General features: G+C 37.9%; 1 protein-coding gene and 1 long non-coding RNA gene across 6 annotated transcripts; one reads left to right on the top strand and one right to left on the bottom strand.

Moving 5' to 3' along the window:
* Positions 1-16,263: 16,263 nt before the first annotated feature.
* PEX2 (peroxisomal biogenesis factor 2) lies at positions 16,264-42,749 on the bottom strand. 3 transcript variants are annotated; one of them, XM_062633151.1, is made up of 3 exons: positions 42,402-42,455; positions 27,345-27,418; positions 16,264-20,993 (listed from the first exon to the last, which is right to left on the bottom strand). In XM_062633151.1, the coding sequence occupies exon 3, from the start codon at positions 20,976-20,978 to the stop codon at positions 20,064-20,066; it is 915 nt and encodes a 304-aa protein (XP_062489135.1). In that variant the 5' UTR covers positions 20,979-20,993; positions 27,345-27,418; positions 42,402-42,455; the 3' UTR covers positions 16,264-20,063. The 3 variants fall into 3 exon arrangements, with proteins under 3 accessions (XP_062489135.1, XP_062489134.1, XP_062489136.1); XM_062633150.1 differs by lacking the exon at positions 27,345-27,418 and having other exon boundaries at positions 16,264-20,997; positions 42,402-42,749; XM_062633152.1 differs by lacking the exons at positions 27,345-27,418; positions 42,402-42,455 and adding an exon at positions 42,062-42,388.
* A 304-nt stretch (positions 42,750-43,053) lies between these two features.
* On the top strand, positions 43,054-50,967 carry LOC134171179 (uncharacterized). Of its 3 annotated transcripts, none has more exons than XR_009967533.1 (4): positions 43,054-43,223; positions 43,695-43,757; positions 45,897-46,538; positions 48,443-50,967. It is a non-coding gene; the product is annotated as an uncharacterized LOC134171179 (long non-coding RNA). The 3 variants fall into 3 exon arrangements; XR_009967535.1 differs by lacking the exon at positions 43,054-43,223 and adding an exon at positions 43,230-43,434; XR_009967534.1 differs by lacking the exon at positions 43,695-43,757.
* The last annotated feature ends 21,122 nt before the right edge of the window (positions 50,968-72,089 follow it).

The raw sequence follows: 72,089 nt of genomic DNA, 5'->3' as shown, positions 1-72,089 counted from the left end.
TCAGTCGGGTGGGGTGGGGCGAGTTATCGGTTGGCTGGTGCTGAGGTGTTGTATTCTCTTCCCTTGTTATTTCCTTTATCGTTATTATTGGTGGTAGCAGTAGTGATTTGTGTTATACCTTAGTTACTAAACTGTTCTTACCTCAGCCCATGGAAGTTGCATTCTTTTCGATTTGCCTCTCCGTCCCTCCGGGAGTAGGGGGAGGGCAAGAAGGGGGGAGAGTGAGTGAACGAGCTGCCTGACTGGTTTTAAACCACGACAGAAGGGAACTGTGATGTATAGATATCCATGTCTCCGATGAATATATGCGGCATTTATTAGAGGACAGTGGGCTTGCATACTGACACCTGATAGTTTAACAAAGAAGTCAAGGAGTAATTTATTGAAACAAACCCAAAACCAGTACTTGGCTTTTACCATTGTTCAAAATTCAGCCTTCTTGCACAAATAAGTAAGCCACGTTAAAATAATTTAAGAACACTAACAACTGGCAGGAAACAGCAGTTCAGCTGTATCAATATTCCCACAACTGGAAATTAATTAAACAATGTATTAATGTAGTTGAATTATTCCAGATATTTTTAGGCATAAAATTCTCATAAAATTTACATTTTCAAATAATGGACCAAAACAGTTTATACCTGAATGATCTGTCCTTTCCTGATTTCCAGTTAAAACTTGATTCCAGACAAACGGTACAAATTCATCCTTGTTGTAAATGTACAGTAATTGCAACAGATTTGAGCAGTCGTGAATTCATCCCAATTATTTTTTGAGAGTACACAATTTCATAATTTTTTTCATATTAAACCTATGTTCCACTACCAGTAGTTCAGAGAGGAAGTTATTTGTAACACAACATTCATTTCAGTGATGTAAGTATCTAATTAATGCAAGAAAGTGCCACTCTAATGCCAGCTTTCAGCTCTTAAGGTCCCAGTATCTAATGCTGAAATGTCTCAACCATTCTCTATATCTTACTTGGAGACATCAATTAGGATAGTGCAGTTTGGAGTATTATACGTGAATACATGAGATGACAGTAGTTGATGAACTGGCTGTTAACTTAGTCTTTGCATTATATTTTTTCTTCCATTGAGCTAGATTGATTTTCATATTCACTTGAGATTTTCTGTTGCCTCTTACTCAGTCTAGACTTCACTTTGATTTCTAAGTATTCATACCAGCCAGCATGCCTAAATAATTTTCTGTTGTGGGAAGCACAAAAGAGCCAGTAAAATACGGAGAGAATAAGGGATAGATACTTGGAAACAATGAAAGAGGAGAACTCAAAACATTAATGTCTTCATTAATGATCTGATAATGGGCAGAGTGCAACCTCAGCAAGTTTGCTGGTGACACAAACCAGCAAGAAGTGGCTGATACTTCCAGAGGGCCATCCAGAGGGACCTCCACAGGCTAGATGAATGGGCTGGTGAGAACCTCATGAAGTTCAAGAAGGGGAACTTTGGGGAACTTTGAAGTCCTGGGGAGGAGCAACCCCAGGCACTAGTAGATGCTGGGGGACATCCAGCTGGAAAGAGCTTTTCAGAAAAGGACCTGGGATTCCTGCATGAGACAATAATGTGCCTGGCAGCCAAGAATTCTAATAGTATCCTGGGCTGCATCAGGAGGAATGTTGTCAGAAGGTGGAGGGAGGAGATCCTTCCCCTCTTCTCAGCACTGTTGAGGCTGTGTCTGTAGTATTGTGCCCAGTCTGGGCTCCCCAGTACAGGAGGCAAGGACATACTGGTAAGAGTCCTATTGGGCCACAAAAATCATTGAGTAACTGTAGCATCTCTCCGGTGAAGAAAGGCTGACAGACCTGGGACTGTTCAACCTGGAGAAGAGAAGGCTCAGGGAGTTCTCATCCATGTGCAGAAATACCTGAAGGGAGGGTGAAAAAAGGACACTGCTGGGATCTTCTCAGTGACATGCCCAGAGGCAATGGATACACACTGAAACACAGGAGGTTTCCTCTGAACATCAGGAAACACTTTTTCACAGTGTAGGTGACCAAGCACTGGCACAAGCTGCCCAGAGAGACTGTGGAGTGAATATCTCCAAAGAGAAATTCAGAAGTCATCTGGACATGGTGCTGGGCAACTGGCTTTTGGGGCCCCAAGAGGGCTGGACAGATGAACTCTGGAGTCCTTTCCATCCTCGGCTACTCTGTGATTCTGTGACTTTGAGTGAAAGAAATTCGCTTGCATGAAAGTACATTTCTTAGCTTACAAACCATACCAGTTTATGCGGGATCAAAGAGAATTAGACTAGATCAAAATTTACCCATTTGTTCAAGGTTCTTCAAAATCTTTCTAAATAAAATTTCTCACTTCATACTAAAACCAAGGTACTTCATCATTATGCATTTTTTTCTTTCCTTATCATCCCAAAACATAACCATAAAAAAACCTAGTATCAACCTCCTACTCCTTTTGCTAACTTTCAAAACTTCATTTTGTTAACTTTTCATTAGTATTTTTTTCAAACCTAGCAAAAATTCTATAGAAAACCCAGCAACATTTACCATCTCAAAAGATTTAAAAAATTCTGAAACTTAAACAGAGTTCTAATTTAGATGCTTTTATCAGCCTTGGTATTTAAAAGTTGGGCTGCATTATTGACAAGATAATTTGCAGAGCATTACTCATGGCATTTAGCTTAAGAGTCCTTACTGTTTCTTATTTCCTTCTGGAAGTTTTTAAAACAGAGATGATTACACAAAGAACAAGTTAGTTCCTTTATCACAGTGAAAATTGCCTATAATAGATTATATGTATAGATATTAGGAAAACGTTATTTTAAAGGTATACATACCTGAGTGTTTGCTGCTTTACATGGTGGTTTTCTATGGTTTTATTTAAGTTCTGTTAAGAATGTATGTTGTTACATATTGTGCCATTTGACGGAGGAATGGAAAGAAAGGTTGAAATCTGAGACAATATTAAAATACTTTAGAAACTTTAAAGCATTATAATAGTTATTTCAATAAAACTACTTCAAATATTTCTTCAAGAAGGAAACAATTTGGAGTTCAAGTTCAGTGGCATAATAGCTGAAAACGTATAACAGTACTCTAATTTCCATCACTAAACTATAGATTAGGGTCTTTTTCAGTTGTTGCTATTATAAATCCCTGTTCCCAGGGGTGCTGAGCTATCATAAAAATTTGCTTGGGGCAATGCTTTGAGATAAGTTTTTCAAATAAAGCATAGGGGATTGGCTTGCAACTCCCACTTGTATTAATAGGAGCTATCAAGGCAAATCTCTCATGGCTTCATGGGAGAAAAAACTCCAGAGTATTAAAAGTTTCGGCCTGAGGATTATTTGGTTTTGATATATATCCTGATAAAAACATGCTCTAAACCAAAATAATTCAAGCTAGTGATCTCAGTTATTTGCTGGGACTCTTAATGCCCCGTAGATTGTGTTATACTGAAATTCCACTGACGAAGCCTGCAATGCAAGTTATTTCCTAAACATTTGCGGAAGAAAGAATGATAGTATGGCTGAAGAAATATGCATTTTCAAGACAATATTATATGATTTTATCTAATTAATTACATAAAAAATTTTTATAATGAACTTTTATGTTTTTCACTATCTAATCCAAAACGCTGGTTGAGCTTCACTTGGATATACCCCTGTTTTTTAGAAGGTGGGGATACATGTTAGCATAGTTTGAATGCAAATGGCTCTTAACTTCTCATTCAGCTTCACATTTTCCACTTTGATGTAGGTTACAGTGGTAGACCAGTCCATCTTCCCTCTTTTTCTGGGACATTCCATTCCCCTCATTCCAACAGCTCACATTTCATACAGACCATCTAGGAGCCAGGTTAAGGGTTTGCTGTAAATGGCTGATACAACAACTTGACACACTTCATCTTCTGAAAAATCTGGCTATGCCTATGTCTCTGGTCCCAGCATTCCCCAAGTAGCTAGGCAGTAAAATATACTGGAAACTTCCACTGAGAACCATAATTTTCAGTTCTCCTGGTAATTTATATTAAACATACAATTGTCTGAATACGACAAAAGAAAAGAACACTACACAGACATATCAACTTAATCAATTTCAGTCAGAGTGCTAGTTTAATTTTATGTATTCTGAATCAGTCCTTGGAAGAACATTTTTTCACAGGCTGCTGCAAGACTGCAGGAAAAAGAAAGATTAGCTTTCCAGAATACAGACCACCTTTGTGAGCACAACTTTTTCTGCCTACATGTTCTACATTCTTTTTCTCAGGTAAGGTTTTTTAAAAGAACAAACTTACATCAGAGATAGACTGTATCAGCTCAAAGTACTTCTCTAATACAAGGCTATAAGCTCAACACATGGGCTGGGGAAAGTGAGGTATTCTGCATGTAATAGAGCTAAACACACACCTTCTATAGGCACGTACTTCAGGTCTACTTCTTTATGATTTTGCTGGATTTTGATTTATTTTTTTTCTCTCTCTACATCTTTCTGGTAAACAGATAGCAAAAACTTTAAATAGTACTCCAGGTGAGATCTCACCAATGTCTTCTACAACAGTAATACTGCTTTCCTTTCTCTAGTGCAAATAACTTACTTGCCACAACCTCAGATAATATTTGTCCTTTTGATAGCCCCTTTACATTGGTGGTTCACATATTTTATGTGATTGATTAATAGCACCAAGTTTTATCTTCTTCCTCTATTATTTCCACTCTGTAAGCACCGAAGTCTTAGCTATTCCTCCTAAACCTTACTGCAATATGTCATCCCATCTTTTATTACTTCAATATTCAGTTTTCCATTTTGCTCTGACAGCCTGGAACTCTTCTGTGCTAATCCCAATATAGTATCAAGCTACCAAGAAGGAGAAAAATTGACTGCTACTGCTAAACCCAGGACAAGTACGAAAAGTAAAATATTTTACAGTTTAACAGTATCACCTGCATTCTATTCTTACTCATATTACAATTCTTGTGCTAGTCTATTTCATTAACTTAATAAATAATTTCTCATGGGAATTACTTTGTAGTAAATTTGATGTCCAGATATATTTTAGCTACTACATTTTCTTTGCCTAGAAAAACTGTTAGTTGAGCCAAGAAAGGTACAGCATTACTCTGGCATGACATGTCTTTGTTGACCCTACCTAGAATTTAATTTCACTTCTGATTTATACAATTAATTACACTTTGATCCGCATTTGTTCTAAAATCTTCATGAGGTAAGATTACTATGCTTGCAATTATCCAAATTCCCTTATCTTCCTTCCTCAAATATATGCAATATGCTTGCTTTCGTGCACCAAATGCAATATGACTTGCTGTCTGATGGACTCCTTAAAAATGCTTGCTACCAGATTGCTTTTCTGCAAGGAAATATTGAGTTCAAATATTAAAACAAAACTTAACAGTTTTTGTGGTTATGTGGAAAATATGTTTCAATAATCGGTGGAAACTTACAAAATTGTGTTTTGCTGACCTCTTTGGTTTGCGCTGGGTACCATTAACAAAATAAATAAATAAATAAATCATGAATATTTACAACCCATCTGCTTTGAATATAGTCCATCAAATTTAAAGGAGACAAAGGATTAAAGCTACAATTTAAAAGCTTAAAACTAGAAGGGCTTATTTTAACCTTAGGACAGCCCAGAATTTAAATAAAACCAATTGGAACTGGGAATGAATATGAACTCTTACTAAACTCCTTATACTGTTGCGCATTATTCTGAGTCACCAAAATATGCATAGCTTCTGAACATCCTGACACTTTGCTTTGCATTCCATGTTATATTTTAAGACATACATATCATGTATCACTTGCTAATTGTTTCTGTGGGAGGAGATGAGTAATTAAGGACTTGTGAAACTGCGGCAGTGTAGGTTTTTATAACTGATAACATAAACTCCTAGGATGGCTGCAGTTCAACAAAGGGTTTAGCTTGCACTGTTCTATAAATAAGCACAGGAAATTAGATTAAAATTTTAAAACTAGATTGCCAAGATATTCAAAAGCGACCATAGGATCATGTGTCTTGTTTTGGGTCCCCCACGAGGAAGGACTTTTCAGAATCCTGATATATGACAACTTCTGAAAATACTTCACTTTTAGAAATTCTATTTGTCCAACCTAAAAATATGTAATACATTTTTGAGAAGGGTGTAGCTAAACTAGACTTGAAAAAAGAAAAGAAAACAGAACAAACAGGACTACACTTCCAATTACATTGCTTGTTGGACATGTTATATATTATGGGATACAAATTTTCTTTAAAAAGGTGCATTATAGTCACTAAAGTGCTTCTGTATTTATTAATTAGTATAAAGCATTTTTTTGGTAATACTGATAGGCACAATATGAGCCTCACAGTTCCTCTCTCTTCATTATTGCTTTGCAGTTTCATTTAGAAATGTAATGAATGCTTAAGTTTTACAGAATCATAGAATAGTTAGGGTTGGAAAGGACCTTGAGATCATCTAGTTCCAAACCCCCTGCCATGGGCAGGGACACCTCACACTAAACCATCTCACCCAAGGCTTCATCCAACCTGGCCTTGAACACTGCCAGGGATGGAGCATTCACAACTTCCCTGGGCAACCCATTGCAGTGCCTCACCACCTTCACAGTAAAGAACTTCCTCCTTATATCCAACCTAAACCTCCCCTGTTTAAGTTTGAACCCATTCAGTTAACAGTTCCTAATGAATAGTCCCTTCCCAGCATCCTTATAGGCCCCCTTCAGATACTGGAAGGCTGCTATAAGGTCTCCACGCAGCCTTCTCTTCTCCAGGCTGAATAGCCCCAACTTCCTCAGCCTGTCTTCATACAGGAGGTGCTCCAGTCCCCTGATCATCTTCATGGCCCTCCTCTGGACTTGTTCCAACAGTTCCATGTCCTTTTTATGTTGAGGACACCAGAACTGCACACAATACTCCAGGTGAGGTCTCACAAGAGCAGAGTAGAGGGGCAGGATCACCTCCTTCGACCTGCTGGTCACGCTCCTTTTGATGCAGCCCAGGATACAGTTGGCTTTCTGGGCTGTGAGCACACACTGCCGGCTCATGTTCATTTTCTCATTGACCAACACCCCCAAGGCATTCTCTGCGGGGCTGCTCTGAATCTCTTCTCTGTCTAACCTGCAGCTGTGCCTGGCATTGCCCCAACTCAGGTGTAGGACCTTGCACTTGGCTTGGTACACATCACCAAAAATGTATTTTTCCTGCAATTGCTTTAGGCATGACTGTTTTCTCATTGTATGCAACTACCTTTTCTTATGAGAAATAATATGTGCTGTACATAGAAATAAACCTATGCATATAATACTTTATTAGAAATATTTAAGTTAGAATTAAGCAAGTGATGGCTTGGTAAAAAAAATACAAAACAGCCTGGATTTATTAAGTAAAACCACCACAGAAATGTATTATGCATTTATGATGTTTCCATATTGAAAATGGAAATATCCGTTTATTACAAACTACCATTAATTCAAGAGCATTTTGTGATTCCTGTCCTGTAAGATTTTTTTTCCCTAGATGACTTTGCAAGATGTGTATCTATGATCACCTTTTGCTGTTACTAGTAGAAGGAGAGATCAACAGCCATACACAGGACCAGTATCGCATTTCCTGTCTTTTGCATGTGTCTATTGGCATATAAGAAGCAATTTGTTCATAGCATTACAATTATTCTACCTGGTTTGGATGGACAGTCTTGTTGACTTTTTTCTTTGTCAAGACCCTGACATGAATCATAAGAACTTGATCCACGCTATGTACATGAAGCTGAGGTGGTCATCACAGTGACCTGTGTATTATACATCACCAATTATATCTAAATTTAAGTGAGTGAACATCTTGTAGTTTCAGATTCCTAGCTACGTAACATTCTTGGACTTCTGATTCCCAGAACATAAGGATCATAAATCTTGCATGCAGAATATCATGCTAATGTTTTCAGGGCATAATGGCTGTTTAAATTGTCATGACACGAATTAAATCAACATGGCTATCACAGTAGACACTGCTGGAGGATTTGGTTTAATAAATCTTAGGACCCTTCTGTTCAAGGTTTACTAAGTTAACTTTTAATTTAGGCTGAAGTTTCTTTGGCATCAATTAAATTTATTGCTTAGTTTTCTCCAATTTTAATATGCTATATACATAGCATCTTCTCCAGTACTTTATTTTTAATTCAATACACTGCTTCCAAAGCAATTGGTTCATCTTACCTTAGTTTCAACAATATGCTTACATGAGACTTGAGTAATTAAATAATTTCCTTTTTTGTTCTTTGTTTTTAGTATTTTTGGACCTGTATGCTGGAAAAAAAAAATTCTCTTGCTTCTTCGTATCTAAGGCCTTCTAATCAAGTACTTATGAAACCGTTGTGTCCTTCAGTTTTAACTCCGTCTGTTGGTTGGCTTTACCTTGAAGACTTTTAATTCTCATTGACTTTTCAACATATAAATTAGATGTTTCACCTGAAATTTGATGGAACATAGATGCTTTCAATACCCTTACTCATTATCTGTTAAGTATGTTCATTAATCAACATTTCCTATTTTAAATAAAAATGTATTATTCTGACACTTGTGATTATGGTCTCCTAGCAACTTTCTCAAACTGTCCCTTTTTATTTCAATGGGTCTAAGACCAGAAAAGAATGAAGATAGCCCTAATTCTGTATGTGGTTTAATCCTTTTCTCCATGTGGTATAACTTTAATTTATTAAAGGAATTGATATCTGTAATTTCTTTGGACTAATGATAAAGTACAGTATTAAGCTTCCATTCTACATGTCAGTGTAACCTATATCACAAAAAGAAAAATCTTTTCCCACATATTCACTTGGAGCCTGCAGTTAGCAGGCTGATTGCTTTTCACACAGAAAGCTCCAGCAAGGCATCTCAAAGAAAAAACTTAATTCAATAGGATTTTTCAATACCTCAGTAAGAATCAACTTTTCTTCATTTTATGTGCCATTCTCCTCAATCCATGAGGCTGCATGAGGTAAATTTTCTTGTCCCCAGTTGTCAAGTGCCTTCTCCAAGTCCTCCTTAAGCTTTTCTCTGAAATTACTTCCTCTTCTTTTTATTTCTGTCCATGTCTATAGCTTTTTTTCTCCCAGACCATATTTTTATGTCTTGTTGGAGCTCATTTTTACAAAACCGTGTAAACTCTTCTCCTTAGGTGTTTGATCTTAGAATCTCTGGCACCCTGGGGGACAGCTACACTGCTTTCAGAAGAACAGGAAAGTTTATAATACTACAACAGATCATAAAAATAACAGTTAATACAGCATCACATGTATTTGTATATACATTTATGTATGTGTATACTTCTAGATGAAGAAATTCATTTTTTCTTGCTATCAAGGTGCAATTTCTCATTCTTCACCACATTTAAACTTAGGACTGAGCAAATCTCTTCACATTGCTTGGCACTTATTCCTTAGCTGCATCTTCAAGGATACACAAGGAAAGCTGGACTAATGACAACATCAGTGTTCATCCTTTCTAGGTATACCAATTTAAGTATCTGAGTCTATGCTTTAATTTAGATTTGTTAGTCGCCTCTATTGTTTACAACTTAGTTAAATACAGACACACAGGATAAATTCCACAGATCTCTGAAGGGGTAGGAGGCTTCAGTTTGGACTTGAGTTTTTGTTTTTATAATCTGCAAAGAACAAGTACAGGTACCTCAAGTGCACTGTCCTCTAGGAGGTATGCCAAATTCAGCTTTCTTTTCTTGACACACAGTCAATATCCTGGTCCTGTGTGTTTTGTAGCCAGAAATAAGGTTGGAAATAAAGAGTTTAGGAGATAGTTATGCTTAAAGTCTAGGCTTGCCCCGGTATCCTTGAACTCAAAAGGCCATGTGGAGATGTTTTGTATAGCATTGCTCTTAGCAAATATAGATAAATACAAATTTTATCTTGGAAACATGGATAGTGGAAGTTGAGCATTTTTGCTTATTCTAGTAGTCACAGGAGGGAAACCACACAGGGATTTTGTCCTGGAAAGAAGCAAGCTGGAGAAGCAATAAAGAAGCAAAGAGTACTCTGGCGGCACCCACGGATCCTTCTGCAGAACTAGTGATGTCAAAGTCGGAGTTGATGGCTCTCCCACTGATGTCAATTTTCTGTGGAGGCTAGTAAAAGAAGGCAGCATGCATCCTCTGTCTATTTTTATCTATTATGGATCCATTACACTTGTACAATCTGTGAGCATGGTTGCAAAACATGGGAGGTGCCTACCATAAGAAATATAGTTGACATTACTTAGAAAATAAGTCTCTCTGGTTGTTTCCAGCTATACATACCTACATATATAGCTGAGCCCAAGCCTTCAAAGTCTTCTTGTTCTGATGGAGAATGAGTTTACTAATACTGATGGACACTGTGTCATGTAGACTGGCCATAACAGAAAAAAACCCAAACCCAACCCTCAGGTCCTGACAGGTTTGTTTTTCAAGTTAGACATTGTCTGTTAAATCTGATAAAATCCCAAATCTGATCAAGTCAACCAAAGTCAGCTGGATCTGCATTTTTCTGTTTTCTCAGTCTTTGAACAAAGGTTTCTCTGTTAGGGCTTTCACCAATTCTTTCAGCATCAAATTATACTATTTTTGTAGATATAGATACAAGATTGGATCTTGCCCTGTTTTTAGTTCAGTGATTCACACACATTTGGAGAAATGTTCTCTCATCATGCTATGTTAAGAATAGTAGCAGTGGAGAAAACAAAATTGAGAATAGAAGACTTACAGCAAGACTTAAAGCAGTACAAGCCAACATTTACTTGCTGACTTAATCTGTGCATTTTGGTACTATCAGCTTCTTCTCTAGGGGCTAAATTCAACATCATGTTGAAGTTATCGAAGAAATTCATTCTCCCCAATGGAAAATAATAATTCTTTTTGGCTCCTGCCACTTGCCGGCTACAGTTCAGCTTTCTCTCCTTCTTTCTCCATCCCTTTTCGTTTTCACCTGAATACATTCTTTCCTTTGTCTGCTTTCCCTCCTTCAGCTATCAGAACTGAATTTGGTATCTATGTAACTTAATGCAACGGAAGTATAGTAGGGTGGATTTTATATGCTATACAGAAGGGAATGAAACAAAATTGCATACACTTGCCAAGAGCGGATTTTAGGCCCATCTCTTATTTCTGGCCTACTGGGATAAAACTTTTGATTGAATTAGTAGTTAATTATTGGTTCTTATAAAAGTAAAAACACTAATTTTAAAATTAAAAACCCAAACAAAACAAAAAAAAACAACCATCAGACAAGCCTGTTAGACAATGAAAATTAGTAACTGCTTACATTTTGTTTAACCTCAAAGGAAGATTTTTCCCTACTGCAAGTTATTCATTTATGCACTTGCTATGGAATCAGCACTGTGGGTAAGTTGATAGCCTGTACAGGAAAGGAAAGAATGGCAAGCTGATTACTTCATGGTTATTTAACAAAACTGATGAGACAAGCAAATTATATTCAATTCTATTAAAAAGACTAAGCACAGCCTTTTTCCTCCCCTTTTAAAACAAAATTCCTACATTCCTTGTGCTGGGATTGGATGATATGATTCTACAATTCAGGAGTCTGCAGAACATCTGCAATGAAATCGGTTTTCTGCAGAAAACTGATGAATCACTTAGTGCCAATGACTGGAAGGAAAAGTACTTGTTTATGCCCTTACGTAATACATTTTTATGAGGTGAAGTTTGCTGTTTATAAAAAATATCCTTTCAGTTGCTGTAGATGTAAAATAATAGAATTCAGAACTTAGACCAAAGCATTATTGAAAAGTCAGTCACTAGCAGAATATCATCTGTTTATAAAATGCCAAAAAGGGGCTTTTACTTCTATAATAGAATTAAAATTTCCATCCATCTAAGGTTTTTCAAGAAAAAAAAAAAATCAGGGACACTATTAACACAGTTACCTTTGTAATATATCTTAAGCTATAATTAATACTTTTATCAAAAAATGTATCCTGCCTCAGAAAAGTAGATCTCAAACATAGTGCAGAAGATAACCAGGCTTGTGAGCTATTCCTCAAAAAAGCAAGCAATGTCTCTCTGTAATCATGGACAACTAACTACCTGCTTTTCCTTGCATACCCCTTCACTAATCATCTCTTTTAAGACTCAAACTGCTATCACAGGGGTAAGAACTGACTATCTGAATGTGAAAAACAATTTTGCATTATCAAATATGTCTTAAGACAGTTGTATGTCTGCAAATTAATTAGCGGAGCTAGTTTTAAGAATTTAACTGAAATAATTGTTTCATACTTACTTTGGGCGATGGGAACAAGAGTTGAGTTTGATTGCCACACTCTTTTCATTTCTTTCGGCATCTTGAGATATTTCAGTAAAAGATGTCATTGCTTGAACATGACTTCTTTTTGGATCCTGCCAAACACTTCCAGAAATAGCTGTAGGTGATTGGAAACGTGCAGATATGTATTTTTAATGACTAATGCATTTTGCATTTCTTTAGCAAAAGCTGTTTTGCTGTGGATATGAAAAAAATAATGTGCTATTTTCTTCATACTTCTTATCTCCTTGTCTTGACATCTATATTGGTTCTGCAAGTACTGTTAATGTACCAGACTTCTTGGATCAATTTATAAGTGTATTTTTATGAAGATAAGGTTTTGTGGCACTAAGCAATGGTGCAACGAGCAACCTGCATCCTTTGTGTCTTTGCACACATCTACCACCATTACAGTTGCCTGCTGTTGCTGTCATAAATCACAGGGATTATGAAAAGGATGTAACTGAGAAGGCATGCTGCCAGTCCATCTGCAATGGCCAGGTTTGCTTAAACCTAGAGACAGCTGGCCAAACTTAACTGTCACCTTGTTTTCCACAATGCATGTTATAGGAGCTATGCCACTCAGCTAATTGCCCATCTCATGCTTGCATTTGCAGCATGCTCTGGCCATTTGAGTATTGCTTTTGGAGAAGAAACACTACTTAACCACATGGGACCATTATGTCCTTTGTAAATTGAATGAACAGCAGTGAGTGCAAAGCTTTTGCATGGAAAAGGCCCTCTTCAAAGGTCCTCTTCAAAACCATCATGCTGTTTAGCCTGAAGCCACAGTTCTGTAAGAGCTCCGATTCCTGAGTCAAACACCACTCCCTGCCCCTAATCTGGCTCTATTCTGATCTGTTGGGTTAATATGGAACAAATTAGGGATGGGTTGCTATTACTGATAGTGTAGCAGTTATAGAGATATCACAGATTGCTGTGAAAACTATCCTGAAGTGATGTTAATTATTCGCTCTCTGAGTCTACCTTTGAACCATGCTTTAAACGGTGTGACTTTATTATGTAGGGCAATCCATGGGATCCACAACCTTTTGTAGAAGCCTGCATCAAAGGAGACTGGAGTTAAGAGTTATCAACAAATACTGGGCTCACATCATATAGGCTTTTGCTAATTACACAGACTATTTTGCGGCTATTATAGCAGGGTATGGTAGTCACTCATATAAGAAACTTACCTACTTAAGTGCAGACTGAAACATTTTCATCAATGCAAAAGTATTTTCAGAAAAACTTAATTAGCTGTGTCTGTATTGTGAACATTGCTTTTTATGCCCTGTCATGAGCTATGCATCTCTACCCAAGTAATCTCACACAGCATGTTCAAGCAGATCTTAAGTTGTGGTTTGATGCACCTGACAGTATGTGACCATACAGTGACAAACTGGCTATCAACATCCTGAATACCAAGCCCATTATTGTACCTTACTGCACCATGCGCAACCATGACCTTACATCAAGACTGAGTATAACGGGAGAATTTCTTCAGAGCAATCACTTAACAGACAGCAAACCTGATTTAAGGCAGAGCAACTTTCAAAACTCACTGCAAGTCTTTAGTGCTAATACAGATTCCAATAAAGAATCAATACTGCCACAAACACTACTTACTGTCTTTGCTTGGGGCTAAGCGTCTTTCTAGTCACCTAGCCCCAATGACTGCCCTGCCTCTTTGACAGAAACCTGATCCTTTCTCCACCCTGTCTTTAGGACCCAAACAACATGAGAACCAACTACAGAGGGCAGGCTAGGTATCTTGTTAGGGAATCAGGCATATTTCCATGAAAGCATCTACTAAACCTGTAAGCCATGAGGTTTTTTCCATTAAGAAAATGTATCTCTGAAGAAGATCCTTAAGAGTTATTGCACCAGAGCTATGTTTCCCAAATGTACAGATAATTTGGAGATGGCAGGTTGGGCTACTTCCTCAGCAGACTGCGTCCTGAAAGACTAGTTAGGTAAGATCTCTAAACCAGACAGCACATCATCTATTGGAGGGTGTCTAAAAGCTAGGGAACATGACGGGATGCGGTGGTCAGGATAATCAAACTTGGCACCTGTCCAGTCAGAAGTTAGACAGAAGGTTGCAACGAATCCAGAAAATGGCAGAAGGAGTCCATTTCCCAGTCTCCTAGGCTACTTCAACAGGCTAAGATTAGTTCTCCATTACAGCTCTTCCAACACAGCAGAATGCAAATCAGTTACTAGACTGGCAGCCTTTCGCTCCCTGAAATATTTTTGAGATATCTGCCTGAAACTAGACTGATTCCTTTGAGATGAATGGTAGCATACTGGCCAACCTTACCGTACTTTGCACCAGCCTGTTCTCTTAACTAGACTCAGGATCAGAGACATGCAGCTAAGGATTCTGTACGTATTAAAAACTACCTTAAAGATCTAGAACTACCTGTGCTTGCTGATGCACAAGTATGCCCACACCTCCCTTTAGAAATAGGTCTGCATTCTGTGTGCAGCAAACAGGGACATTGAGCAGAGGTACCAAATCTTAGGTGTGCTCCAGAGAATGCAAAAGATCATTGCTTGGCCTTAACAGATGCCTCACAAGTACCCCTCTGCATGCTTGCAGTCATCTAGACCCAGTGTCCCAGCCTGAGAGGGATCTCCCCATAAATGTTTTTTGCTCTAATGCCATCTATTTGGTCACCTTGCCAGGCTGCACGGGGTCTCATTGAGATGGAGTTAATATTCCCCATAGTAGTCCTCAGTGCTGTGCTTTGTATTGGTAGCTAGAAAGCTAATGATGACCCAGCAGTGTTTTGGCTATTGCTGAGCTACGCTCCCACTGCATCAAGGCGGCCTCTTCAACATCCCCCCTCACCAGGATGAAGATAGGCAAGATCATGGGCAGAGAAACAGTCATGACAGCTGATCCAAACTAGCCAAAGGGATATTTCATAGCTTTTATTGCTGAGCAGATGTCACATGATAAAAGAAAGAAAGAGGAAGCTGGATCATTTATTATCAGAGTGTTTGTCTTCCAGAGCAATGGCTACACATACTGAAGCCCTGCTTCCTGAGAAATGGCTGGATATACACTGCTGATGCAAAGCAAGATAATAAAATTTTCTTTTTTTCCCTCTTCCTTTGCTTCCATGCACAACCTTTGCTTTTGCTTTATTAAATTGCCTCTGTCTTGACCCATAATTTTTTTTCCCATTTCATTCTCTCCCCACCACCCCAGCCTGCTGAGGAGGGGAGTTACAGAGCAGCTTGGTGGGCAGCTAGCATATAGCTGAGGTCAACCTACCATGCAGATCCTGTCACAGAACTCAGTTCCCCTGGAATGGTGGAAATATTAAGGCTGCAGTAACAATTTCAGTGGATGTTTTGATGGCGATAACATGGAAAAACGTCATGGCAGGAAGTTATAATCTACCTGACCAGCTCTACTAAGAGATTTTTCCAGAGAATACGTAAGTGGTTGATATTCAAAAGGTATAAAACACAGTGTTGAAACTGCTCACTGTTGTTCTGGTTGTATGCACGGTGACTTACAGTAGACTATGGTACCATATTTTTGTTGTTGGAAGGAAGTGTCCATCAGCTTTAATACCTATCATGGCAGTAAGCACATGACCCTATCCTGCGTGTCAAGTCATGCCCCAACATTATCTTCCTTGTACAAGCCAACACAGCTTCCTAGCAAACACACATGAAATGTACCAGTCATCAATTTATTGCTATGACTACTCTGCTCAAAAGGAGAATTATTCAAAAGATACTTTGCTTTGGAACCTAAAACTGAAGAAACTTTTAAAGTGAACTGTAACTATGAACTAGCTTGCCACTTTGCATTTGTATCACAGATACTAAAGAGCACCTAATGACCTTACCACTGAATAACCATAATTAGCCAGTGAAAAAGAAAAAAAAAAAAAAGAAGTCTCTTAAGAAAAGTTCAGCACCTCAACCTCCTGTTTAAATGTATACTTTATTTGTCAACTTGGTTTTCATAGGAATGATACATCTCAGATAACAACTGTTGATACATTCTCAAATAAGGAAATTCATTGGATTGTATTTAGGAAAAATATTTCTTTCACCTTTAACATCTTTTTACCACTTTGCCCAAATCATCCTCGCCTGTCACATCCCACATTCATGTAAAAAAAAAAAACCAAACCAAAACCAGAAGTATTTCCAGGTAATACAGAGATCAGGTACTTCCCCTGTCATTTATTTTACAGACTATTGAAACTCCTGCTTTTAAGTCTTTCACAAAATTACTTAAACAAGACCTCTCTTAAAACATACAGAATAAATGAAGTGGTGATGTTTTGTGGAAGCAAGCAAACAGCATTATCCGATTCCTTTCATCTAAATGCCTCCAAAATCATACCTTGTGACAACTTGTAATTCTCATTCAAATGAAAGTATGAAAACTTTTCTAATATGCCTATTAATACAATTAGTCTTTTTCAGTTATGACTTAATTTCTTGATTTCTGATACAATGACCATGTTCATATAGCACACAAGACACAACAGAGCACAACTAAAACCCTTAATACAGGGCTGTAACTCCTATTCAAGACAGAATAGAAGTTCTGGTCCTCTACATTTCTTAAATTCTACGTATTTATCCTTTTCACTGATGCATATGGCTGCTCAGAGGTACATTCTCATGGCAGCTGAACACTAATCCCCTTTTGTTTAGAGAAAAGGACTGAAGAGATTAACGTTCCAAAATAAATTTTATTCCCTCTACTGCAAGAAGCATCACCATTTAGTCCTTTGTTACAGTGGAGTTTTAACCTGAAAATATAGTGCTTATGAGTTAGCACACAGTTAGCATGTAAATTGTCATTTGATTAGTCTATGAAACATCTAATTTTTAGATATAATCAAAGATTACTTTTCTGCAGTTTATACCACAAGACACAACAGACCAGAGGTATGTAATTTTACAGTGCTATAAGGAAGCTGCTGAGCACTGACTCTCAACTGTTACAAAGCTAACCTGGTAGAAAGCACTATTTTTAATATACTTGGTCTCATCAATGTGAATTGTGACTACAACTGAGCAAAAGTTTCACCACATTGCAGATAAATAAATAAAGAATATTTCTGACAAAAGGAACCCCTATTTTCCCAAACTTTTCCTCTCACTTGCATGGAAAATGAAATAATTATAGCCACACCTTAGAATCTAGGATATTAGGGTAATGAAAACTGTTTATTTATGTCATAAGATATAGACCACAACGTTGGTCAGTTCTATGGGCTACAAACCTAACACACTGATGATGAGGCAATACAAGTAGCAGGCCAAAGCTTTGGTATAATAAGACATCACAAGTTAAGCATCAAAAGCTGAATTCCAGAAGAAAAACAGGGAAGTCAAGTGCAATTTAGCATAGCCAGCAGAAAATAGCTGTACAATAGAGGTACAAAACTTCTGGAAACAGGTTTTGTACTGCTACTATAACAGGGATGAAAAACAGTATACATTTTACTAGGTTTTCACCTGCAGGAAACTGCAAGAGACAAAACAAACCTTAGCAAATTCATACAGCTTACGTAAACCAAACAGCAGGAGAGAGAGAGAGGTGGAATGAAAAGGGAAAATAGCATTCTTTAAATATTCCAGAAAAAGAAACAGTTCTCAATACGAAAGAAGTTAACGCCTACATTAGAAGAACATGACACCTAACAGAGTCCAATATAGAAAAATCCATGCTTTTTTAACACAATACTTTACCTGTAACTTCAGCAGGAATGAAGAGTCCACAATAAACAAAAGTCTGCTATGATTATAAAACACAAACACTGGATTTTGGATGTGTACAAGCCTTAATAAGGATAGCTAAAGAGGTAGCAGAAATGCTCATGGATTTTTCAAGAGACATTAGACCACCTCAAAGACAGGGCTGCAAATATATTTCTTTGGGAAGAGCTATTAAATAATGTGGAAGGACAATTCATACAGAATCACTTCAGGACCAGCAAGTAACTCCAGACATTCTCCAACAGAACTGCCAGTTTTGATACTTCTAATAAAGGCAGCTTTGTACATGCTGGTTTGAATTGCAACTGTGAATAATAAATCTGGCAGGCTGCTGATACACACATTCGATGGCAAATAATACACTGTGGCACAGTATCTGGAAGCAGTTGCTCTGAAGTCCCAGTTCACAAAACAGCAGCAGCATTAATGAAGTTTTTGGCTGCCCAAAGATACTTACAAACCTGCTAACTATATTTAATTGCATCAGATGAAAGCACTGTGTGTCACTTGAAAGATCAAAACCTAGAATTTAAGATCTTCAAATAAATAGGCTGGTGAGTTGTTTTAATCAGACACTGAAGAATGTAATAAACCATTTCATAAAAGTAGATCAAAGACTGGATCAGTTGTTTTTGGGACTGACTACTGATGACAGCCAATCAAGAACACAGCTAGTATAATGCTATTTACTCAAATTCTCAAAAACTTACACAGTTAAAGAATCGAAAAAGGATGCAGTATATTTTTGTGTTAATGACACATTTCTGGGCAAGACTTCCTGTTAAAAAAAAAGGACTGCAATTTTTAAGAAAATAACTCATACAGAACCAGGTCAAAGAATAAATTGATAGTGTTAAAACGGGATAACAACAATATTGCAAAGCTGACAGACGAAGCAAATAGTAACAGTGAAAACCAGGAATATCTATTTTTTTTTTTTTTTTACGTGTCTATATGCACATAACTGTATTGATATTTTTTTGGTGCAGCAGTGAGCCATTACTGAGGTCTGGCACCCACCTTGACCACACACATAAAACACCAAAAGAGTGGCAAGTCCCAAAGTCAGCATACTGTCAGTTATCTCCAGTGTCTCTGAGTCAGAAGACTGTGGGTTACCTTGGGCAGCTGCCACATTCTAATGAATGATGGACTGTGTGCCTCAGCTTTATAGGAAAGTAGAGGAAAGTGGTCATATGTACGTCACTGAACATCATGGCTGAGCCAGAAAAGTAGTTCAGTCACCTCATGGAGGTCTAGAAGGTGCACTGTATTCGTACAGGAAGTGGTATAACACCCATAGGCACATGTTCACTATGGAGTATCTGTATGTCTACCAGAGGGGTCACTTAGAGCTTATGGTCTATTGATAAGAAAGCAATTCTGGGTACATCCTGTTATGTTGTTTTAATATGATGAAAACTCTTAATCTGCCAAGATGACAATCCATCTTACACTTTTCCTTTTCTCCATGGAACCTCACACTGAATTAAAATTTAAATTTAAAATTTGAATTTAAAATTATTATTTAGGCATGACAAGATGACTTGCCCACCAAATTCAACTACTAGCTAAGTTGTTAATGACAGAAGCTTTTACAACAAGCTTGAGAAAAATCCATAAAATTGCTACAATTTACTGGGCATCTTCTGTATCTTTGAAGGAAGTATACAGCATGAAGTTAGAAAGTTGCAGGCTAACAGACTCTAGATCTAAGGATGAATGACTTGGCAACATAAGGGTACCAAAGTGGGATCAACTAGTCTGAGAGAGCAGAAGAGTTGGTAAATTACTTTTTGTTCCTTCAAAGAGGCAAGTTGGCACTTTCACTCAGTAAACTGCTAAGACCAGTAAAGACGTATGTTACAACAAATTGCAAACTCTCAAAAACCATCTTTAAGCTGTTTACAATACTTTCTGAATTTTTGCAGTAATCTCTTCAGCATAATATTTCATGTACAGTATAAAACCAAATCAACATCGTATCAGGTGTGCAATTCTGTCATTTCAACCTTGTATTTCAATGGCTGAAGACTCTGTACCTCTGAGCCACATTTAGGGCATGTAAAATACATATCAAATAAATAGTGGCTTTTAATACAATAGTAACAAAAAACATGTGAACATCCTATGGTATGAGGCATGGTAGGCCATTCCCCACATAGTGAACATTCTTTGCAGTGAGCTGTTAATGTCTTTTTACTACTGGAAAGACCTGAAATATGTGAGCAGCAAGAAGAAATTTTAAGTTTCAGTTTCTGTACATTTATAAGCGGCAGCAGATAGATCAGAAATTCAGCAAAGCCATGCCATAATAACTCCCTGTTCATGTATTCAAATCCTATTTGACGAACGCTTTGTGGCTTGCAAAAAACTGACCTAATTCCTAGAATGCGTTCTGTTAATGTTGCAAATGTTCCTTTCTGAAGAAAAATCAGAAAATTTAGAAGTCCACAAAATTTAAGAAGTCCAGCTCCAAAGTTAATACAACTCTTAATTTTGCAGAAAGATTGCATTTGACGATTGCTAAATAAATCATAACATCTTTCTTCCAACCATCTTCCACCAACAGTTAAAATCAAATACCATAACTTCTGGTGTTTGCTCAGAGGCTGGTATTTCTCTGTCTGAGATAAGTTATTCTTGTATTGGATATTCAGAATAGCCTGTCCCACAGTTGCGTTCTTGGAGTATATAGTGAATCTCCACAATACAAGCCATAAAAATGCTTTTACTTCTGGTTCAAACTGAGCCAACACCCCTGGTTTAAATCCATGAAAACAGCTGGTAAACTGTGACCACACTAGTTGTTCCAGGGCTTTGTTTAGCTCAAGAGCATCAAGTTGACTTATTCTGAGCACAGGATTCACACTCTTTTCATTGCCAAGGATGGATGCCATTTCTTCACAAAAAAACTTTCTAGGAATAAACACAAATAGATTTTAGTGTAAACAGAGAATTTCCTATTTTTATTCTTATAAAAAAACAACAAACTTGGTTTTATGTAGGCCTACATATCCATATATCTACACCAGCAGTAAATAATAAGTAACAAAAAAGGTTGTTCAGGATGTACATTACCATGCTACTAATAAGCTACAGGTCCTTTCACGAACCTTTACATTAACAGTAAAAAATTTCACCTCAAAAGAAGATATATTGGACTGTTTCTCACAAACAGTAACATTTATATTTAGTTATAGAGAAGTGTTTAGCACCCTGCAGATATTTAGAAAAACTCCACAGATTTAATATTACACTGAATAAATTAAAAACCCTAGTATTTTGCTGGGCATATCTGAAATATTGAATTGGACCTTAAAATAGAAGGCCAGAAACAAGAATTATAACATTATATGGGATTTTTACGGAGAAATAGGGAAAGTGAATTTACTAACCAAGATCTATAAGAGAACAGTGGGTGGATAGAAAATATTGCTATATGAATACTTCACTAGCTGCAGCTGAAAGTAAAAATCTTAGAAATGCTAACAAATTTAAGGATTGCATGCAGAAAAATATGGATAAAATAAGATCGGGATGATAAAACTTGCTAAAAGCAGTGATTAGTTTAGAGAAGAATCATCATATGAGATTAAAAAAATATTCAGCATTCAGACATAAATTATCATACAGTACATCACTAAAGCCTGCATATATTTTCTAGTTTTTTGACAGGTGTGGGATTGTGTTACTTCTTGTATAACAAATTTCCTGGCAAGATGATTAATGTATACTAGCAACTCCAACAACTATGTGTTCTTCTTATTCAAGCATTACAGAGAAAAATACAAATATTTTTTTAAATTGCTTGGTTTAAGTGTTATTGTATTTGGAATTTTGTGACTAAGAAAATAAATGCAATAAATTACAAAAACAAAATGCAGCTAATGCCTTGGTAATGCAAAATTGTGGGGTAACTGATTTTTAGTTCCTTTTGTGCACATAAAAAAAAAACAACAAACCCAAAGTGATTTACAAGTGGTATATTTCAGATACTACGCAATATCTTGCACTTTCTAAACCAGATTCTTTGTGTAACAGACAAGCAAGGGTCAACAGTCTCCTAAACAAAGCACTGAAGAAGGCACTTCAAATCGCTGTTTATAAGAGGAAAACCTGCTATAAAACAAACTTGCTTTGAATGAAAGATGCTGTACAGGACCATATATATGAATGGTTGCTAATGATGCTAAGAAAACAGAACAAAACAAAATAAAAATCCTTCAAAGCAATAACTGTTTGCTGAAACAGAGCGCACCAAAAGTTTTAAAACATGGTATAAAAGAAGGGGAGCTACTGGAGAGGATCCAGCAGAGGGCCACAAGGATTATCAGGGGTCTGGAGCACCTCTTTTACAAGGCGATTGCAGGAGCTGGGCCTGTGTAGTCTAGAGAAGACAGAGGGGATCTCATTTATGCATATAAATATCTCAAAGGCAAGTGCCAGCAAGATGGTGCCAGACTCTTCAGCGGCGCCCAGTGATAGGACAATGGCCATAAACTAAAACTCAAGAAGTTTCACCTGAACATAAGGAAGAGCTTCTTTACATTGAGGGTGGCAGGGCACTGGACCAGGCTGTCCAGGGAGGCTGTGGAGTCTCTGTATACATTCAAAACCTTCCTGGATGTATTCCTCTGGTGGCACTGCTTTGGCAGAGGGGATTGGACTAGATAATCTCCAGAGGTCCCTACCAACCCTAATGATTCTGTGATCATTTGTAGCATTCCTACTGTTTTCCATACCTGGTCATGTCTATAAGGAAAAAATATCATGCAAAGCTAACAGGAAACATGATTTTGTTTTTAATGTATGCTGTACAATAGTAGTTTCCAGTTAACTAAGACTAGCTGCATGGGTAGGGCATACAGTAGCTCCACTCAATTACTTTAAACTCCTCCTTCCTCAGTAGAAAGGAAAATATGGCTGAAGGCAGTTTAAGGCCACCTCCTCTGGACAAAAAACAGCTAATGGGGTTCACTGCACCAACCCATGGTGGTCTGACAAGCCAGCATACAAGGGTATACAAAGGGAGTATGCCCAACTGCCCCCTTCTGTCTTTTCTGTAGTAAGGACTGAAGTGCATGAAGCATGTTTGCTAAGCATTATCTAGTATCAACCCAGTAACTTACCTCTTCCACTTTGTGATAAAAAGGTCAATTCAATCCCTACTGGATCTTGCTGTATTGCTTCAAAAACTCCAGGTCCAGTGACCATTCACCCTCCTACCCCTTATCTTCTCAACTCACTACCATTTAGGAACCGCAGCCTCTGATAACCATCTACTTGGGAACCTGTCACTCATAATCCCTAAACCTCCAGTGTCTTTTTCACTTCTGGTAACACCTCAGTCCCTTCTACTCATTTCACTCCATTCTACTAATTTCCGTTACCCTCCTAGTACTGTTCCATACAATTACCAATACACAACATCGCCTTTCAAAATCCTAAATTTAGCTGAATGGGACACCTTATCAAATATCCAAGACCATTTTCTAACATCAGTTCAACCATCTTTTTTAGCTGACTTCCATTATCCCAGGTGCTATAAAGAACTGCTGTTGTACATTTCTCACAAACAAGGTAGGCAAAATCTGTGCAGAACCTTCTGAAGTTCAAGGAAAATGTATCAAATAGAGAAGATTATGATGGATCATGAAATACACAAGAAAACCCACATACCACTATAGGCTGGGAGCCAGCTGACTACATAACTGCTTTGCAAAAAAGGACCTGGGCATTTTGGTAGGCAGCAAGCTGAACACAAGTCACCAGTGCATCCTTGCAGTAATAATGCCTACTGGAGTGCACTAGCATGCATACAGCTAGCAGACTGAAGGATGTGCTTATTCCCCTCTATTTGGCATTGGTGAGTCTATACTGGGGACACTATGCCCAGTTTTGCCTCTTTTCTATCAATAGAACAAAAGAAACATCAACAAACTAAAGAATCCAGCCACTAAAATCATTAGGGAACCCCAACACCTGATATATGAGAGTTTGAAGGAACTCAGATTGTTCAACCTAAAGGCAGCCAAGAAGCGATCTAATAGTAATATTCCAGAATCTACAGGCTGCAGAGAAGATTAAGTCAAATCTTTCTGTGAGATGCAGTGAAAGAAGAGGCAACTGCTTGTAAGTTGCTGCATGAGGAATTTTAACTGGACATAAGGACACAGGAACAGTTTGTCTAGAGGGACTGTGAAATCTCCATCCTTGGAGATTCTTAAAGCTTGATCACATGATGCCCTTTTCTAGCATTGAATTTATCTTGAATTTTTACAGGAGGATGGAGGGACTAGATGCTTTAAACATCCTGCCCAGAACTTGGAGCTTGACCTTCCCCCAGATTTGTACAAGCCTCATTGTCGAATCTATTTCAATTATGACAATACGTACTTCTTTTATATCCATGATCCTTTATAAAATTATCTGAAAGAAATAACATCAGTGAACTTGAAGAACCAGAGTGGGTTGGAACTTTGTATACAGAACATGGGAACCACTTCTGAGCCAAATTCAGCCACTGTTCATTAACCTTCAGGTTTTTTCAAAAGCCAATTCTCCTTTTTAAAAAAATTAGAATCAACACCATATATACGGCTTAACTGTGACATAGTTTTTAATGCCACTTTTGAATTACCAACTAGCTGATTGATTCAACTTTGAAGTCACTTTTATACAAGCTACATGGAAAAGGAAGAATATCAGACAAAACCTATTAATACAGATGTACTAATTTAACTTAAATTATGCTTATCATATTCCAGTGTAAGCAAAGCCTACCAATTAGGTAAGCATTCTCAATTTAAGCAGTAAAACTAGGCAGTGTTCTGAAGTTCTTTGTTGCCGAGAACACTGAAAGTTTGTCATAGGTCATGGCTGTTAACTGGACCTTGCAAGTTACTTAAAGATTGTATCTATATAGCTTTGATTTTAATGTGTAAGTGTATTGCAGCATGCTAAGTGTCAAATACAGGAATAAGTATGTTGCTATACACTATGCTTACTTCTGAACCGATTTAAGGTTTTACTTCAGTTACAGGGCAGGTACCTACTTCCCATAGACAGACATTAATAAGTAAAGTTTGAAATTTGTATTTTCCTATAGAAAATGTCTGCAAATGTCCTAATGATGTGGATAAACAGCAACTGTTTCTTTGAGAGAAAAGGCCTAAATTCTAATCTGTATTTTGCTATAGTCAGGAATTCTCATTAAACTCTTTACCTCTATGGTGCTCATTTTTTCACATGATAATAAGCAAATGATAATGAGGTTTTCTGTTTTAAAATTACTTCATACAAAATCCTTTCAGAAATTTGTTAGATTTTTCAGGCTTTACTATCTTCACGAACAGTTGTCCCAGGGTCAGAATAAATGAGAACTATTCTGGTTTAAAACTAGGTTATAAACAACCTGTAAATGTCAAAACATTTAGCTTGTTCTTTTAATATTATTTTTGCATTCCATATTCTAGTGAGCTACACAGATTATAAGGAGAATGTTGGTTTTCCTCCATTTTCTGCATTAAATTCTGTTTGTCTTTCCTTGCTCTCTTATTTGGCCTACTTTACATTTTTTAAATTTAAGAGCTCAGAATTGTAGAGCCAGTCATTAAAGAGGCAAATATGAATGATCAGTTAAGGACGCTACCAGGCTTAGCTCATATGATCAGAACTGAACAGTCAAAAATTAGGTGAATATACATAAAACCCCTCTGTGTGATTAACTTCTTACACCAATATCAATATGCCTTGATACCCTCAATTTTACACCATCAAAGGTATCACATAGGAAAAACAAACAAAAAAATTGCCTCCCAGAATAAAACCACACAGAATGCTTCTTAAATAACCTACACTTTGGTGTGGTTTTTCTTTTTTTTACTAAACACTGGTACAGTACACTGTGCAGCAAAAAAATATTATTGGATACCACCAGGCAAAGAGAAATTTCTTCTGGTATATGTTACTGCTGTTATTGAGCATTATACAAATTATGAATTAATATATTTTATTTGGAAACATGTTATTGACAGAAATCTATCAATAGTAATGTAAGTATTGTCAACAGCCTGTCGATATTAATGTAATTATAATTAAGGGGATAACATGGATTTTAGCTATAATACCAAGTAACATCTCCTGCATTGGTGCCATCAATATAAGCATTATTATTGACCTGTTCTGGGACTATTAGTATGAAGTGTATTAACATCAGACATATTTGTCAATGCTTTCTGCCCACAAAAAAATCTACATTTAAATTTACAGGTCTGTAAACTCTGCCTGCAGAAATATACAAATGACACCCTCTAGGGTGTCATTTCTTCCATAGGGCTATTACTGAGTAATCAAGGGGTTTCTACTGTCTCAGTGCTACCACAATTGCATTCCCTACTTTTCTAGCATTCTCATTAGAAGACAGACAGATATATGCAGAAGCTTCAAAATATTTTTAAGCATCATTTGTCAAAACACTTTTGGGGAAACCAAATTATTTTAAGTAAAAAATGAGCTTTTTTCCTTACTGATCTAACTTAAAATTGAATTAAGGATTCAAGAAGTAGCATGCCCATTCACTTCACCGAGTTCATGACTTAACTCTCAGATAATCTCTTCCATGGAACCAAAACATGCAGTTTGAGCACTGTACTTCTGGAGAGATGAAATGGACCACAAGAGACTAACTAATCGCAACTAAGCATGAATGCAGGCTCAAGAATATCTTGACAGATATTTAACTACCAAGAAAGCCAATTCCATACTTTCTCCAGATAAAACACTGGGACAGACTATCACCCTAATAATTGCAAAGAATCTTTTTCTCATATCCAGTCTAAAGCATCCTTATTAGAAATAAAGAAGGGTTTCATTCCACATGAAAAAACAGTAACAGTGGAGAAGAATTTCCAATTTTTTTGCATTTTCTCGATAGGAAAGAGCAGTGAGGCATTCGAGGGGACCAACTTCATATTAATTCACCAAACTAGACAACATCCTCTTCCCTACAATATGCCTGGTATGATCCTCCAGGGAAAAAAAAAAAACGAACAAAAAAACCCTGAACCAACAATAAACACCAACAATCAAAAAACCAAGCAAACCAACCTCACACTTCACTTTTTCTAGGAGCATAGATAGTATTTACCTTGAGGTCGACTATATCCTCAGATCTTTTTCTGTCATTTTTTCTGTCTCAATAATTATTTCCTGTTTTGTATTCATGTATTTGAGTTTTTCCTCTTAAACTCAGTGCTTTGTACTTGCCTGCATTGCTTTAATCTTATTGATTTCAGACTTTCTCTCCAAATTCATCAAAAGTATTCTAGATTCAGATCTTCTGTTCAAAACAAAGAATAAAAAACAAATAAAAAATTTTAGCATCATCAGTAACTTTTGTTAAGTGTGTGTTCTCTTCAATCATCCAACTCATTAATGCCTTTTCATCTTGACAGGGCACTATAGATAATTACTCTGTAATAGCAATTTTTCAACTTGATGCTGATAGTATCAGCATTTAATAGAGACAGTATGGATATTACATTTCCCTAGCTTGCTTATGGAGGATAAAATCTTTACTAAAATCAAGCTGTATTGTAACTAAAGTTTTCCTTTTACTTACTAAGCTTGTCATTCTTTCTAAGAGAAGAAACAGGCTGAGGTTTCTTATGAACAGGTGACATCAAACTATACTGTCTTACAATCTCTCTTCTGCACATTTTTAGATACAAATTAATTGCTAAACTATTTACTCCTGAGTATTTGGAATTGAAACTGACATCTTCAAGAATTCTCTTAACACAAGAGCAGAGATAGAAACACACGCGCACACACACACACAAACCCATTTTGCTGTCTATTTTCACCCTCTGGGACATTAAATAAATAAATAAAACCAGCAGTGCCTAATTCCTCAGTCATTCTAGGATGAATTTTATTAGAATTTGCCATTTGAGCACATTTATATTAAGATTCCTTAGGCTATTTTTTCTGTGATTTGGTTCCACTCTTATTTCCTGCCTAAGATTCATTTTATGAAACTAGCAGGTCACAATATATCTCTTTTATAAAGTATGAAGTAAAGAATCAGCCTTTGAAAATCTGTTACTTGTTCTCCTTTCTTATTTAGTAATAGATCTAGGTAATAGACCTCTCCCTTTGTGCCTCCTCTTACTTAGATTTTTGGACCCTTTCATTGATTCTTTTTTCGTGCTTTGTAAATTGAGACTTACCTTATTCTTCAGAGTCACTGATTCTATTCTTACGTTCCTATGCTATTCATTTACATTCATCGCTAATCATGTTGCATTATTTTTGCCTGGACAACTCTTGATTTTCAGGCCACTAAAGAATTCCTGAGATACATAAAGTCTCTTTAGCATTCATTATTTAGTTTATCATTACAAACTAACTCAAAACAAAAAAACAACAGGACATATATTAAAGACAACCTTTTTTGTTGTTGTTGTTGTTTGGTTTTTTTAGCCTTTTTAATAGACTAGATTCTGCCAAGTCCCAGTATTTATATCTATGGTCCAGGCAGGGGGAAGCAGCACGTGGTGGGTATGCTAGGAATCACACCCTCTCTGGAGAGGGTATCACTAACACACACGTCCTCTTTTCTCTGAAAGTTGCAATGCTTTTGGTATTGCATATATGTTGCCATGCCGGGTGCATGAGAGAAAGCAAGCAAGCCATACCCTCAAAGCTACTATTCCTCCTTTTGCGTTCATAAAGTTAGGGTATCTTTTCATCCATCACAAGTACATGGAAGAGCGGTTGGGTTTTGGTTTTGTTTGTTTGGTTTTGTTTGTTTGTTTTGCTTTTTTTTTTGAGAGGTGTTTTTTTTTCAAGTTGGTTTTGCATTTTGTTTTGGAGAGGTTTTTTGTGAAAGTCTGTTCCATTTAACTGTTCTTTTCAGTTCCTCTCAATAGCAGAGAATATTTCAGATGTCAACTTGAAAACAAACTTTAAAGATAAAAATCAAGTTGTATGTATCTAGTTGATTTTGAAATTTTTCTTTACATAAACTGTTATAATAAACCACAGAAAATGGAAACCAGCTGCTCAAAGCCTCATGTCTTAACATTAATTCTCATCTCTTGCTTGCTCATCAAGTTTAGAGAAAAAGATCCTGAGATCAAAGTCTAACTGGGAGCCCCAACTGTGTTGTCCATAATCACTGTAAAATTAACTTATCATTATATCTTTACCTCAGATAACCTTACAAAAAATTACTGTCTGGATTTCTATATATTTCAGCTAAATACCTATCATTTTGTAAAGACCATAAACTGATTTGGAATAACTACTAACACTAATTGAAAAACCAGCAATACACTGCAATCACATAAAGTATTATTTATTTCTTATATTCCTGGAAGGTAGGACTATTTCTAAAAACAAAGGAAAACATCGAATGACTGTGTAACGAAACAACAGATTTAAGATTTTTACTACGGAGGCTAAGTAAGCAAAAATTCCAGAATCCTAAATGCTATAATTACATTTATTGTCCAAAGACCGAGTACAAGACAAAGACACATTCAAATCACCAATTGCTTTCCAACTTTAACTCATTAAGATTAGATTTTATAAAATGATATACAAGAGGTTAGCTACGGCTGAATGCCTGGAGAGAGCAAGAAAAAGTAAGGATAGCTCATTGATTTATCTTCCATAAACTACCTGCCAGAGTCAAAATATTAGGGCTTCAAGTTACAAAATCAAAACCAGCTCAGAAGAGCCGGAATTGATACAACAGTAATAAAGAGCAGTAGGAAAGGGCTGCACTGTTAGAGGATGTACATCAGTCATTTCTGTCAGTATTTGATGGAAAATGAAAATCATGCGTCAGTGTAATATATTCTCTCGATGAATGCTAGCAACCAAGACTATTACTGGCCACTGGTAAAGATATGCTGAATGCTGAGAGCAACCACTGACTTCAGAAAAATTTGTGATCCGTCAGCACTCTTAAAAAACAGATTATCAAATGCAAACAACGAGATCTGACAGATTCATTACTGCATAACTAATATTTAAAGTGCTACATTGTAAAATTTTGTGATGTTAAATTTAAGGCGACAAAAGCTCAAAGTACATTTGCATTCCTTGTAGCGTAAAATCCAGATAATGTCATTCTACCAACCTTTTAAGTATGGCCCTAATTTTCATTTATTAGAACAGATAGGAAGAATAGCATGCAACATGTAACAATTTCTACATTGAATCGCTATTATTCTTCATCCCACATCCCATTCCTCTTTTTCCTCTCATTTCCTTTTTGACACCCCTCTCTTAGTACATCAAATTTCAAATTCAGTGCTATAGATGTCAGTTCTGCTTGTAAATTCCCATTCTCTGCTGTACTAAATGAAATATAACTGCTGTTCCTTTTAATTAAATCAATGATAAAAGAATCCCAAACCTTAAAAAAAACAAAACCAAAACAAAAACTGTATTGTAACTTAAGACTTTCCAAAAGCCATGGTTCAAAAAAATCCCTTGAACATAAGATGAAGGGTCAACATATATATATATAGGCTCTAACATCTATAAGACCCAATGTCAACTCTTTTTCTTTAGAGCTAAGTACCTGGAGAAGTGCCTTACATTTACTGTTGCCGAATCAAAATGGTGCAGGACTCTGCTGTTTAACAGAGTTGCGATTGTGATGGTTAACTAGGAGGGCATAGCCCCTTGGAAGGAAGGGAAAATATTTCTGACTAAACCAGTACCAGGATGTGTAAGAGCATGGGAAAGATAAGGATCCTTTGTGCTACAAATGTAGGTCTCAACTGTTGATGATCACATAAGCAGATGCCAGGGAGACCCCTGCATTTGAAGAGATTTTGGTTATGAGGAGGATATGAAATTGATACATGGATGGATAACAAAGTTATATTGCATTACATGTGTAAAAGTGAAAAGGATGTAAGCTTAGTAGATTTGCCATCCTGTGTGTAAAGCAGGTGAAACATCACATGGTGGCATAGGTATGCATCTCAGTTTCAGAACGGTTCAAAGACAGGACATGAATGCATGGTTATGGGCCCTATGGACAATTAAAGCCTTAGCTCTTCAATTGCTGGTTACTTTTACCTGAAAAGTTGGCTTTATACCTTGTGACATAGGTAATATCTGTTTTTCACTGTAGTAAGGGCACTCTGTCTTTCATAGCCTTATTTATCAAGCACTGGGTCAACTGCTATTTTATGCATCTTTTCCATGCTCCTATCTTTCTTCCATTCAACACTACCAAAAGGGAAAGGGGTGAGGGAGAAGTAAACTAACTTAAATTCCCATTTCGCAGCTCTGTGTTTCTGTTCTTCTCCCACCTGTCTGATCCATATGAACAGATCACTAGACTGGTGTGGAGATTACAGGAAGAAGATTGGGAAGATACGTAGAAGGGATTCAGAACCAATGCTTGTTCCATGTACTCTGGTACAATTTACCACAGATGACAGAACTCTGAAATTTTGCATTAAACACCTTAAGAAGCTGATCATTTGCAAACAAGAGACACTGCCCAGATTTTATTCCACCTTTCTGTTTACATACATATGCATAAGAACTGCACAGTCATGAATATTCAGCAATATGCAAGTGTTAACAATGGTGATCCAAATACTGCACTGCAGCAACATAATGTCCTTTAACCTTTTCTTAAAAATTCTTCTTAGATGAGAAAGTTAAAATCTGTCCTGAATGCACAAATAACTCTTAACTTCTGTCCACATCTGTACCAAAATGAGAACCATATGTAAAAGCAACGCTGTTACAGACTGTATGTAGCTATATGTTACAGCCAAGAAGGCCCCATATCAATAAAAAGATAAGCCTGTTCACTATCATTTTTAAGTTTGGACCCTGTATTATATGGCCAAACTTATGAATAATTTGATCTAATTAAAATCAAGAACTCTCAGCTGGTGGAAGGGTAAAGAACAGTACTCTACCTGACATACATGTTTCATTTATTCAGCTTGTGTTCTATATGAATATGAGCTCATGTAATTTCCGACAATAAATGTCATTCCCTCCCATCTTCCTTCAACTATGTATTGCCACCTTTTCACACAGACTAGCACCAAAATTCATTTGACCTTCTACTGGACTGTTCTTGCATTTTGAACTGGCAGGAAATAAGCCTGTTTAAATTTGCTTTTCTGTTGATTTAGTACACAAACAGGTCAGCAAAACATCAGGTAAGATGCATGCAGAACCATTACGAGGAGCATCAGGGCCAGTGAAAGCAGGAAGTCATGAAACTAGCTTCCTTTGAATCTCAGCATCACACTCTTGCATCCACCACCAGTCAATAGAAAGACAGAAACCCAAGCTCTTCATTTGACTAGAACTGTTCTTATGGTCTTCAAACCCAACATGCTGAATGTGCAAAGATAGTATCACCGTAACACTGTAAATACAAATAATGAAACTTTTGGCTAACTTTAAAAACTGAAAAGAAAAAAAAAAGAAATCTTTGCTCAAGTCTGATGTAGGACTCATGCAGACTGGCAAGTGTGAGGCTACTTTGTTTAAATAAGTAATGCTATGTGATTCCTCTCCACTCTTACCTTTTTGATATCACAGTATCACAGTATGCTAGAGATTGGAAGGGACCTAGAAAGATCATCTAGTCCAATCCCCCTGCCGGAGCAGGAACACCTAGATAATGTTACACAGGAATGTGTCCAGGCGGGTTTTGAATGTCTCCAGGGAAGGAGACTCCACAACCTCCCTGGGCAGCCTGTTCCAGTGTTCCGTCACCCGCACTGAGAAGTTTCTTCTGAAGTTTAAGTGGAACCTCTATGTGTTCCAGTTTGTACCCATTACCCCTTGTCCTATCATTGTTTGCCACTGAGTAGAGCCTGGCTCCATCCTCGTGACACTCCCCCTTTATATATTTATAGACACTTATAAGGTCACCCCTCAGTCTCCTCCAAACTATAGAGACCCAGCTCCCTCAGTCTTTCCTCATAAGGGAGATGCTCCACTCCCTTAATCATCTTCATTGCCCTGCACTGGACTCTCTCCAGCAGGTCCCTGTCCTTCTTGAACTGAGGGGCCCAGAACTGGACACAATATTCCAGATGCGGTCTCACCAGGGCAGAGTAGAGGGGAAGGAGGACCTCTCTCGACCTACTAACCACCGCCCTTCTAATACACCCCAGGATGCCATTGGCCTTCTTAGCCACAAGGGCACAGTGTTGGCTCATGGTCATCCTGTCGTCCACTGGGACCCCCAGGTCCCTCTCCCCTACACTGCTCTCTAACAGGTCGTTCCTCAACCTATACTGGGGTTGTTCCTGCCCAGATGCAGGACTCTACACTTTCCCTTGTTATATTTCATCAAGTTATTCCCTGCCCAACTCTCCAGCCTGTCCAGGTCTCGCTGGATGGCAGCACAGCCTTCTGGCATGTCAGCCACTCCTCCCAGCTTAGTGTCATCAGCAAACTTGCTGATAGTACACTCAATTCCCTCATCTAAATCATTGATGAATATATTAAATAATACCGGTCCCAGTACTGACCCTTGAGGCACTCCACTAGTTACAGGCCTCCAACTAGACTCAGCCCCATAGACTACAACTCTCTGGCTTCTCTCCTTCAGCCAGTTCGCAGTCCACCTCACTACCTGATCATCCAGTCCACACTTCCTCAATTTAGCCGTGAGGATGCTGTGGGAGACTGTGTCAAATGCTTTGCTGAAGTCAAGGTAGACCACATCCACTGCTCTGCCATCATCCATCCACCGTGTTATTTCCTCATAAAAGGCTAAGAGATTGGTCAAACATGATTTCCCCTTGGTGAAAAAATGCTGACTGCCCCTCATAACCCTCTTATCCTTGATATGCCTTAAGATGGCACCAAGGATAAGGTGTTCCATCACTTTCCCAGGGATGGAGGTGAGGCTGACCGGTCTATAGTTACCTGGGTCCTCCTTCTTGCCCTTTTTGAAGACTGGAGTGACATTTGCTTTCCTCCAGTCCTCAGGCACCTCTCCCGTTTCCCAAGACTTGGTAAAGATGATGGAGAGTGGTCTAGCAATGACTTCCGCCATTTCCCTCAGCACCCGCGGGTGCATCCCATCTGGACCCATGGATTTATGGATGTCCAGATTGCTCAACTGGTCTCTAACCCATTCTTCATCGACTAAGGCAAACCGCTCTGTTGACCTGACTTCATCTAAGGTCTCAGGGGTACAGGGCTCTTCAGGACTGCCTGCAGCAGAGTAGACAGAGACAAGGAAGGCATTCAGTAACTCTGCCATCTCTGTATCTTCTGTCACCAGGGCACCCATCCCGTTCATCAGTGGGCCTACATTGCCTCTGGTGTTAGTTTTGTCTGCCATGTATTTGAAAAAGCTCTTTTTGCTGTCCTTGACCCTTCTCGCCAGGTTTAATTCTAAGGATGCCTTAGTCCTCCTAGCTGCCTTCCTACATCCTCTAGCAGCAGCCTTATATTATATGATTGTACTTTGAAATATTTGGCATACACAGTGACTAATAGGGATCCTGGGAAAATTAGATGTGCTCAGTGTCCCCAAATCTTAACAGTTTTATTACTTGGTAATTATGGTAACTTTAAGCACACAAGGAAAGACTGTTAGGCTTTCACCCCACTCCCTTCAATCCTATAACTTCATTAGCATTTTACAATCCACTGGCACAGCTGCACACACGTATTACAAGTAACAGTTTAGAAAAGGGATAATAATTTCCTTACTAGGCAACCTTAGCTGTACACTGTTCAGCTTCTACAATCCCTCTGCGATTCCAACATCAATTCCCCTTCATAATTTAGTTATGCCCCACAGTGTTATGGTCCTTTATTAATTTCTTTTGCAGGAAAAGTTCCTTTCCCCTTGTCAGCCCCCTTCTCTGATATCTTTTGTCAGCTCCTCTGCTTATAGAATTAACAATATTATTTTTTAATAATACTATTATTTTATGTATTTTTCAAGTCCTCTTCAAATTTAAGTTTGAATTATTTCCTTTCTTTTCCAATCCACTTCCAGTATCAGCAAAAATAGGCATAGTGGAGAACAGCAGTGGCAGAGAGTATTTTTAGAAAGATTGTTCCCAGGAAGCTGATACAAATGCAATTAATATTAGGAGTGATTCAGCTTATTTCTGAAGGCCAAAAAATTACATAGGTCTTCGCAGGTAAAGGAGGAAGTCCTCAGATCCAGTCATAGTCAACCTCAATTCCAGAGCTGCACGACTGCCATAATTCCTCCCTCTTCCCACACGATGGGTTTGTCCTCAAAGTTGGGCTTTTTTTCTCAGAATTTTTACTCTTTCTCTGAAAAACCTGCATTTAGTTTTCTTTTTCAAAAGGCCTGAAGTAATCTGACTTCCAAATTTCCTGCATTCTACCTCTAAACAAACATCTCCTACTCCCCAAAACCCACTACCAGTATTTCTGAGAGAAAAATGTTACAAAGAGATAGCACCCTTCCTGTTCTCCTGCTGAAGATTTTTTGTAAAGTTTGGATATGAACTGAAAATGCTTGTAAATGCAGATCAGATGCATGGCTGCAAGAACCATTTAGGTCGTCTGAGAAGCTACAGGACAGAACCTGCTACCTTCTTTGTCCATAAGCAGCACAAGCCGACTCCTGAGCCTGCAACTTTTTAGTACAACGCACATTCTTTAAATCTGCTGCTTTTAACTTTATTACTTAAATAGAGGAAGTGTTGTGGAGTAGCTGGTGTTGAGAGCAAACTAGCTAGTTAAGAAGAGTTGTAGCATCACACGCTTTCTCTTCCTTCACTGTAGGAAAACGTATATATTCTAATCAGGTCTCAAAAAAAAAAAAAAAAAAAAAAAGACCCAAACCTACAATAATATTCCCCCCCCAAAAAAAGACCCCCAACCAACAAACAAAAAAACCCCACACAACAAAAACACCAAATAAAACTACCTTCTGCTCCCCCACAAAACCAACCAACCAAAAACAAACCAAACCCAAACCTGAACCCCTAAACATAAGCATCCTGCTTGAAAACACCATACTGAAGTAACCCTCTACTTTAGTCCAAGAGATGTAATAAGTTGTAAGGGCTGTCATCATTGACTGCAGCAGCAATACAGTGAGTTTGAGTCTATTACCATTTTTAGTCATACAGAACTTGGCATCATGCACGTTGGAAATTTAAATTCACTCTCTGTATGCTTTAAAAAATTGTGTGAAGTCAGATGTTGCTCCTGGAAAGTTAACATCTGGAAATCAGACCTTGCTAGAGAAATTTACATTAGGGTACTCTAGCAAAAGACTGATTTTAATTGAAAAAATCATCATCTTCTAATGCACAAGTTATATGCAAGCGCAAACACATCTTTTTCATATTTTGTATAAATTGTTCAGCTTAGTATACACTAAACATATGTATAGAACTAATACACGTAGAGGATATATATATCTCTATATAATCTGAAGGACCAATAGACACTTCACAATATTTATAGAATGGAGTTGGTTGTGATTTAGAGAAAAACATGCTTCTCTTGAAGCTTGCCAGCAAAGGGGTCTTTTTTTGAAGTCACTCTGAAGTAGTACAGAGCAGCTTCACTGTCTGAATTTCCTAAAGTATGTGTGTGAAGTCCACTGGCAGGTTACCAAATACTGCTTGTGTATTTACTGCAAACTAAGGAAAACAAAAAAAAGAGAAAACTCCAGAGCTGTCACCCAACCCCCCTTTTTATTCTTATAAATGTGATAACAGAGACAAGTAGAAAGGAATCAGTGTGTTACTGTAAGCTCCTGAAGTACAATCCCCCCTGCTCAAGAAGGGCCATCTGAAGCCAAGTGCCCAGAAGCATTCCAGATGGCTTTTGAATATCTCCAAGGACAGAAACTCCACAGCATCTTTGGTCAATCCATGCCCATGCTTGGTCATTCTCTCAGTGAAAACGTGTTTCCTGATGTTCAGAGCTTCCTGTGTTTCAGCATGTGCCCATTGCCTCTGGTGGTGTCACTGTGCAGCATCGAAAAGAGCCCAGCTCCATCCTCTTTGCACAGGACTGGAAAGAGCCCAGCTCCATCCTCTTTGCACAGCACTGGAAAGAGCCCAGCTCCATCCTCTCTGCACCCCCCTTGCAGGTATTCATATACATTAATAAGACACCCCTCCACCCTCAGCCTTTGCTTCTCCAGGCTGAACAGTCCCAGCTTTCACAGCTTTCTCTCACAGGAGTCACGCTCCAATTCCTTAATCAACTTTGTGGCCCTGTGCCAGGCTTTCCAGTCCTCATGTATACTGTGGAGCACAGAACTGAACACAGTACTCCAGACATGGCCTCAGCACTGCTGGATAAAGCACGAGGATTCTTAACAACCTCCCTTGACCTGCTGGCAACATTCCTCCTAATGCAGCGCAGGTTACAGTTAGCCTACTCTGCTACAAGGACACACTGCTGGCTCATTTTCAAGTTGGTATCCAGAAGGGCCCCCAAGGCCTTTTCTCCAATGTTTCTCCAACAACTACTTTACAGACCACTGCCACCCAGCAGATACCAGGGCACAGGGCTGATCCTCCCCAGGTACAAAAGTTTTTACTTTCCCTTCTTGGAACTTCAGGAAGCTCCTGACAGACTATTTATCCAGCCTGTTGAGGTCCCTCTGGATGGCAGCACGACACTCTGACCTATCAGTCACTCCTCCCAGTTTAATCCCATCAGCAAACTTGCCCAGATTTCACTCTGCCCCCTCACCCAGATAATTAACTGTCCTGGATTCAGCAGTAGCAGTCATTTTTTCTCCTTCTTAGTAGCTGGTGCAGTGCTGCGTTTTTGACTTTTAGCCTGGGAACAGCACGGATAACACCAATGTTTTTAGTTGCTGCTCTGTAATGTTTAGTCTGACCAAGGACTTTCTGAGTCTCGTGCTCTGCCAGGGAGGAGGGGAAGCCGGGACGAAGCAGAGACAGGACACCTGGCCCAAACTAACCAAAGAGGTATTTCATACCACAGCACGTCATGCCCACTATAGAAACTGGGGGCGGTTACCTGGAAGGGCTAGATCACTGCTCAGGTTGGGCTGGGTATCAGTCAGCAAGTGGTTCTCTTCCCTTGTTATTTCCCTTATCATTATTATTGGTGGCAGCAGTAGTGATCTGTGTTATACCTTAGTTACTGGACTGTTCTTATCTCAACCCGTGGGAGTTACATTCTTTTGATTCTCCTCCCCATCCCTCCAGGAGCTGGGGAAAGAAGCGGGGAAGTAAGAGAAGGGCTGCGTGGTTTCTGGGTTGCCATCTGGGCTTAAACCGTGACATTAACGAAGATATTAAGCAGCATTCAACTCAGTCCTGACCCCTGGAGTGCACTGCTACCTCCTAGCCTATCACTAGACTTTGCACCACTGATCACCACTCCTGGGCCCGGCTAGTTTCATACTGACCTCAGTGTTAGCTCACCCAGGCCATACTTCACCAGCTTCTCTATGAGGATGTCCTAAGAGACTTATCCTGTGGAACTCTTCCAAGCAGAACCATGCAGAGGCCAGAGTCTGATCTCCTGAAGTCCAAAGCAATGATCTTGCTTTCTAATACTTAAGCCAGGCTCTCAGAGAAGGCAGGTACTAATATCAGTAACTGACTAAATCAGAAATAGATTATGTTAGTTTCTGCCAGGGACCATACAGCTTAAAGGAGATGTGAGCTAAACTGTAACCAACATGCTGAACTTCTTTTTTAATAAAATATTACCTAGAAAGTCTTAAAAAAAAACACCCCCTCTGCCCAAAAGACATTAAATATCTAAAAAGTTTTAGAAAGTCATGTGTTAAAAATAATCTAACAAATATACCTTATTCTTCAGTTAGACTGATGCTTATCCAGAATGAGCTTATTGGCAAGATATGAAGAACATTTCTTATAAAATACAGTGCCATCTTTCAATTCAAAAGCTTATTAATTTTTTTCATATTATCTTATTTTTCTTATTATTGCTAGAGCACACTTACAAGCTAATTTAATAGTTATGTTTATGCCTAAATCTTATCAGTTAGCATTAGCTGGACATATTTTTTTTTCCTCTTTTTGTTAGATCTTCTTGATTCCTGTTCTTACTGAATAAACATAGCAACTGCAAGTGCAACAGTGCTTAGTTTGCCTTCCCCCCCCCCCCCCCCCAAAGTAGGCCATTATAACCAATACAGAAATAAAGCACAAGGTTAATAGTAATAAGTACTTATAACAGCAAATTGTTGAGTGATTTGTCTACTGTTTAATTTGCTGCTAGGGTTCCTTCAGAAATCTGTTAAACTACTTCTTTTCCCCACACTCTCTCTAAACCTCAAAGCTTTGAAATTACTTTCCAATTGTTTTAAACATATGAAAAGATATTTCCATACTCTCCCCTTTTTCTTTTTTAAAACTAATTTAATGTGTTTTCTGTGTTGTTTTTTTTTTCTTTTGAAATATATGCTTCATTACTGTATACGTAATACACAGTATATATACTGGACTTAGACATTGCTCTTTATCCCTTGATTATTTCCCGCTTGAGTCATTTATGTTACAATATATATTTTGTATTGACAGTATGTAGCTGTAAACTTGTTTCCTTCCATCCCAAATATTCTCTGGGTAGCAGTCTTTGGCAATTTTCAGAACAGCCACTTTAAAGGAATATGTAAGATTAAACAGAGGAGATCAAATGTCTTTCTTGACTTGGATCAGAGCATTTGATGTCAAAGCATAAATGGAGGTCCTCGGATTAGTTAGAGTGCCCAAAACTATCACAGTACAGAAATTACCTTCCCCATTCTATTCTATGAAGGATCTAACAAGGTCTTTATATACTATCAATACGTGTTTGCAAGTTTTGAGTTTTATTTAGTTCATTACAAGAACATTTACTTCCTACATGCCATGAATCACAGTATCAAAACCTGTGAGTCACTACTGCTCTAAAAAAAAAATAAAATTATACCTACAGTCTTGGGGTGTGAGGAATAATAAAGGAATCTAATAGGAAAACACACAGAAGTAAACCTCCCTCCCAAATCTAAACACCTTCCTTGAACAAATCAGACATTTCATTTATCTAGCTTAGTCCTTAACAATCCACTAACATGAACCATACCATGAAGCACACCACTCCAGCCTTTTAATCAGTGGATGGATTCATAACAGATCTGAAGGTCCATTGCCTTATAAACTAAATTTTTTAAAAACAAATTCAGAGGATGATATTTTATATGCTTGTACTGCTGTTCCAAGAGTTCCAAGGGTAACTATGACAGACTTAAGCATCACCTGACTCGAATACACATAAGTTCATCAGTATTAGAAATGCCCAATTTTAATTATTTACTCAGTTATACCAACATGAAAAGTTTCACTAAAGCTTCCATGGGAACTGACTTAATTGGTGAAAAGGTTGATCTCAACAAACAAACAGAAGTTTGAACAGAGGCAGGCCTAGAAGTTAAAAGGACTTACAGAGGCAAAACTTGAAGCAAAGTAATTTCAGCTGCCTTCGCCCCAAGCTTTAAACTGAAAGATGGCAGATTTATATTAGCTATTAGGAAGAAGTTCTTTACTGTGAGGGTGGTGAGGCATTGGAACAAGTTGCACAGAGAAGTTATGGCTGCTCATCCCTGGCAGTTTTCAAGGCCAGACTGGATGGGGCTTTGAGCAACCCGGTCTAGTAGAAGGTGTCCCTGCCTATGGCAGGGGAGTTGGAACTAGATAAGCTTTAAGGTTCCCTTCCGACCCAAACCATTCCACAATTCTGCATTCAATAAACACACTCAGTTCTTACTTCAAAATCTGCAAATATATATTCATATAACATTGGGGGTTGGGCGTTAATATATAAACACTGTCATTTATTATTTCATTTATTATCAATTATAAAAATGCCCAAACAGCCAATGTCCTTCAACCTCCCACAATACAATCTAGGTTGGTAGGCAAGAAAGAGGATGTAAGCTTAAGATGACTGCAAAGCCTTCATAGACAATAGTACTAAATGTGTTCCACTTTCCAGTTCACTGACTCTATCAGCTACTTAACAATATGAAAAAAAAAAAAAAGCATCATGGTAATATATTGCAAGCGATAAGCTATTAAAATATTAACACTTTTAAAAATAAAAATAATAATGCTTTCTGAAGAATGTTTGCACAGGCCAACTTCTGACAATTTTTAGTAATAAAAGTAATATCTGATTTATCCAAAAGATGAAAAATTACTTTAAAACATTACTGCTGTGTATAGGATAGCAAAACATTGGAAGGAGGATGGACATCCAGGAAGTGAAAAGCAAACTGCTGATGAGTTGAAACAGAAGCAAAAGAAGTTTTGTAGAAGAAAGCACCGATAAAATAGATCTTCATAAAGAGTAACAATAGTGTCAGTCTTAAAGTGAAAACTGTTGCTGAACTGAATATTCATGATAGCTTAAAATAAATTACACAAGAAACTGCTAACTTCCAGTAAAATCAAACAAATGGCTAAATATATTGACATCAGATTTTACTACAATCTGGCTATACTTCATATATGACATGGGCAAATACTTATCTTTTACCGATACATGAAAGATGATACAAGATATACATGCATACATGTAGGGATCAATAGTAATACACAGTGCTGTGGTTTTCATTATGGACTATATCATAAGCAGAATTCACCCCTCTACCAAAACATGTTGGCCATTCAGACTAGAACTAGATTAATTTTGTAGCAAATGGTTTGATACACTCATAAGCTACACAGAAGTGGATTAACGAAAACAGACAGGAGGTGCTGTCACCTGTATCAGGCCGTACCTATAGGAAACTGTCAGCTACAGCAGCCAGTCATAGGAAAAACCTTTGGAAGCCCGTAAACGGCTCACTCCCCCAACTGCCATCAGAGTAACAGTTCAGATTAAAACTTACTAGAACATTATGCCCTATCCTGTCTGCGAAGCACTTCACCTGGCTGGTGTAGCTGACATCCTCCCTTACCTTACCCCTGGCCCTAGCTGCAGTCCTGCAGTCTCTTGGTGTGGTGAAGCACTCAGCGGGACTTCAGAGGGACTTAAGGAACCGAGACGCTCAGGGAAGGCGTGGGGCGCAACAAAACTGTTTGTGAGCAGGGCCAGTACCAGCGCCCAGAGCCGACTCAGGAAGATCAGCCCGCCGGCCCTGCAGGCACGCCGCCGCGCCACAGCAGACCGACTCGAGTCCGCGGGAGCTGCCTGGCCGGACTCCGCCGAGGGCCGCAGTTCCAGCAGCACAGCGGCAGCTGTCTGGCCGGGCAGGCCAGCAGCAACCGCACCTCCTCCCGCCCCGTGCACCGACTGACCTGCGCCGCCACCGGGCCCAGGCCGCCAGGCCTCTGCAGAGGTAACGGGTACGAGTTCCCGCTTCGAGCCTCCTAGTGAAGGCCTGCACGGAGGGCGCCTCTTCGGGCAGCCTCGAGAACCCACCCAGCAGCCCCTCGGCTGCGATCGCCAGCCTACTGGCACTATCCCGCCAGCAGACCCTGCCAGGTCATAGAGCTACCTCCTGCTCCCTAGAGCGGCTGCAGCATAAACAGCTGTTAGCACAGGTAACCGCCTAGAGCGGCTCTGCAGGAAGTACTCTGGGAGCCAGCGATGACGCGCCAGAAGAACTCCCCGCACCGTGTCCGTGCCCGGGTGAACCCTGGGGCTCTTTGATTGACGGGCAGTAAAGCCAGTCAGCGGCGCTGGTGAGGAGCCAATGGGAGAGACAGGAGGGGGCGTTGACTCGGGGCTGAGTATGGCGAACGGGCTGAGGCCGAGGGGTTTGGTGGGGTGTGGGTGGTTTCTGGGTGGTTTTCGGTCTCTGAGAGCGGTTCGGAGTCCCGGTGGAAGTGGAGCTGCAGTTTCGCTAGTGCTGCAGTTTCGCTAGTGCGAGTGCTTCAGCTCGGCAAGAGCTAGCAGCGGCTTCTGCTCTGCTCTGCTCTGCTCTGCTCTGCTCGGCCGGCCGGCCGGCCGTACGGCGGTGGAGGGACTTCCGACTCGGGATGGGGCGGTCACCGAGGGTGGTACGGGGCAGCGAGGCCGAGCAGCCTGGGGTTGAGGATAGCCTAGGGCAGTGAGGGGTTTCAGTAGCGTTTCCTGACAGGATTCGTAGGGCTGTGAGAGGAGAAACTGAATAGACTGTAAGTACTGCAGGCCCGTATTTCTCCAGCAGCTTCAGAGCTGTTTGAGGCGTGGTTGATCGTTTGGTGCCTGGCGTTAGTGACAGCCAAGTTCTCCCTCACGGGTCTGGGAGTGTTTAGGTGTCTCAGGAGGTATTATTTGAATGTATTACGCAGTTGAGGAAGGTTGCATTGGAAAGCTGGTTATTATAGTTCTAGGAAGCAAATAAAGGTAACTTTCTAAGATTTTACTGTATGAACAGATTGAGAGGCATCTACATTGTTAATTAAATATAAAAGATGCTCAGCTAGTGATTTATTTCCAAACAGTAACTATGTTTACTCGTTGTTCGTGAATACAGGTTTACATATGACATTAAGGGTCCTAATTCTAAGTATACCTTGCTGAGATTATGCTAAGGAGGCTGGTGGAGTGGGGGGATTCCATGGGCATGTATTGGTGGATTTTATGCTACTTTTTTTGTGACTCAGACCCAGGAAATTAGCTACCACTCTGGACTACTTGTGGTGTCACAAAACAGGATGGAGCCCTTTGTGAATGTTATGATCTTGAAAGAACAGTTTTGTTGAATATTTACATGTAATTTTCCACAATGGCAAAGCATCTTCAAAACAGTGCCTAACTGTTAACAATGAGTAAGTAATTCCTCTTTTAGAGCTGTTTGAAGTGGATAAGTCTAATTCATATAGCTGATTCCACAAAATGGGGATTACATCTTTTATATGGAAACTTCATTGTAAGCAAAACAAGTTTACCTTTTGAGCTAGGATGGCTCTTCTGATTCACAGAAAGACATTGTAGTGGAAAGGTTATGACCACTAATCAAGGAAAGACTGTCACACTCAAATGTTTAGATAGCCTACCATGTACCTCTGTGGTATTTGCAGTGATTTTTGCTTTGAAGCAAAACCACATGATAATTTATTTCTGCTGAGGTGCAATTTAATTGAATCATGGAATTCATTTTCTGTTATTTATTATCATTTCATGTTTGAATTAGAAACAAAAACACTTCCTTGTGCAGGGCACTGTGAAGAGCTATATCAGCATTTAAAAACCTTGGGAAGTGAGAACCTGTGTGACATGAGCATAGAGAGAAAGGCAATAGAGGGCCAGTAACTGAAGACTGAAGCAATGTGTTGCTTCTTTTCTGAGGTTGATACTGTTGTGACTGTCTCTGGAGCCACACTTCCTAGGTTACAGTTTGCTCCCCAGCCTCTTGCCTGTGTTTTGGCCTGATGCTCCAGATGCAGCTGACCATCTGTCACAGGGCTCTGAACAAAAGCTTGCAATGCTAAGTTGTCAATGCTTGGAATACTTACAAACCCTGTAACAGGAAGTGTAACTGGGGAGTGCTGAACAAGTCTCACATGCAGAATAAGTTTTGACAGGATTTCTGAACATGAGTTTCAGAATAGTTTGTGAGTAACTCATGATGAAGCCGCCTTTCCTCATTCATTCCAGTACCTGAAAGAAACAGTAAACAAATAGGGGTAGTTAGTATCTGAAGTTTGTCCTTGCTTGTGTACTCATCTGACACATTTCCTCTTGCTGTTCCTTTTGCTGTGTTTATGAGGAGATCATCTGGACCCCATGCCGCTGAGAAATCTCTTTGTCCTTCAGGACTCAGTGTGAACAAAGATGACAAATTCATTGCTGATCAGATCACTTTTACAGACTGGATAGCCTCAACTTTTTCTAAGATGGAAAAGAGCGTGCTTGCTTAAACTATACTACAGTGGTGAAAAAAAGGAGTTTTTAGATATGCAGAATGAAATGACTTGCAAAGCAGGGCTACCTTTCTCTTTGGAAAAATTTAATGCCCCTTCCTCCCTGGAAGCAGTGCTTGGATTGTTGTGGTTCGCTGGTGATTCAATAATCAAAATCTTATTTGTAGTTGTCGTGGTTTAAACCCAGTCAGGTAACTTGTTCACTCACTCCCAGTGAGTGGTGCCGAGCTGACAACAATCGAGGTCCATGTCCCCCCCCCCCCCACTCCCGGAGGAACGGGGAGGAGGATCGAAAAAGTGCAACTCCTACGGGTTGAGACAAGAACAGTCCAGCAACCAGTGTACACAAATCACCACCGCTACTATCAACTACAACAATGGTAAGGGAAAATAACAAGGGAAGAGAATACGATACCACCGGCCAAGAAAACGAGTTCCACCCGGAAGCCCGTGTCCTTCCGGGTAACTCCCAGTCACCCCCCACCCCGGCCATGACGTGCTGTGGTATGGAATACCTCCCTGGCTAGCCTGGGTCAGGCGCCCCGTCTCTGCTTCCTCCCGGCTTCCCCTCCTCCCTGGCAGAGCATGAGCCTCACAAAGTCCTTGGTCAGGGTAAACATCACTTAGCAACAACTGAAAACATCGACTTCACCAACACTGTTCTCAGGCTGGAAGTCAAAACACAGCACTGCACCAGCTACCACAAAGGAAAAAAAAACATGACTGCTACTGCTGAACCCAGGACAGTAGTGTCTTTGTAGCAGACTGCACATATGGGGAATTTAGTCACTGCAGTTAATATTCTTGAAGCTGAAAACTGCAGCTAAGGGACTGTAATATGAAGAGTGGGGGATGGAAGAAAAAAGCTAGAGTATACCTTTGTCCAAGGTTTTCATTTGTGTCTAACCTTTCTGATCATCTCTATCCTTCTAATTCTTTCAGGAGATGATAGAAAAATGTCCTCTCTGACTACAGAAAAGCACTCTCAAATTTCCATACCACTACTTGAAATGTGGTGATGCTTTTAAAGCAGACATTTTCCATGGCCTTAACTGCTCACAGGTCTATCCTAAACCCGAAGTAGCCACTGTGCATACCTAGCAAGTACTGTTCATAAACATTTTTATAATGTTTGACCTTAAGAGTGACCTGAAGATTAATGGATATGTTGTATCAGTTTTAATGGGTCTCTTCTCCCTTGGATGCACACATGTGACTCCCATTAGCCTTAATGGGGGTTATATGTGTGCCTAGAGGTTAGACAAGATCTCTAAAGGTGCTGTTATGCTCTGTTGTATTAACGATTTCATAATTGCTGAGGTGCTGCACCTTTGCATTGAAAGCAAACTAATTAAATTGGTCTAGGATAAATTGGCATGCTAACATACCTGGCACGTATATGTGTTTTCCTGTGAGTCCCTCAGTACACAGAGGCAGAGGCCAAATCAAGTGTGGAATTTAAATTTTAACTGTCAGTTATCTTCCTTTTTAGTTTGTCCTTTTTTAATTCCAGAACAATTTCATGAATTTGATTCCTGAGAAAGATGATTGTCCATGCCAATACAGAAGAAGAAGCTGAAAGTGGTATTTTATTTTATCATTAAAGCATGTATTGAGAAAAAACACTGAATTGGTTCTTATTTTTGATGTTCCAAATCATGCACTTTGAAAAAGGCAGTTAGGTCTAGAGGATTAACATGAAGCTTGATGTTGAATTTTAATTATGGCTTTGTTACTCATTTCTTCCAAGTGCCTTTAGACAAAGCACTTCACCTTTCTTTGATTTCTTGGTGTGTAAAATATCTGCTTGTTTCTTAGTGTTGTAGACATAAATTAATATCTGTTCTCCACTTTGAAATGTTAAGATTGTTACATCCAGCTGTATGCTGGCATAATCATGACAGCACAAGAAGAGAAAAAAATCATAGTACCTACCGGGTACAGCCAGCAGAAGCTCTGGTGGAGATGCACATCTGTTGAAAGAACTGATTCTATTCCATAGTTTATGGTGCATAAAGCAGTGCACGGGTACTGAAAATTCTGGTATTTTTTTTTTGTGGAAGAATTGTACACTAGGCGGTTTACACTTTATAGACATTATACATTTTTATCAATCAAAATAATTATTAAATTTGATTGTCACTGTGAAAATTAGTGTACTGTATTCCATGACGTTTGAAAATCAACCACGGTATAGTCTTCTTTGAAAAAATAAACTTAGAAACAGAATGGATCTTAATACTTACATTCTGGAGGAAAAGAAGGTTTTACCATGTTATGTGGTAACCTTCCCATTTTTTTTTATTTTTTTATTTATTTTTATTTTGTCAAATTAAGTCATATTATATAAATTGTCATATAAATTCAGTTCTGCAATTCAGTTTTGCTTCAGAAGAATTTAGATTTTCTTTTTTCCAGCATAACTATGTTTATATTATTTTTGACAGTATAATAGTTGACAGAGTAATTTATTCTATCTGCCATATTTTAAGGGTGATTGAATACTGTAGCAGGTTATCCAGATTGGTTGTAGAGTCTCTGTCCATGGAAATAGTTAAAACTCAACTGGATACAACTCTTTAACAATCTGCTTTGAATCAGGGGTTGGATGAGACAATCTCCAGAGTTCTGTTCCAACCTCGGTCACCACATGATCTATAATTTGTGTAGTTACTTTGCTGACACTTTTTATTGTAGACCAGCTTTCAAGTATCAATTCAAATATTTGAAATGGTACTTGAGATTGAGTAGTTTTTATCCCTATCTTAAATTAAAAAGCACAGAAACAGAAACAATTAGCATGAAATGTTTGGATGCATGGAATGTTATAAGCCTGGACAGTTGAATACATACAACACACTGTGCTGAGTAAATTACAGTTTTCTCAGAGTGGAAAAGGTAGAGGTATGTAAGATGCCTAATTTTTAGTCTCTGACATACTGCATAAGTAAATATTGCAGTAAATGTTGGAATTGCATTAATTGCCTGTTTAATTTTTATCTGTAAACTCTTGATTGCCTTACAAATTCCTTTTATATCAAGTATCCATACTTTTAACATAGTGAAATAGTCCTTATAAGAGATTTTGAGAAATAATAGTTAAGTTTTAATGGAGTCAGAAATAATAGTTACATTTTATCTGAGTCTTATTAAAATTAGGTGGCTTACTGTGAAGTTAAAGTGTTGAAGCTGAGAACAAAAACAAGGTATTGGGATCTTTTTCAAGTTATAGCCAGATTTTGAAAATTACTGGTTGGTAATTCTGTACATAATCTACTTCTAACTCTCATATCCTGAGGTTTGCCAGCTGTTTACTTCAGATGTGTATAAAGGTAGCTGGATTGGTAAGATAAAGCATGAGCTTGCATTTTAGCCTCTCTGTTTCATAGTCACATATCTTCATTAACAGTTACAAGCTTTAGTTACAAGCTTTAGTCTTCTGAAAACTGGTATGATTTAGTCATTGCCCCCCTTTTCTTTGACTGTAGGTGTTACTGAAACACTTCAAGTGGAAAACAGACTGATGATACCATCTCAATAGCAATTCGTTTGAACTTGCCCCAAGTGGAAAAGAGATTGGTGATATCATCTCAATAGCAATTTGTTTGAACTTGCCCCCAGAGCTCTTGAGGATTTTAGGATCTTGTCAATCATTAGGTAGTATTCTGTAAAGTTGTGTATGCCAAGTATATTAAAAATCACTGATTATACCCATGAAAAATTCTGCTGCATTGCATATGCCCAAATAATTGTAAGTCTGCTAATAAATCACTCTAGATTTATGATTCCTATATGAAATGACTAAAGAAAAAAAATATTACATTGGAAGCCTAACATTGCTTTTGGTAACCTGTACTTTTATTAACTGTGCTTTCACACTTCCAAGAATGGAAGAAAATGGGTGGTTAAATTTATTAGTGGTCTGCCAAGAGATTGATTTGATGTTCTTTCTCTAACATGCATTGAACCCAGGTACAAAAAATTAATGTGTTAATGCAAAAATTGCAGATGTCAGTGTGTGTATGGGAATGTGCTAAAAAGGGCCAGAGCTTGTCTTGACTTACTGTTTTGGTTATTGTTCTGGGTTGGTCTTTTGTTTGTTTGTGGGGTTTCTTTCAATAATCAAATTTAAATTTCAACTGTCCATGTTATTTTTATTCAGCTTTGCAGTGGGACAAGAAACAGAGTCCAACTGCATTCTTTTATGAGTGAATACTTTGTCCCATTCACTTCACTTTTTGGCTAATATCACAGAAAAATGCTGTAGGAATTCAGCTGCTTTTTAGCTCAATTTTCATAAGCCACAGTTACTCGTAGCTAGGATAAAAGGACTAATCTGGTTCTGAATGAGAGTATGTGGTGGATAAAGAGGACTATTTTGGGGGGGTTGTAGGGCACATAATTATTTCATCACCCTGGTACAAAATTCTCAAATTATGGCTTATTTCAGATTACTGGAGATTATTGCCAAATATTTCTTTCTTTGGCATGTAGTGAAAGCTAAATTTCATTTGACTGTTCATGTACTTATATATGCAGAATCATCTATGTTATGCAGATGCCTAAAAGCACAAGGAGAACTGGATTTGAGAGGAAACCTGTGTTGTATTCCTATATCACCATCAATTTAGATCACATTGGTATCACATTAGAATAATGTTTTACAGCCTCTGCCAATTTAGAAATCAAATTGATGCTAGATTTGTATAGAACAACACATTTGACTGACAGAAAAGGCTGTTGTAGATGGATGTGATGTTCTATCCTTGTATAACAAGAGTTTTGACTGACAGTTTAACAATAGTACAATTTCTATCCCATATATTCTAAATTATTATAGTGCAAAACATTTTTGCACTTGCTGTATATAGGTAACACGTGCACTTTTTGTGTAATAACATTAAAAAAGAGAGGATTTCTTTTATATCTTAAAGATAACGACAATTAATGAAGGCTCTGTATGACACTTATAAGCAGTGTCAAGGACTGCTATTGTGGTGCATGGTAATGTAAAAACTATTGGAATGCTTAGCTCCCAGTGAAGGATCAGCATAACTCTTGACACATCTTGTATGGTGGATGAAATAAATCTTGGAGAGCAATAGAAATATTTCTTAAACTGAAGAGTACCCTTTTTGTTTTATAATCCCTCTTTTCAGCTCTGCAGTTCTTCGTATCACTCCAAAATACAGTTTTAATCTGAAAAGTAACTGTTTAAAATGGTACCTATTAATGCAACAGCTTTGCTTTCTATGCTTTGCAGTCAGTATTTTTCTGTTCTGAGACCTAAGATTCTTCTTCAGAACCATAGCTAGATAAGGAAGGTACACAGTTCTTATTTGGGTATCTCTCATTTTCTTTAGGGAAGATGATCATTTGGTAAGTATCCTTCTCATTTTATGATTTCTACTTCAAATTCTTGGCATCCTTTGTCCCTTTAGGTCTTTGCAGCACTATTTACACTAACTACACTAATTCTCAAAGAACAGGACCCCCTACTTTGTGTAGGTTTTCACAAGAGCTGGGACACTATAGTATGTCTACATAATATTTGATGTTAGTTCAAAAATAAACATTAAAATCTAAACTTCTCTGTAAGCTTCAGTTTCATGTTGCATGCGACTGAGACAGAAGGTATGTTCTTTCATGATCTTCCCAATGAAAAATAATATAAAAATATTGAATAAAAAAGTTGGACCACATTTAGCAAAACAGGTCTCTCTTTGATTATCTAGACTGGAAAAACATGCCAAATACAATGATTACTTTAACATTTTTTTTTTAATTGGCTTATTGTGAAGGATATGTTTCTTAAATGGCTTTGTATTTCCTAAGGGAATTAAATAGATTATTCTTTTCACTTCATTATGTATGATCAGAGAGATCTTGGTATCTCAGGTTTACTCAGTAAGATTTTATTTTTCTTTTGGTGGATAAATTCAGTATATGTTTTATCCAACAGCAGGAATATTTATTGGCTTGCAACAGTGGTGGTGATATTTCCTGCAAAGCACGAAAAAGATCTTTAAAAAAATATTTATCTTGTTATTGGCAGTGTCACCTCAACTCTTGTCAGTTTTAGGTGTAATACCAGTGCTTCTCCACCAGTGATTTATGACATGAAGGAAGGCATAAAAGTAATTTGAGAAATAATATTATCCAGTTAGAAAATTATCACTCAGAAAAATTGTAGTTTTATCAATATAAACTGTTAAGGTTTTAAGTAAAGTCAACTAAAAAAAACCCCACCTTCATGGTATGGAATTATATTGATGTTCACATAGTTCATTGTGATGATATGAACAATCTGCTACTTAATTTGAGAGAGTACTAATGATCATCATCAACAGGGGGGCCAAATTCTAGAGTTTGTTAGAGCATGTGCTTCACTGAACACTGAAAACTTGAGATTGTAAACTCAGACTGAGTTCTAGTTTCTAAGCAGGATGTATTGGTACAGAATTGCATCTACCGCCTCTCAGCTGACCACATCTGGTGTGTCCATTTTGTTTAATACAACTTTTCTTTCCTGGGCATCTTTCCTCATGTTGCTTAACCCATATCTTCACCTTACTTTCTGTCCTGACTTTGCTCTTTGCCATTTGTGAGCAAATACAGGTCTAAAAAATGGTCTCATTTTACTTTCAATCCTGCTGTTTGTTGGGTTTGGTGTTTGGTTAGTTTTTTTTTGTTTTGTTTTTGGTTTGTTTGTTTTTTTTTGTTTCTTTTTTTTTGTTTGTTTGTTTTTGGTCTTTTTTTTTTTTTGTTTGCTTGTTTGTTGATTGGTTTGGGTTTTTTTTTTGTGACCCTTTGTATCATTGTTTCAGTAGCTGTTGTCTGTCTAATCTACTTAATTGTCTTTAGTTTTTCTTCCCTCTTTTATGTTTCTCTTCTGTGAAGTCTCAGTTCTCAATTAGTGAAGGAACAAAAGACACAGAAGGAAATGTTCCCTTGCTGTCTGTTTGTGTCTTTGGCTTTGTAACAGCCTGGAACAGAGGCAATTACAAAGGGCTGGATTAGCTCCTTCATCTCCAGCTTGGAGAATACTCAGTAGAGATGATTTTTTAAGGAGACTTTTGCTTTTCAGATGAACTTTCTGCTGAGCATATGAAAAATACTGTTTGCAGAGATACACAACTTGGCCAGTGGTCGAGAATTTCTGCAGGGTTCATGAAAGCAGTGTTGAGATAGGTTTGAAATAAGGCATATGGGATGAACTTTCTGTTAAACTGTGATGAGGTTTATGCTTTTAAGCAAAACATTTCCTCACTTTTAATAAGGAGAAAGCATTTCCTGTGTACTTCACTTTTGAAGTGTGTGCAGCATTTCTCTTGACATCTATATGTGTACTTCTTTCTTTGGTATAACAAAAATAAAAAGTGCAGTCTGGGACAAGCATAAGAACATGCCAGACAACAAGTAAGGATTTGTCACTTGCAGAGTTGAAATGCTATGGTTTAGAATTCAGCACAGTGTGATGTCTTTAAACATTAGCTGTACAGTAAACACCACTTATAAGTAGGTGCAAGGGAAACGTACACATTTGTAAAGTTACCTTATTTTTTCCAATTAAAAAAAAAAAAAGTCGTTAGCAGAGACATTTCTGCTCAGAATGAAGACCTGATTCTAGAGTCTCATAGATATTTAATTTGCCAGATAGCGTAATGAAAGCATGTTAATAGCTTTTTCAATAAGTTAATAGCTTTCAAGTTCATACTAATTAGTTTGTTAAAATATTCTATTGGTAAAATACTTCCTTTTTTTTTTTTTTCCTCTCCAATAGAAGTGACAAATGTAGCACAGTTTTATAGGGACCATCTTGCCAATGGTAAGGGCAGAATGATAAGTAGTATTAAAATTGTTATAAAAAAATAATTAGTGAATGATTAAGGAAGCTGCCATAATTGGCATCAAAGATAACTTTCTGTCATTTTACAGTGAAATCTGAAAGAGTGTAGGAGTGGGTCTTGAAGAGAAACTGAGTGCTCTTGGGAACAAGGATGTGAAGGCAAGCTTCTCATGGTGATATACTTGGTCCCAGGTGCCCTAGATTCCTGACTGCCTACAGTGGCAGCTGCAGGAGAGTGAGTGCTACCCCATTCTTTGCCCATCCTTGGTGGCTAGAGCACCATGAAATTAAAGAGTAATTCTTCATGTTGAGAAGATAATCTCTCATTTTCCATGTTAATTCTCTATTGTTAGAATAGTGCAATACTTTATTTAGTGAGAATAATGAAGTATGTTTTCTTTTGAGTTCTGTTGGGGGTTTTCATGTTTGTTTCTGGTTTTGTTTGTTTTGACTTTTTTTTGTGTTGTACGTCACCGACATCCTGTCTCTTTAAATTGCAGGGTTTTGTTACCTTCCTCTTTCTTTGACATCTTTTAGTAGTATCCTCCAATCTCTAGGGCATTCTAAGCAGCACCTCTTATATCCTTATACATTTGGTCTCATATCTTTTTGAATCCCACTGCAATTTTTCACATTTCTTTCTCATGTCCTTTTGAAAACTGTCCTGGGTTCACCAGTAGCAGTTATTTTTCTTTTTAGCTGGTGCTACTGGGTTTTGACTTTCAGCCTGGGAACAGTGCTGATAACACTGATGTTTGTAGTTGTTGCTAAGTAATGTTTACTCTGACCAAGGACTTTCTGAGTCTCATGCTCTGCCAGGGAGGAGGGGAAGTCGAGAGGAAGCAGAGACAGGACACCTGACCCAAACTAGCCAGAGGTATTCCATACCACAGCACGTTATGTCCGGTATATAAACTGGGGGCAGTTACCTGGAAGGGTTAGATTGCTACTCAAGTTGGGCTGGGTATCGGTTGGCAGGTGGTGAGCAGTTGTATTCTCTTCCCTTGTTATTTTCCTTATCGTTATTATTATTGGTGGTAGCAGTAGTGGTTTGTGTTATACCTTAGTTACTGGGGCTGTTCTTATCTCCATCCGTGGAAGTCACATTCTTCCAATTCTCCTACCCATCCCTCTGGGACTGGGGGGAGGAAGGGAAGGAGTGAGCAAGTGGCTGTGTGGTTCTGTGTTGCCGTCTGGGCTTAAACCATGACAAAAACATATGCTTGTAGTACCTTCAGTTTCCTTTTGCTTCTGTTACCTAGGCAAAAAGCATCATGTGCTCTGGCTTATTCCAAATAAAGCTTGTGCTTACTCAAAAGAGTGCATGTATTGCATGGCCTGGTGGCTGTTGTCAAAGTAAGTAACATCCAAAGTCTCCCTGTTTCACCATCAGCAGGGAATTACTAGAGATTATTCCAACCTTTCTTTCTCCTGGCCCTGCTCATTTACTGGGTACAACAGCTGTAACACCTTTGGAAACTCAGCCACTGGTAGAACTATGTCATTGGATTAAAATTTAAGGTAGTAATAGTAAAACAATCTAGATTTGGGGAAATTTACTTGAGATAATTTATTGTGAACTGATGTGATTCTCTGATCACTGTTCTGAGTGTTGAGAAGAAGAAAATGACAAGCAATTAGACACACACTTACATAAACATCTGAGCCCCTGTTCCCCCAGTCCAATTGAGGTTGTTTTGCCCTGAGTTGTACTCAGTCCACGCAAACATCTTTGGTATGGTGATGGGCAACTGGGAGGTTAAGGTGTTTTATGTGGTAGTTCGTCTGCTAATCCATGTCAGTGGTTCCTTTGTGGATCATCTGTAAGCAACATCCCCTCAGGGGTGTCGCTGCCCTGCTGTGGTTTGCCCACTGTCACAGCCCCTTGGGCATGTCCGTGCTGCCTTTTGGGTTGGAGTGCCCCATCCCCACCAAGTGTGTTTCCAGCCCCTGCACCTGCCTCTGTCTGCCTTAAATATGTCTGAGCAGGAATGTTGTGTGCTTCTTTGGTAGACAGAAGGTTTTCCCACCATTTTTATCTCATTTGGGAAAGGCTGTAGCAAAATTTGACTGGCATATGGCAGTTCATGACCTCCTCCAATGCAGGTCTAGTGCAGCTCCTGCTACTTAAAGCCTATAAAACATGCATATTTGTAGCCAAGAAAAAGAAGATGAATAAATAAACAGGTAACATATGTGTACCTTTTGTTTCCATACAAAACTTTGGAGATAAAGGGAGGGCATTTCCTCTGCTGTTTGGTTTTTGGTGGTTTTGGTTTGTTTTTTTTGTAGAAGGCAAGATATTTGCATTATGTTTCATGGGATGAGTGAGATGGAAGGAAGAATATTTTCAGTGAACTTTAGTCTTATGTAGGCATCTAATAAGAATGTTCCTTTAAGAGTGTTATTAGATAGGAAAGACCAGCACAGAAATTACATTAGAGGTCCTGTCTGTCTTATATTTTTAATTAGTAGTTTTCTATCTTACCGTACAGCTGTTATAATTCCTAATTAAGCAATTAACTGGACTTGCTGGGGAAAAAAAAATAGAAAATTTGAAACTTACATCTGGTTTACAGTCCCTAGGAATATGAAGAGCTGGTCAACATGTGAATTTTCTTGTTAAAATTCCAGCTTTCTGTTCATTCAGACTTCTCTCAAATGGCCTACTGTATTCTGACTAATGTAACACTTCAGGAAATGTCCTTGCTCTCTCTGAATGGAGTGTCTCATTTTTACATTGCTTACAACTGTTTAGGTCACTTTGCTTTTATATTTTTATCCTAATAGCCTTTTTCTTCTTGTTCTGTAAAATAATTTCCTGCTTCCATACTTTCTTGAAAGTATGTCTTTCTGTTGCTCATCATAAAGCTTCAGCATTTTTACAGAGATCTTCAAGCATAACTGTATAAGTATCAGTTTTATGTGAAAACTGGTTTGGTCAAACATGCTATTCTTTTAGCTCACTTGTGGGTAATTTATAGAATCCATTGTTTACTTTAAACTATGTTGTTGTTTTGCGAAGGAGGTGAAATCCTGTTCCTGTGGGCAAAAGGATGGAGCTATAGAAAGTTATAAATACTGTATTTTCACTGTGCGTTAGAAAAATAATTTTACTTCCTGTCTTTGTGGCAGTTATGCGTTTATGGAAGGAGATGAATGAGGCAAAGATGTTTGCGTAGCAAACAGGGTTAGAATTGTACAAGGAGTTAAAATTTGTCTTGGTAAGCTTCCAAAAGCTATACTCTAAAGGAAGCAGTGTTGTTAGTATGTTACAGAACCTTTAACCTGTAGTTCAGTCTAAACTTCTAATAAAAGAAAGAAAGCTTGCCCTTTTCCTCAGGAGTTCCTTGAGGCAGTATTTCAAACATTTTGAGTCTGTTTAGTTGGTTTTATTTCAATACATATTAACTTACATGAGCATGTTTATTATGAAAATTTGTAAAAAAAAGTTGTGAAATAATTTTGAAAGATGAAGAGCACATTAGTGTTTTAACTCATGGTAAACACCAAAATTTTGAATGAGGTGATCCCTTCTTAATGTAATGGGCTTAATTTTTCTTTTATTTTCAATTCATGTGCAAATAAGACTATTTCAGTTCTGTTCAGTTTTGCTATCAGAGTTTTGTTTCAAACAGCTGAATGTTTTAAACAGATCCAGTGGTGAAGTTCCTTAGTCTGATGGTATGTTTTTGAAAGCAGACTATATAACTAAGGCAAGATAATTTTTCCAGCTTTATGGTTGCTTGTTATTCTGTCTCCTCCTGTGTTCAGTGTATATTTTTTGCCTATAAGTTTCTCCATAAGCTTTGTGTTTACTAATTCTCCAAAATACATTCTAAATTGGGTTAATATTATCTTCCTTAGCCCACCATGACTGAGAGAAACTAGAAAGCTGCTTTATAGAAGTTGGTTAAGAAAAGAGTTAATTAAAACTTACAGCAAACCTAGAGATTTCTGATAGCAGGTTCTCACATCTGGTAAAAAGCTAAGCAGTTTGTTGCATGGTAGGTGAAGTTAGGCAGAGTTAGATAAGATTTAATATAGTCAGGGTAGTTAACCAATGGAACAAATAATATGGGAATATGATGGACTCTTTAGATCCTGGAGTCTTTTCAATTGGAATTGGAGGTTATTTAATGCAATAAACTGTTGCTTTGGCAGGAGTTTATACATTTAATTTGGAATGGTACAGTTCTGTTTGCCGTATTCATGACATGAGCATGGATGATCATAACATTTTTCATAGCCTTAGGTTCCATAAACACACAATTTGAACTCTTACCCATGTGAGAAAGAGCAAAGTACGGGATTAGCAAGGAAGGTAAAGGAAGAACACAGTAGACCTGAACATGAATGAAACTGTGACAGAAGATTTGTCATTAATTTATTAGACATCTATTCAGAATGATGTGCCAAAGGTACGGAACTCAGCTAATGGAAGATGTTCACATTGAAAATAGAAAGTGAGAGGGAATTTTAAAAAAGTATCTGCACCTTGCAATAAAAATGTAAGTAACCTATGAGCAGCATGCTACTAATGAAGTTTGTTTATTATTTGGAATGAAACTAGTGTTTCTGTACAGTGTTCTAATATGCTATGTAAATATGCTAGGTGATTTAGTTCTAGCTCAGTTGTCTCTAACATTGACACTGCGTTGCATGGCATCTGTGTGTCCTTGAATTTGCAGTTGGTTTTCTTGGACAGATTTTATTTTTGAGGAATTTCTCCTGTTTGTGTAAAGAAGAAATGTCAAATGTAAATGCATTTTGATTTATTTTGGAGCAACTACATTAAAATTTTCCTAGGGAATTCTTGATTTTCACTAGAGTTCCTTAGTTTCTGAAAGGATTTTATTCAGCTGCTTCATATAGTATCCTTTGTGCCTATATTGTCTCTGACAGACAAATTAGTTTTAATTACTGCTGGTCAAGTCAACAAAAAAAAGAATATTCAGCTAAAAATCATGCCAGCGTTAGTACTTATGACTCTGCCTCTCATATTTTGGCTTGTGTGCAGGTGGAAGATGTATAGAGTACTGGAACTGTTAACCATACCTGTTTTATCTTTTTAGAGGAAAAAGGTTTGATCACGAATGTAAGATGAACATGAATGTAAGATGAACTTCAGTATCTCTTCAGCCCCTTTAGTATGTCTTTCTCTAATAACATTGGTGCTAAGTACTGGCGTCATTGAACAGTTTCATCTTCCTGTGTCATTCTTCTATGCTGAGAAAGAGAGAAATGGTCCTGTCCTCTTTGGTATTCATTTCATTCTCCTGAAATGGAAACCAGTGAGGAAGGCAGTAGAGATTAGAGGCAGCCATCCAAGCCCTTGAAGAGTAAGCAACTGTTAGTTGCAAGAAGGAGCATCTTCTCAAACAGCCACTTCCTCCTCTTGAAGGCAGTGGGAGTTGATAGTTGGCCAAGTCTTGCAGCTTCTCAATCATGTATACATAAGCATAAAGCAAAATGTTAATATGGGATAATGGGTGGGTTTAGAACAGTCCTGTAAAAAAAAAAAAAATATATATATATAAGTTTGTCCTGGGTTCAGCAGCAGCAGTCATTTTTCTCCTTCATGGCAGCTGGTGCAGTGCTGTGTTTTGACTTCCAGCCTGGGAACAGTGCTGGTGATACCGATGTTTTCAGTTGTTGCTAAGTGATGTTTACCCTGACCAAGGACTTTGTGAGGCTCATGCTCTGCCAGGGAGGAGGGGAAGCCAGGAGGAAGCAGAGACGGGGCACCTGACTCAGGCTAGCCAGGGAGGTATTCCATACCACAGCATGTCACCCGAAGGACACGGGCTTCTGGGTCAGACTCATTTCTTGGCCGGTGGTATTGTATTCTCTTCCCTTGTTATTTTCTCTTATCATTGTTGTCATTGGTGGTAGCGGTGATGATTTGTGTTGTACATTGGTTGCTGGACTATTCTTGTCTCAACCTGTAGGAGTTGCACTTTCGATTCTCCTCCCTGTTCCTCCGGGAGCAGGGAAGGGGTCAGCCCCGGGGCGCGGTGGGGTGGGCCTCGATTGCTCTCAGCCCGGCACCACTCACTGGGAGTGAGTGAACAAGCTGTCTGGCTAGGGTTTAAACCACGACAAAGTTCTTGACTGGTGTTTGCATACCTCTACATTTAATTGTAATGCGATTTCCACAGATGAAACTTTCAAAATTAAGAACTAAAAAATCAGGAGCCTAAAAAGTAATTGAAATATCATGATCAGGCAAATTGTTCTTCATCTGAAACAAATTTTATCATGCTTATGAATTACTAGATAGAATATGCTATCCATATGTCATATCATTTGTTAGTTTTTAGCTCTAAGCTTTGTGTTGTATAAATTCTAGCTGAGCTGACAAATAGCGTATCACTCTTGGGCATGTCTGATGTTTCTACCCTGGACCCATTTTCTAGAGCTATAGGACACAGGTTTGTCAGTGGATGGGGAGAGCTGGAACTGCACTAAAGCTAGTGTTGATGCATGTGTTGATCTGTGTAAGTTTAAAGTTAGATCTGTGAAATGAGTCATATTCTGATGTCAAAAGATATTTCTTTTTACTTATTTTTAATTTTGTTGGTAATTGTTTTAGCACAGTTTACTTAGTGATATCCAGTGCTTGCCTTCAGGGCTGCTTAATACTTTCTCCACATAGTGACAAGATGCACATCTATCAGTTGTTTATGTTTTTTGCCACTAAGGTGTTGTAATGTCGGGGAAGAGAGAATGTTGGCAATGGATTTGGGAAGATAGTGAACCACATAAACAAACAGTTCACCTGCTTAAACCTGAAGTCTGGAAAATATAACTTGTAAAAAATGTTGAAAAAAAGCCACAACCCCAAAACTTTTTCTTAGGTTCCTCCTTTTAAAGAACAGATAGCTTAAATAATCAAAGTTAAAAATCTAATTTAAACTTTAAATGTATTTTGAATTTGATAGTTAACTTATATAAGTAACATACGTATATTCATCTTCTTATATGGATACATTATTTCTGTGATTTATACTTGTAATTCAGGATGTAACAATGAGGTATCATCAGAGATTGTGTCTCTATGAAACAAAATCAAGAGTGGAGAATAAGGGACTATACAGCATGATATTTTTATTTTTTAGTGTTAAAACCAGGCATGACTAGTATATTTATTATAATTTCTATGTTTAAAATTACATTTGTTGTTCTTCCTAATATGCTAAAAATAAGCAGTTGTCAACAAGTACTTAATCTTATTTATGCAGAGCCACAGACTTTCCGCTACATGTTGCCATATGTTGTAAGAAGTTAAATATGTATTTTCTTGTTTTACTCATCTTTTGCAAGCCATCATTACCATATTACATGGTGCTTCTGTCAGAATGATTTCTAGAGAACACAACTAGCAGCATGCAATAACTGGGAATTAGTACTGTTAAAAAGCAACATCGCAATTATTTTGCTTTCTTTTACTCTTCAAAAGTGGTAATATAGAAAAGATAAATTAAGCCAGTACATTTTGGATTTTAATTTTTGTTTGGTTTTAGTTTGTTTGATATTTTTATAGCAATTTGGTTTCGTAAACTTCTCATTGTTTTCATGCAGATTTTCTACCCATGTTGTTTTTAGGACAATCATAAGATTTATTTAGGAGTTCTGATGTCTCTCTCTCTCTCTCTCTCTAATTCAAACATGACAGTAAAGATAACATCATTGTGTACCTCTTTTGTAAATAATATTAACTTGAGGTCTTGTTCTGGATTTTTTCACTTCTCACAGGTCTCATATTTTAGATATTTTTTCAAAACATTATTTTTTTAAGCTTTCAAATGGAAATAGGAAATACCTTTAGCAATTTCTGTTAGATATACATGATATATATATGTAATTAAGTTGAATATTTTAGGTATTCAGTTAAATGAGCAATACTGATCAGAAATTTTTTTGGTGCTTTGCACTGTATGAGAGGAATATTTAACATTACCTTATACTTACAGTGAAAACAGTGTTTTGAGATGCATAAAAATATCCCTGTTCTAAAAATGTGGAATTTAGTTCAGATACAAGAAAGACCATGGCTATACAGGGAAATAAATTATATTATGTGTAAAGAAGTTGGAAGTACATGTGCCACATGAAGACTTCTGTGCACTATGCCAGGAAAGGATCTAAGTTGGCCTATGCTAACAGGTTAATTCTCCCTCTGTGAATATAAAAGCAAGCAAAGTGGAAAAAAAAATTAAAAAAAATGTTAACATTGCTCTAAAGAGTAAAAAATTATTTTTGAAATTTTACCTGCTCTACAGACAATAAAATCATTACTTGATTTGACAGTACTTAATTCAATATTTTGAAAACTTTTCAAAGTAAAGCTTTTATATTTAGGAAATTGAAAGCAATCAGCTCAAAATCTACAGATTTTAAATTATTAAATTAGATGTAGTTCAAAACAAGTAAATATTTTAGATATTCTTAATATGGCATGTTCCTTTTAATGAACAATAAAATAGAGCAATCATGGGAATAACAGGGCCCTTAAACACAAACATTTAAAGTACACCTCTGGCTAAATGAAAAGGCAAACCCCAGAATCTTTCAGGTATTCATGAAGATGTGACTGTGATCTGACAACTCTGCTCCTTTTTTCAAAGTTGTAAAGGTTCATGTGCAGGATAGAAATGTCTGAAAGTCTTTTTCCAACTTTATCAAACTTGTGCTCAGAAGAACATTTACTTGTAATTGTGAAACCTGATGTTTTTTCTCCATTATAAAAACACAATAGCTGTCCCTGAGCAAAGAATGCTTTTTCTGATTTTTCTAAATTTAAGTAATACTGTGGTTTATGGAGCTATAGAAAAGAACTTCAGGGGAAAATTCTGTGATAATGACTGTACTCCCTTTTCCCTGCTGCTTCTTACAGTATTTAAATAAGACTTGTAAACAGCCTAGAATTGAATTGAGTGGTGAGAGTAAGACATAGTTAGATACTGCTTAGATTATTGTTGTAGCTGAAAAAAGCTCTCACAATATACAGCTTTAGAAAACTGGGTTGAGATTTTACGGAATTATTTTTCTTGAGTTTCTGATATGTGCATATTTTACAACAGGATTTAACAAATGCTGATTTCACAAATACAATTCATCAGAAGCAATGAGGTGAGCTGCATAACATTTTGAAGCTGTTTGCATTCTACTAATAGTACCCTTTTATGAATGGTACAGACTAGCACAGCTTGAGAACCACTGGTGTGAAAGAAATTACATGGTTGGGCCTCAGAATTATTTCTTTTCCTTGTTGTTGATCTTGCTATGAACATTTTCATTCCTGAGTAGGATTTGCTCTGCTAGTCTTAAATGATGAGTAAAGAAAGAGTGGGAGCTTTGGAACCAAACCATTTGGCACTAGAGCAATGTGAAGATTGCTCAATGTGTGGATTGAGGACATAAGACAATTACGGAATAATAGACATTACAGATGGAAAAAGAGCTCTTAGGTCATCCAGTCTGTCTCCTTAAAAATTCAGAACTATTCCCTACATAATATTTTCCAACATTTTGTCCAGCTTGGTTTTTAAATATCTCAAATGATGCAGATTCCACTACTTCCCTTGGTATGCTTTTGTACTGCTTTGCAGCACTTACTGTCAAGTAATTTTTCATGATACTCAACTGCAGTTTTTCTTTACTTATTTTTTAATTACTTGTGTCATTTATTTTTCTTTTCAAAGTAATTCTTTAAAATTCTAAAAGTCATATAAATATTATGTGTGATCATTTGAGTCACACTGGCTGTCTGTGATGCCTGCTATTCCTCTGCAGTGAAATAGCACAGTTTTAATTTTCAAATGTTTTTCTGTACATATCAATATTGCTGTATTTCTAATCACTTCCACTGGCATGCTAAGTACACTTAGTTACCTAAACTTACTTATCAGTGCATGTGAGCGCCTCTTCATAGTGAACTTCTGCCATTTCCTGGTGGACCAATGAACTGTTAGAAATATTTTGAGTGTGTTGGTATGGACCTCTGTTCATGGTTTCTATGTTATTTCAAAGATGCATGTGACAACAGAGCAAAGAGAAGATGTAGTTGTAGTTTAACTATTCTGAGTGTTTGTGCATGTGCATTAAGGGTATTCCTCTGTAACAATATGTAAGCAATGGGGACGTAACTCCTGAATGCGGAACAACTCCAGGTATGAACTTTACAGTTACAGCATAGAGATGAAGGTTGCCACTGTTAAAGACACTTACAGACTGTTGTTGTGGCCTTAATTTGAGAGTCAGAGTGTTTCTTAAAAATTAGCCCTTTTCCCATGATTTTTTTTTGTGATGCTGGTGTCAAGCATAATAACTCATAAGGGTGAGTAGTGTGTTTTCTCGTTAAACTTGGTACAGAAACCAATTCACACATGCATTTAGTATTTGGACAGGTGATGAATTCATTAGGCTCAGACAAGAGTTTGACCAGTTGTTAGGTAGCTCTTGAAATACTGTTGGCCATTACATGACATTTAGAACTGTATAGATGTTTTGCTGTGAAGTATCATTAGGGACTGGTGGTCAGGCCAATTTGAGATTTATTAAACCTTTTCTTAGAAGTCGAATAAAGAATGTATTTACTTTCATTGCTATGCTGTTGATGTGCTACAATTAGAAACTCCTGACATTTAACTTCTAAAAATCAAAAAGGCAGGAGGAATGAAGGCTCTCCGTCCTTCACCGGATCTTAGACTCTTTGTTCCTGCAAAACTGTTTTCCAGAGGTGTGCATTAGTCTGTTCTGAAAGCATAATGTCCCCATGTAAGCAACATCATTGGTTTCTTGATATAGCTGGGCATAATTTTCTCTTTTTTTTTTTTTTTCTGTTTCCAAAGATGTTGTTTACCTTTTGGCTTAGTTCTGAGTTTCATATGATTAAGGATTCTAATGCCAAACTTGTTTTCATATTCTTTTTACACAGAATGGACATGCTGTGCAGAATCAACAGGTTGATGTACAAGGATTCCAACAACCAAACCGGTGTCCCAAGAAAGAGTCTAAATAAGCCATATGATACTGCTGATCTGTTGTCATTGATCTTTGTGAACTCTGTATTAATGAGTTAGCTGTCTGAAATCCTGTCTCTGACTTAGGCATAAATGATGACACAGATTGAAAAAAAATCCTTTTTATTGGCTGTTTTGCATTGCTTTCTGGGATGGCTAATGCATTTCACAGAATCATAGAATGGTTGGTAATTCCATTATAACACCTATGTTACTTGAAAAATAGATGTTATCGCACAGAAAGCAAGTTTGAACCTCCTCATTAAGTTTTCTGCTTGATGTTGACGAGCACAGTACTTCAGTTACGTGCTACTGGAGAGGGAGATGATTATTATCAAATTGATTACTGATCATATCCTACTTTTCAGTGATTTGGTCAACATTAAGTATGTAATTTCTCTTCCAAGTACATGCTGCAGTTCAGTACTCTGAGTAATTCAGTACTCTGTAATTGCAATTTCCCTAGTGTCCTGATAAAAAAACGGTGCAGTGACCCAGGAAAGAATTTTGTACGTCTGTGTCCTTCTACCATCACCTTGTAATTTTTAACTGTATGGCAATTGGTGATAAATGGCCATTACTTCTCTATCACAAGTGTGTACATGCACCATGTATGTTTGAACGCATACTAGAGCTGCTTCAGTGGTGCTTTCTTATCTACTTTGTCTCCCCAAAATCAGGATGCTGATTTGTCTTGTTGAACACATATATATAGTTATTCCTAAGTATATAAACAGTTTCCAAACAGGCCTTCATTTTATTCCTTTAGATTTCTGATGCAGCCATGACTGACTTGATTTTACCAAGCTGTCTGATCTCAAACCCACCCAGAAGTTGGAAGGCATAGAGTGATGTTAAGCAGACCCACTTCCTGATCCGTCATATATGGCAGAAAAATACGTCTGAATATGAATAAAGAAATTTAAAGTCCATGCCATGTGAGTCTGAAAGATTAAAAAAAACCCAACCAAACCAAACAAAAACAAACCAAAAAAACAAAACAAAAAAACCCAAACAAACCAACAAAACCAGCCACACTTAAAATTCTAAAGTGGAAATTGCAGAGGTGTGCCAAGAAAAAAATGATTTGCCAACAGTTTCTGTGAACAAGTATGGTGCATTACTTTCTTATACTAAAAGCTTTAAAAAAGATTTAAGATGCAACAGTCATGGCTGGGCTGTCTTGGAGGGATTCCTGCACTTGACTAAATCAAATAACCCTTTTCTATAAAAAATGGAATCTCCATTGCTGATATCTGGTGCTTAAAATCTGGAGGTAGAAGACCTACAGATTTGGTTACTCATTCCAAAATAGCACTCTGCATACTTGTGCCATTCCACCCCACATTTGACTAGTACATCCAGCACTCTTGATATTGTTCATACCTTTTCTGAACTGAGGAACAAAGAGAGAGAAAATCCCTACATTATGCATCTATACTCCCCTTTTTTTACATGTTCAGTTTAATGGGAAAGTGTTAAAGTGAATGTTTTTGAAATAATCTGGCATCCACAAATCTTTTAGTTGCAACTTGCAGGCCTTACCCTGGATGCTGAAGTCTGTCTGAGCCTAGTTCCTGTGCTCCATGCTCATAACCTGTATCTGGCAAAATTCTCAGGTATGTGGTTGTATCATTTACATAGAACCATAGAATAGTTAGTATTGGAAAAGACCTTAAGATCATCTAGTTCCAACCCCCCTGCCATGGGCAGGGACACCTCACACTAAACCATCTCACCCAAGGCTTTGTCCAACCTGGCCTTGAACACTGCCAGGGATGGAGCATTTACAACCTCCTTGGGCAACCCATTCCACTGCCTCACCATCCTAACAGGAAAGAATTTCCTCTTTATATCTAATCTAAACTTCCCCTGTTTAAGTAAGTTTTAACCTGTTACCCCTTGTCCTGTCACTACAGTCCCTAATGAAGAGTCCTTCCCCAGCATCCCTGTAGCCCCACTTCAGATACTGGAAGGTTGCTATGAGGTCTCCACGCAGCCTTCTCTTCCCCAGGCTGAACAGCCCCAACATCCTCAGCCTGTCTTCATACAGGAGATGCTCCAGTCCCCTGATCATCCTCGTGGCCCTCCTCTGGACTTGTTCCAACAGTTCCATGTCCTTTTTATGTTGAAAACACCAGACCTGTACACAATACTCCAAGGGAGGTCTCACGAGAGCAGAGTAGAGGGGCAGGATCACCTCCTTCAACCTGCTGGTCACACTCCTTTTGATGCAGCCCAGGATACGGTTGGCTTTCTGGGCTGTGAGCGCATGCTGCCTGCTCATGTAAAGTTTTTCATCAACCAACACCCCCAAGCCCTTCTCTGCAGGGCTGCTCTGAATTTAGGGTGTGATACACTGTTAAATATTTCTGTTACCAAGACAAGAAAATGGCCTAAAAAGTGATTTCTTATATATTCCCGTAGAATGATCATCTTTTGCATCGAACCGTAGAATTCTTTTTTCACCTGACACAATTTCCCTAACACATCTCTTTCATAACTCTGCTCAGCACAGCATTCATGGCTGATTTTTCTAAATCATGGTATATTTTGCTGAGGATGGAATTTGATAGGTCTAATTTTCAGTGGATGAACAAGAAAATGAAGTAAGAATTTCTTATGTTTACAGGGACTGCTAGGATTTTCAGTAATGATGACTTAGGATATATATGCATGTGTGGCTTAGAAAGTGATTAATGTACGCTGTTTTGACAGAGTTTGCTTACTGTTGCTGAAGTTGTTGACGGTTTGTGGTTTCTGTAAAGGTTAAAATAGTTATTTTAATATGGTTTGGTGAAGGAATCTGTAAAGTAATTTCTCTGCAAGTTTCAATTTCTGCTGAGGCTTTTTTTTTTTTTTAATAAAATATATTCCTTGTGAGTATGCATTAATATTGAGAGATGAAAAGCAGAAAAATATAATTTGACCTTTCACTGTTGAAAGCATAAATATCTATAATTTTTTTTCAATGATGTTTACTGGATTTGAAAAGGATCAAACAAATAGTAATACTGAACACCTATATGTGGCCTTTTTGACCTATGGGGAGCCGTAATTGTACTTTCTTCATTAAATCACTTCCACATTGTTTTGTAGGGATTACCAATGTAAATGCAGCCAGATTAAAGTGGATCAGCGCTGTCCTACCACCTGGGAAAGACTGTATCCTTTCAAGAAGGCTTGACTGGAGTGATAGGAAGCATTTCATAGCATAGAACTGAGAAATTATAGTGCTAATGACCTTACCTCTTCAGTAGTACTGAAGTAATTACCCCTTCCCCAGATCAGCAGCAAGGGAGAGCTCTTCTAAGCAATAACAAATGGTAAATTGTTGGTGTTTGTTGCTATCAAATTGTCATCAGGGATCAGGTTTCTGCTCTAAAGCTAATGCATGAATATAAACTCAGAAGATGATTCTTGGTCAGTAGTGCTAAAAAAGGCAAAACCAAAGAAAGGCAAAAGCTTCACCTGTATCATGGGGCTTCACCTTTACATTTCATTTTCATCCAACCTGCCCACACAGTTGGATTGCTCTGTAGTTTCGTCTTTGGTTATTATTTTCTGTGGAGCATAATGGGCATGGCTACTTGGAGGAGTGATGGAAAGGGTTAGCAGCTGCCACCAGTGTTACCCATCTACCTCCATTTGCTGAAGTTTGATATGTTGCCAAGAAAGATGTCAGCCAAAAACTAGCTGTGGCCTGAATGAATTACTTTCAGGAAGGCAGTCTGCTCTTACCTATTTGTTGTTTCCTCTTCAGTTATGGGAAGGGATTAGATATTTACTGTGCACACAGAATACAGTTGAACTTTATAAATCAAATGTTGTCAGGACTCAGTGAATTTATTGTGCATTTGCAGATTGACTGCTGTGTGCATATTTGTGTAGAAATGCAGGCAGTGGGACTCAAACCTGGAGGAAGGTAGGATGTCAACTGAATTCAAACTTGCCACTTAAATATTGTTCAAGGAGAATATTACTCTTCGATATACTTAACTACAACATTAGACAGAAAGTTTTTCTGCCTGTGACTGACTGCTTTTAGAGGCTTCTTCTCCTCAATCCCACTGATTTACTCCACTGTAGGTGTTTGACTGTCTCTAGCAGTCCATCTATAATTTAATGGGAATCCTGTGCTTGTCCTTTTTGGGTCTAAAATTTGAAAAGAGCATCCTCCTTAGCCCCAGTACTTAACAGTACAGCTTGTCTTTTAAACATTTTGTTACACTTGGTATGCCATAATTGTTGGCACAATATTAGAGCATACATATTTTATTGACTGGAGCTGCCTCCAGTATAGTGCAATCCTCAAAGTTAAAACCCCCACAACAAAAACTTCATGAAAAATTACTCTTCATAAGTAAAACTCTCAACCTTATGCATGCTCCATAGTCCACCTACCCTTTTTCTCATCTGATAATCTACTTTCCAGATGGGCCATTTTGCATGTGTAAGTGTGCAGTTGCTTAGTTTGGAGTCCTCTGATCATGGGATTTAGCAGTTGACTTAAGTCTTGAGCCTGCTTAAGTCTTGACTCTCCCTGATCATGTATAAACTTGCTGAGAGCTGGATTTCAGTTGGATTTTTTAAAATGCTTTCTGGAAAAGAAAATACCTTTTCTTATATTCAGGGCAGTATGATAGAGAAGAGGTTTTGTATTAATAGGATTTGTGAGAAATCAATCTGTGGAACACTTTATGTCTAACAGAGGGAATTGATTTGTCTAAATCATATGTATCAAAACAGGTAAACAAAGTTAGACTAAGCCACTTACTCAACATACAAATATTTCCAGATTCTTTTTTTTTCATATCACAGACACAGGGGCTTGGGGTATCGGCAGTACACTTCAGTGTTCTGTTTTTCCTTTATTTTGTATCCTTCTCCCTTCAATCTGTACATCACTATTTGGTTGCAAGAAAACTGGAACAAAGTAAAAATTAATATGATCCTAAGTCAATTTGAGGGAACTCTCCTTCATGAGAAGTATCCAGATTTACTGTCGTAGTAGCTGTGTATTCATATTTTTCAGAAGTCACAAAGAGCAACTTTTATAAGAGAAGAGGGTAACTGAGGAATGGACAGAGTAACATCAGAATTAAATGTGTAAACAGATGTTTACTTACAAAATGTATGTTGTGCTTTATAGATTTATTACCCTGTGGCTGTTCCATTAAACCTTTCTCCACTGAGATAGGATGAATGAATTTTTAAGTGATCCAAGTTCAATTCAGTACAGAGTGAAACATCTTCATCGCTGACATGGACAGTGGGATTGAGTGTGCTCTCAGCAAGTTTGCTGATGACACCAAGCTGAGTGGTTCGGTTGATATGCTGGATGGAAGGAATGCCATCCAGAGGACCTTGACATGCTTGTGAGGTGGGCTGATGCCAACCTTATGAAGTTAAACCATGACAAGTGCAAGGTCCTACACCTGGGTCAGAGCAATCCCAGGCACAGCTACAGGTTGGCCAAAGAAGAGATTCAGAGCAGCCCTGCAGAGAAAGACTTGGGGTGTTGGTCGATGAGAAAATGAACATGAGCTGGCAGTGTGCGCTTGCAGCCCAGAAAGCCAACTGTATCCTGGGCTGCATCAAAAGGAGTGTGGCCAGCAGGTCGAAGGAGGTGATCCTGCCCCTCTACTCTGCTCTTGTGAGACCTCACCTGGAGTATTTGTGCAGTTCTGGTGTCCTCAGCATAAAAAGGACATGGAACTGTTGGAACAAGTCCAGAGGAGGGCCACGAGGATGATCAGGGGACTGGAGCATCTCCTGTATGAAGACAGGCTGAGGAAGTTGGGGCTGTTCATTCTGGAGAAGAGAAGGCTGTGTGGAGACCTCATAGCAGCCTTCCAGTATCTAAAGGGGGGCTACAGGGATACTGGGGAGGACTCTTCATTAGGGACTGTAGTGACAGGACAAGGGGTAACAGGTTAAAACTTACTTAAACAGGGGAAGTTTAGATTAGATATAAAGAGGAAATTCTTTCCTGTTAGGATGGTGAGGCACTGGAATGGGCTGCCCAAGGAAGTTGTGAATGCTCTATCCCTGGCAGTGTTCAATGCCAGGTTGGACAAAGCCTTGGGTGAGATGGTTTAGTGTGAGGTGTCCCTGCCCATGGCAGGGGGGTTGGAACTAGATGATCTTAAGGTCCTTTCCAACCCTAACTATTCTATGTTTCTATGATTCTAAACAGGTTCACATAATGTAGCATCAGTAATATTAAATAGCTACTTTTTGTCATGTGTTTTTCTTTCTTATGTAAGTGACTACCTCAAAATTAAACTGCATTTATTAAACTGAGTTGTGCTGATTATCAAAACAGTATATTTTCTTGCGATTTTAAACTTTATTCCTAATGTGTTATATACATATATAAGAAAAATCAAATTCTATTACTTTGAAGAGGTAGTAAAGGATGAAGGCAATATGTACCAAACCATGCTTCTAGATTTCACTTTAAAGGATCCTTGCTCTATATCATTTCCTGATTTCCTTTTCCTAGACTGTGACACAACAGACATATATAAGATGATTTAGAATTCTGGATAACTTTTAGGGGATAAGAAGTACAGAGAACAGAAAGGAAAATAAGGTGGCTAAGATTTCGTAAAGGAAGATAAAAATGCTGAAAGGTCAAGTATCAGACTGTACATCATTAGTAGAGTCACTAAGATTTTTTCTCTGGTGAATTTTATTTTTAATAATTTGTTGTGTTATTTTTGTATAAAGTGATACATGGTTTGTAAAATTTTATTTTCCGATATATTCTCACATATACTCACATTTCACATATACTGATGAAAGTGGCAATACAGGAAAAAGCCTTTTTAGGTTGAATGTAATATGGTCACCAATACGCACTGCATAGACTTCCCATGAGCTTAGCTGGATGTAAACTCTTCAGGAAATAAAAGAGTAACTTTTGAAAAACCTAAAAATGGACTCTAATGGCAAGAAAATAGCTATTTTTAAGGTAGCATTTTAGTGAATCATATATTCTGGATATAGTGTGTTATATGATGAGTGTAGGAAATGGTGCTAGTAAAATTAAATTACATGCCAATGAGAAAAGATGGTTTATCATATATAAAGCAAAACCTCCAAACTCTGTGACAAACTCAGATGACTTTCACTAAAGTTATGAGATGTTGTAAGTGTTGTTGTAAGTGTTCAATTATTGTTAACATCCTGACAATAAGACAAATGCAAAGTTGCAATGTGGAATGAAATAGTACAAAGCGCTGCTTATTTCAAGTGAGTTAAAGGTTTTGGGTTAAAAATAAGTATGTTGGAATACTTGAAAAATCATATGTGACCATTTAAACAAGGAAAGTGTTATATTACGTAAATTCAAGGGACCTATTTTGGGACTTGTCTGTGCAACCTTGATTGTGGCATTTCTTTGTTCATAGTCCTACACATTTGCCTTTTAATATATAGATTTTTTATGGGAATATTATAAAATCGTACATTATTCATTACTGCAATTGCCCTGCATTTTTATTTTGTGTAACAATCACGTCCAGAGCTATGCTATCCATGTTCCAGTTACAGTGCTGTATTCTAGGTGAAGTTATATTTTCTTACTGCTTGTTAAAGTAAAGCAGAAAAAAATCATTGATATGTATGTGTACCAAATTCTTGTATGCACATCAAATAGAAATAAATCAGATAAAATAGCCCCAAATCCTACTGAGAGAAATGATAGTGCTTGATGAAGTCCTTGGGAATTGCAATAGGTACAAATAAACCCTGCAGTCTTGGAAATGATCAGTGACAGGTAGACAGTCTCCTTTTGGTTATATTTCTTCTATTGTTCTGGTATGGACAATTACCATGTCAAAGAACTTAACCAACTGCTTTAAAATGTCATTAATTTTGTTAAATGAAATGTATCACAGGAAATAGCTCCAGTGCTTAATTTCAGAAGCTAGGATAATATACTGTGGACCTATCTTGGGACAAGCAGCCCTCTAACATTTTGTTTGCCCTTGAGATTTAGAAAGAGTCATATCTATAGTATTCATAATAAGCAGCAATTTAACCAAGTTCAAATTAGATATGAACAAATGGATTAATAAGCACCTCATTAAATTTTTAATTTCCATTTCATTTATCATTTTTAATAGAATCAAGTCTGTTTCAGGGTGGGGGAGGATTCATTTCCAAGTATGAAACATTAATTTCACTTGTTTTTATCAATAGCTTGAATTATTTTTCTACAAAATATACTTAGTGTAGTTCTGAAATATC

Source organism: Pezoporus occidentalis, unplaced genomic scaffold, assembly GCF_034315485.1.
Source record: "Pezoporus occidentalis ecotype Australia unplaced genomic scaffold, CSIRO_AGI_Poc_V1 ctg4, whole genome shotgun sequence".
NCBI classification, from domain to species: domain Eukaryota; kingdom Metazoa; phylum Chordata; class Aves; order Psittaciformes; family Psittacidae; genus Pezoporus; species Pezoporus occidentalis.
This window is presented reverse-complemented; position numbering and strand designations above follow the sequence as displayed.

Bases quoted from the DNA above. Each gene is read 5' to 3' on its own strand.
- PEX2 (XM_062633150.1), bottom strand. From the start codon at position 20,978: ATGGCATCCATCCTTGGCAATGAAAAGAGTGTGAATCCTGTGCTCAGA.